Source organism: Piliocolobus tephrosceles, chromosome 3, assembly GCF_002776525.5.
Source record: "Piliocolobus tephrosceles isolate RC106 chromosome 3, ASM277652v3, whole genome shotgun sequence".
Classification (NCBI taxonomy): domain Eukaryota; kingdom Metazoa; phylum Chordata; class Mammalia; order Primates; family Cercopithecidae; genus Piliocolobus; species Piliocolobus tephrosceles.
In genome coordinates, this window is record NC_045436.1 from 58,614,351 (window position 1) to 58,686,439 (window position 72,089).

The following is a 72,089-nucleotide window of genomic DNA, read 5'->3' on the forward strand; positions in this document are numbered from 1 at the left end:
GCTTAGAAAATAGGGAATTTCAGAAATGTTGCCTTCAGATCTTCCGCTTAAAGGGTATTATCTTCTCTCTGTTGCATTTGGAATAGACATGAAAATCTGGACTTGCAATGACCTAAGAATGGTTCTTTGGATTTGAATAAATTTATATATTTGCCAGGGCACCGAGACAGGCCTCATCCCAAGCAAATGAATTACTAGTATTACGTAATGACTATCATTCTAATAAAAATAAATAAATAATTTAGGTAGCCAAAATAAAATATTTCAAAAAGTGAAAGAGAAAATGTGAGAATGAAAGTCATTTTGCTTTTTAGACAATCCACCTCCTTTTTTCTCAGGTATCCTTGTTCCCTCTACTTTTGCTGTTTATCTGTATCCCTCCTTGCCTTAAACTGACTCAGGGAACAGGAAAGTGATCATTCCCGTAAGTATAGAAAAACTACGAATATTAGAGATGCATGGAGAGACCCATTGAGAAGAGTTGCTAGTGGACGTATTTGAAGCCTTTCCATTAAAGAAAAGCTAAGAGAAGTTGCAGTGGTATACCTAAACAGCATGGGAGTTCCTCACTGATATCCACCCCCAGTATGTTTAGGTTTCCTCACAATTCACTGGCTCAGACGGGGGCACAAGTTGAAATCACATTCTAGTCTCAGCAACTAGAATTATGTCTTAGCTCTCTTGCCAGCTGTCGAAATCCGAAAACATGCATTCTAAGGAATAGGTACTAGCGTGGCCAGGACAAACTGTTACTCAAATATTATATTTATCTACTCAGTTTTGGGACAATCTAAAGAAAATAATAAAATAAAATAAAAAATAAAGACTTATTTTTGGCTGTTAAGTTACAATTTTACTCAAGAGAATAATTCCTACAGTATCCTACCTATAAAAGGAATACAGAAAGAAGAAAAACCATATGCCATTATTACAAGAAGCCAGGATGTTGGAAGACGGGTTGTAGAAAGAGACTATGGAAGATGCAATATTTTCAGGGATAAAATAATTAGAAATTCCTAGAACAAAACTTTTAGCTAGAAAATGGGTCATAATTGACAAATTGAGGGAATGTCACAGGTAGGAATTAGTGAGCCATATGTGTCAATTACTTTTCTTCAGGCTAATCTAGCATTGCTCTTTCAGATAAATACTGATGTTTTGTATTTTGCAATTTTCTCAGAACTTTCTTCCCTTTTGTTTGGTAATAGACCAACACAGATTGGTAGTATTTTGAGTCAGCCTTTGACTTTTTCCTTTTCCTCTGCAGTTCTCACACAGACAGAGCATCTGACTGAAGAACTGGGGTTCTTACATTCTCCTAATTCTTTCACAAATCAATTGAAAAACACCTGCTGTGAAATTTAAAGTCTGCCATATTCTCTACTCCAGTTGGAGTAGTTCTGCAGCTCCTTTGGAAACTGGCAGCTGATTTGATCACTACGCACTTGACTTCTGATAGAAAAGGGGTATTGAAGAAAGTAGCAGTCTGATACTCTTCTGAAAAAGTACCCCAACTGAAACACACTGGTGCATTGCTTTGATGTAGGGAGTATTCATACTGACTTAATTAGAGATATATAACAAACAAAAATGGTATACCAGAAAAATAATCTATGGCCATATGTAAAACAATATCTTTTGTTGAGAGCTTAAAGAGAATAAATTGGTTATAAAAACTTATGAAACCAAAGAATAATTTATAAAGAGAGCATCTACCTTATAATATCCCCATACTTCTAATAAAAAGACATATTTTATAAAAATAGTTGACCACCATATATATTTGTACATTAGTCATTAATCCCTATGGTTACTAACTCTGTAACTATTCTGACTTCTCACTTTGATATCTTTGTCTGCAAAATTTTCTTTGTAATTGATTTCTGTTCTGAAATGTTTTTCTTTCCTTGCTTTAGCAGAACAGTCTAAATTATTGTTTGTGTTTGCTTGTGAAGGAGTTTAGGAGCCCAATATTTATGGCAAAGAATTCCTCAAGAGTTTCAAGACTCTCCTACTATATTCTCTAGTCGTTTACCAGAGAGAGAGAGAGAGAGAGAGAGAAAGAGAGAGAGGAAGAGAGAGAGAAAGAGGGTTGTCCCACCAGAATGATCTATACAAATTCAAAATTTAGATGATCTATTGTCAGAAATGAGAGAGGAATGCAAAACTGATACATTGAGACTTTTGGCTTTGTTAGAATTCTTTACCTCACAGGAGCATAAAGCCATCCTAAACAAATTATAATACTGCCCAACCCATGTAAAATATTTCGGTCATCTGTTGTCAGCTGTATGCCACACAGTGTTATGACCTAGGAGTCAACTCATTTTGCAGAAAAATGGACTACTACTTAAAAAAAAAAAAAAACCCTAGACAATTATTGTGACTAGTGAAGAATTGTAGGCAGTAGATTTCACCTTTTGTAGCCTGGCCAAACCTCTAACAAAGCAATTGCAAGAGAGCCTGATCTTTCAGTTTTAGCTCTAGAGTCTGAAAAGGCTTTTGAATGACTAAAGTTAGTTATAACCTCTGTCCCAGCTTTTGAGATTCCAAATATAGAAAAACTCAGTCTGATTTATCTGCTATTCCTAAATATATTGCATATCTGGTAACGTTTACTGATGGGTCGGGTACTCAGGATAAAAGTGACCCATGTAAGTCTTCCTCCACTGTGCTGACTTATAAAACCTTGAAAGAACATGTTTTGTCTGGAATTAAGTCTACACAAAAAGATGAGTGAATAGCGGTAACTAGAGTTGTAATTCTTGGTTCTGGATTTTATACACACACACATACACACAGATAGTGTCTGTCACGCAACAGAACATTTTTAATATGACTTTTTTTACTTCAAGGATAACTAAGGTATTTCATGTAAAAGTGATAGCTGAATTATCGGCGGTTTTACAATCACCTTCTCAGATATCAGCAATGCATTGGAGAGTGCACAGAGGACAGAAGGATACAGTTTCTAAAGGTAATAAGTTTTTGGGATAGAGCTGCAAAAGCTGTTGTTAAAATATGGTAGAATTTAGAAGTTCCCTATTTAATCTAATAATATACTTCTGTGCATTAAAAAATGCTTCAAAAAATAAAATGAAAAAAATGATTATAAAAGGAGCTTCAATAATTTGACTAGAGGACTGGTCCAGTGGCTCACACCTGCAATTCCAGCACTTTGGGAGGCTGAGAGAGGAGGATAGGTTGAGCCCAGCACGTCAAGACTGCCTGGGCAACATGACGAGACCCTGCCTCTACTAAAAAATTGAAAAAAATTAGTCAGGTGTGATGGCATGAGCCTGTAGTTCCTGCTAATCAGGAGGCTATGGTAAAAATAAGCAAACAAACAAACAAACAACTGACCAGACCATGGGAATTGCCTAAAAATATTTCCCATACCTTCATCTCTCTTTACTTCACTAGTATTTTATCATCAACAAATCAACTGAATAAAAGAAAGATTTTAAGAGCAATAGACTCTTACCATACCTACGAAAAAATAATAAAAAGTATTCAAGATATATTAAAGAGACATGCTATTTGTCAACAGCATTTTTTTGCAGGCCATTCCCAGGATAAACACAGGAAATTCTCACTGACCAATGTTACCTGATGATACCTGTATGACAGATGGGTTTTATAGAGCTATAGATCCAATTGTGGAAAACACAGAGCTAAACTTGTTTTCATAGAGCCAAATTATCAAATTTTATTGTGTGTGATTTTTAGATGATATAAAGTCTTGCTCTCTTTAAAAGACAGTTTTTTTTTTTGTTTTTTTTTTAGACAGAGTCTTGTTTGGTCACCCAGGCTGGAGTGCAATGGCGCGATCTTGGTTCACTGCAACCTCTGCCTCCTGGGTTCAAGCAATTCTTCTGCTTCAGCCTCCTTAGTAGCTGGGACTACAGGTATGTGCCACCATGCCTGACTTTTTTTTTTTTTTTTTTTTTTTTTACTTTTTAGTAGAGACAGGGTTTCACCATGTTGGCCAGGCTGGTCTCAAACTCCTGACCTCAGGTGATCCGCCCACCTCAACCTCCCAAAGTGCTGGGATTATAGGCGTGAGTCACCATCCCCAGCCAAAAGACAGTTTTCAGAAGAAATAAACGTTCTCTTAATAAACATAATTAATACTTTTGAGATACCAGAACACACTGACTAGAGCAGAGGAAGACATTTTATTTCTACCGTTTTATAATAATTTTTCAAAAATTTGCAAATTGCTATAAATTTCAGCCTTCTGGACAATTAAAGTAGTGAATCAAACTCTTAAAAATTGAGTGTCTAGGAAAAAATAATGGTTTCAACAAACGATGCTAGACAACTGGACATCCATTTTAGGAAATGCATCTAGACAAAAGCCTTACACTTTTCACAAAAATTAACAAAGATTATAGACCTAAATGTAAGTGTAAAATTATAAAACTCCTAGAAGATAACATAGAAGTAAATCTGGAGGACCTTGTGTGTGAAATGACTCATTAAATATAAGACCAAAGCCATGATCAGTGAAATAAATAACTGAGAAACTGAATTTTATTAAAATTATTAATAATTATTATAATAAATTTTGATATACAAAAGGTACTGTCGAGAGTATGAGATGACAAGCTACAGACTGGGCAAAAATACTTTTCAAAGACATATCTCATGGAGGATGGCTATCCAAAATATACATAGAACTCTTAAAAGTCAAAGATAAAAAAATGAGCAACTCTATTAAAAAGTGAGCCAAAGACCTAAACAGACACCTCACCAAAAGAGATATACTAGTGGAAATAAGCATATGAAAAGATGTTGCACATCATATGTCTTTAGAGAACTGCAAATTAAGAGGACAACGAAACACCACTACATACCTTTTAGAATGGCCCAAATCCATAACATGAACAATACCAAATGCTAGCAAGGATGTGCAGCAACAGGTTCTCTCTTCTTTGCTAGTGGGAATGTAAATGGTACTGTTACTTTGGAAGATAGCTTGATAGTTTTAAAACATATTAACATACTCTTACCGTCTGATCCAGTGATCACACGCTCTTGGTATTACTCAGATAAGTCAAAAACATGTCCACACAAAAAAACATGTATATGAATGTTTATTGTAGCTTTATTCAGAATTGCCCAAACTTAGAAGCAACCAAGAAGTCCTTTAGTTGGTTTAAGAATAAACTGTGGTACATCCAGATTATCAAATATTATTCAGCACTAAAAATAAATGAGCTAACCAGATGTGAAGACATGGAAAAAATTTAAATGCATATTACTAAGTGAATGAAATTGATCAGTAAAAGCATTATACTGTGTGATTCCAACAATATGACATTCTGGAAAAGTCAAAACTATGAATCAAGAATATCAGTGTTTCACTGGGGTAAGCAGGAGGGATGAGTAAATACACGGAGCAAAAGGAATTTTTAGGGCAATAAAACTATTTTGTGTGATACTGCAATGAAGAATTTCTATTCATATGTTATCATACATTTGTCAAAATTCATAGAATGTACAACACCAAGAGCAAACTCTAATGTAAACTATAGAATTGAGGTGCTGATGATGTATCACTGTCGTTTACAGATTGTAACAAATGTGCCACACTGATGTGGGATGTTGACTGAGGAAAGAAGCTGTACATGAAAGGGGTGGATATATGAAAACTCTGTACTTTCCACTTAATTTTGCTGAACTTAAAAATGCTCTAATAAATAAAATCTACTAAAAATGTCACTGGCTAATATTATATAACACACCGTTATGATGGCCTGGAACTTCACCACTAACCTTGTTAAAAAATGGACTGATACTTGCAAACAAACAAAAATCTTTCCTTTTAAGTTTATTTGTGGACAGCCCATGGATTTGAGACTCAGACCATGTACTGTGCCTAGTTTAACTGAATCTATTAATAATCCTGTTAAACACTTAGAATGGCTTATTTTTCCCCATAGAAACCCTAAGGTAAGTCATAAGCACATGAGACGACAAGCTGTAAGAAGTCTGCCACATTGGTCACCCAGGAGATGTCATCTACATAAGTGTGTTCTGCATGAAAGATCAGTTGTCACTACACTAGAAGGCATTCTTCAATTTGTTGCTGATCACTCAAACTAAGAAAACAAAATAAGACAGTTAGATTTGGGCTTCCCATGGGAAGCAAGCTTCTCAGGAGTACTAGACTATAGTTCCCAGTTGCCCAAAAGTATTTAACATTTAAGTTCCCTATGGTAACTGGTACTGGTATCAAACTTAACTGAAAGGATGTATTCCAGCAACCCTATTACTATTCTCAAAGACTACTTTGCTGTCCTATTTACAGTAGAGTTATTTAAACTAGTTTAAGAATCATACTTTACTAGAAAATAAATGCGTCATTTGTTACATTACTCCTTTCTGTATCCCAGTAATAATCCAACAGTCTCATTTCTGGTCAGTTATAAATTGCACTCCCATTATAAACACTGTCTGGGCTTATTGTCCTAGACTTCTTTTTCTGTTACATTAACAATATACTCTAGATTGGGTAATTTATAAAAGAAAAGATATTTATTTCTCACAGTCCTGGAGTCTGGGAAGTCTAAGAGCGTAGCACTGGCATCTGATGAGGGCTTTTTTGCTGCATCAAAATGTGAAAGAATACATTACTGATTGAGAGGATCAAGAACATGAATGTCAGTTTAGGACTCTCCCTCTTTTTTTAAAAAGTCACTTGTGCCAACATGGAGATGCTACTGATGACCTTTTCTAATCTTCATTACCTCAAAAGGTCCCACCTCCTCACATTTTTATGGTGGTAGTTAAGTTTCTAACACATACACTTTGGAGAACATATTTAAATCAGAACATTTATAAATTCAACAATCTGACTTGATTAATTGATTAATGAAAGTGAGTCATCTTCATTAGCAATTTTTTGATAATAAAGTAAAAGTAATTAATATTCATCCAGGTACTTCAGCTCGAAATTTGACACAAAAATGTTTTATTTGAAGGAAGATGTAGGAAAAAAAAATATCTAATTGATAGACAAATTAAAATCTGATAGCTCAGAGTAGATACTGTAAAAGACAGATCTAATGTCACCTGATTAGCATTAAGATGCAAGTTCTCTCCAGTGCCATACAGAGAAATAACCAAAGATGAAATTCTATTATTCAGAGAGGTCAAGTTCACTGTTAAACTAGGGTAACCATTGTTTTAAATCCAATGCAAAACAAACAAGCAAAACAAAAAACAAACAAAAAAGTCTATAGAGTGAGTGATATGCTTTGGATCTGTGTCCCAAACTAAACCTCATGTCAAATTGTAATCCCCAATGTAGAAGGTGGGGTATTGTGGGAGATGATTGCATCATGGAGGAGGTTTCTCATGTAAAATGTAGTACCATCCCTCTTGGTGGTGGAGTCACAATAGTAAGTTCTTATGAGATCTGGTTGTTTAAAAGTGTGTAGGAGCTACCACTTCTCTCTCCTCCTTTTCTGATCATGTGAAGGGCTGGTTCTTCCATTGCCTTCCGTCATGATTGTACATTTCCTAAGGTGTCCCCAGAAACTGAGCAGATGCCAGCATCATGTTTTCTGTACAGCCTATGGAACTGTGAGCCAGCTAAACCTCTTTTGTTTATAAATTACCCAGTCTCAGGTATTTCTTCATAGCAATGCAAGAACAGACTAATGCATTGGCTTTGTCTTCAAGACTTAAAACAATAGGAGCCATTTACATTAAACATTGGAAGTTCAATCTGTACCTTGCAATGAGGTCTCATTATAAGGCTCTAATACTAAATGACTATGGATGTCTTTGATTTTCACATATGAGAACAATTATTTGGGAATATGGAACAATGGCTAAATTGACTAAATTGTCACGTAGTGTAATGGAATTTATGGGATTGACTGAAACTTAGGATGAATTTACTGGACCTTGCAAGAAAACAAAAGAACTTTTAAGTGAACATTTAAAAAGTAATATGGTTTGAATGTGTCACTCAAAATTTCATGTGCTGAAAACTTAATCTTTAGTGGAACAATGTACAGCCTAATAAAAGATTATTTATTTATTTATTTTTATTTTATTTTATTTTTTTGAGACAGAGTCTCATCTGTCACCCAGGCTGGAGTGCAGTGGCCGGATCTCAACTCACTGCAAGCCCCGCCGCCCGGGTTTACGCCATTCTCCTGTCTCAGCTTCCCCAGTAGCTGGGACTACAGGCGCCCACCACCACACCCAGCTAGTGTTTTGTATTTTTTTTAGTAGAGACGGTGTTTCACTGTGTTAGCCAGGATGGTCTCGATCTCCTGACCTCGTGATCCGCCCGTCTGGGCCTCCCAAAGTGCTGGGATTACAGGCTTGAGCCACTGCGCCTGGCCAAGATTATTGATTTATAAAGACAGCTCCCTCATTGATGAATTAATGTTGGTCCCTCAAACGTTCTTTTCACTCACAATTGGTTGTCTGTTCACTCTTTTGCAATGGAGCAACGTAGCATGATGGCCTTCAACCGATAATGACACCATGGTCAAACATTGCATTTTTCGAACTGTGAGCCAAATAAACTTCTGTTATTTATAAATTACCTAGTCTGTGGTATTCTGTTATAGCAACAGGAAACAGACTAAGACAGATAAGGCAAATAAATACTGTGAAATAGGACTCTCCTTCAATTATTCCCTTCAAAAACATCATATATATATATATATATATATATATATATATGTATGTATCTTTGTGATAAAGGTTAAAAGACAAGTCAACTTAAAAATTCTAAAATGGATACAATTTTTAAAGGGATATGCAATATCTAAAGTAAATAGTGACATCAATATTCAAAATGTTAGGGAGAGTGGACTAAAAGTGTATTTTCTTCAAAGATAAATTGTTATCAGAATAAAATAACCAAATATAACTATAAGATGGTTTTGTAAGCCTAGTTGTAATCACAAAGCAAAAATCTGTAGTAGATACACACAAAATATAAGACAAGTAATCAAAAACATACCATTCGAGAGAATCACTTAACTACAAAGACAGTAAGGGAGAAAGAATGGAATGAATCAACAAAACAATTAGAAAGCAACTAACAAAGTGGTGCTAGTAAGCCATTACCTATCAGTAATGATCTTAAGTATAAATGCATTAATTTTTTTAGTCAAAAAACATAGATTGGTTGAATGGATTAAAAAAATCAACTACATCCTGCCTACAAGAGACTCACTTGACCTGTAAGGACACGTATGAACTAAAAACAAATAGATGGAAAAAGATATCTCGTGCAAATGAAAACCCAAAGAGAGCAGGATTAGCTCTACTCATACTAAATAAATAGACTTTAAGACAAACACTGAAAAAAAGAGAGAAATAACATTATTATATAATGATAGAAGTGTCAACTCAGAAAGGGTATATAATAATTGTAAATATATACATACCCAACATTGGAAAACTTAAACATAAAGAGAAAATATTGATATATCTTAAGGGAAATATTGACTGCAATAAAATTGTAGCAGAGGACTCTGATACCTCACTTTCAGCAATGTACAGATTATGCAGCCAGAAAAATCAATAAGGAAACTACTAAACAACAATATAGACCAAGTGTAACTAACAGACATGCACAGATATTAGAATGTACATTATTCTCAACAATGCATAAAACTTTTCCCATAACACATCATATTATGGGTTGCAAAACAAGCCTTAACAAATTTTAAAAGATTCAAATTATATCAAGCCTGTTTTCTGACCAAAATAGTATAAAACTAGACATCAATAACGTGAAGAACTTTGAAAAATTCACAAATACATGAAAATTCAACATCAGGCTCCTGAACAACCAGTAAGTCAATGCTGAAATTTTAAAGACAATTAAAAAGTTTCTTCACATAAACAAAAATGGAAACACAACATAGAAAAACCTATCTGATACAGTAAAAAGGAATTTAAGAAGACAATTTATAGCATTAAACATGTGCATCCAAAAAAGGAGAAAGAGCTCAAATAAATTACCTGGTGTTACATCTTAAGGAACTATAAAAACAAGAGCAATTGAAGCCCCAAATTAGTAGAAGAAAGGACATAACAAATATAAGAGTAAAATACATGAAATAGAGAATAGAAAAACAAAAAAGGTTTTTATTTAAAAATATACACAATTGGCCAATTTTGAGCCAGGCTAATTATGAAAAAAGACAGAAGACTAACAAAATCAGAAATAAAAAGAAGATACAACAAACAATGCCACAGAAATACTAAGGATCCTAAGTGATATGGTTTGACTCTGTGTCCCAATCCACATCTCATGTTGAATTGTAATCCCCGCCATGGAAGACTGACCTGGTGGGAGGTGATTGAATCATGGGGACAGATTTCCCCCTTGTTGTTCTTGTGATACTGAATGAGTTCTGGTATCATTCCATTTTCCTGCTGCTGATAAAGACATACCTAAGACCTGACAATTTCCAAAAGAAAGAGGTTTAACATGGACTTTCAGTTCCACATAGCTAGAGAAGTCTCACAATCATGATGAAAGGCAAGGAGGAACAAGTCATATCTTACAAGGGTGGCAGCAGGCAAAGAAAAATGCATTCACAGGGAAACTCTCCCCTATAATACCATCAGATCTTGTGAGACCCACCTACCACCATGAGAACACCATGGGAAAGACCTGCCTCTATGATCCAATTACTGCCCACTGGGTCCTTCCCACAACACATTGGAATTCAAGATGAGATTTGGGTAGGGACACAGCCAAACTCTATCAGTTTGCTTGAGATCTTGTTGTTTAAAAATGTGTAGCCTTACCCCTTAGCTCTCTCTCTCTCCTGCTGCCACGTGAAGATGTGCTTGCTTCCTCTTTGCCCTTCCACCATGATTGTAAGTTTCTTAAGATCTCCCTTGCCATGCCTCCTGTACAGCCTGTGGAACTGTGGGTCAATTAAATTTGGTTTCTTTATAAGTTACCCAGTCTCAGGTAGTTCTTTATAGCAGTGTGAGAATGGAATAATACACTAGGAGACTATTATGAACAATTATATGCCAGAAATTTAACAACCTAGAAACAAATAGGTAAATTTCTTGGCACATACAACACATCAAAATTGAATGATGAAACAATAGAATATCTGAACTCACCAAAAATGAGTAAGGAAATTGAATCAGTAAAAAAGTCTCCCATCAAGAAAAAAAACAAAACAAAACAAAAAAAACTCAGATCTGATTGCTTCACTGCTGAATTATATCAAATACTTAAAGAAAAATACAACCTCAATTTTTTTTTTAGATGGAATCTTGCTCTGTTGTCCAGGCTGGGGTGCAATGGCATGTGATCTTGGCTCACTGCAACTTCCACCTCCCAGGTGCAAGTGATTCTCCTGCCTCTATCTCCCAAGTAGTTGGGATTACAGGTATGTAGTACCACACCTGGTTAATTTTTGTATTTTTAGTAGAGACAGCATTTCACTGTGTTGGCCACACTGGTCTTGAACTTCTGACCTCAAGTTATCCACTTTCCTCAGCCTATCAAAGTACTTGGATTATAGGTGTAAGCCACAATGCCAGATTAAAAAGTAACATCAATTTATCTCAATTTCTTCCAAAAAAATTAAAGAGAAAAAATACTTCCAAATTCATTTTATGAAGTCCATATTGACTTGATTATCAAAACCAGAAAAGGACACAACAAATAAAAAGAACCACAGGCCAATATTCCTCATGCATATAGTTGAAAAAATACTCAACAATATAATAGCAAACCTAATTCGACAGCATATTAACAGGATTATTTACCATGATCAAGTGTGATTAATCCTAGAGATGCAAGGATGATTTATCAAAAGCAAACCAATAAACTTGATAAGATATATCACATTGGTAGATGGAAAGATACAAACCATATGGTAATTTCAATACATTCAGAAAAAGCATTTGATACAATCAAACATCCTTTCATAGAAAAAAAAAAACACAACACATTTGGTATAGAAAAATTGATCATACCTCAAGACAGTAAAGGCTGTATATGAAAACCCACAGTTAACATCAGACCCAATGGGAAAAAAATTAAAAGCTTTTTCTCTAAGATCTAAAACAATACAAGGATGCCCATTACATGACTTATATTTAACAAAGTTCTGGAAGACCAAGGCAGAATAATTACAGAAGAGAAAGAAATATAAGACATCCAAGTTGAAAAAAGAAAAGTTATATTGTCTCTGTTTGCAGAGCAAAAAAAAACCTGATAAAAAAATAGACAAAAGGCCTGTTTAGATATTTCTGAAAAGACATACAAATGAACAATAGGTATATGAAAAATCCTCAACACTACTAATGATTAGAGTAATGCAAATCAAAACCACAATGAGATATCACTTCACTTCTGTTGGAATGGATATTATAAAAATATATGAAAAAGAAAAATGTTTATGAGTTTGCAGAGAAAAGGGAACCCTTGCACAGTGTTGGTGGAAACATAGACTAGTATAGCAATTATGGAGAACAGTGTAGAGGTTCCTCAAAAAACTGAAAATAGAACTACCATATAATCCAGCAATCCCATTACTAGGTACATATACAAAGTAATTGAAGACAGTATGTCAAAGAGATATCTACACTAACATGTTTATTGAATCACTATTCACAACAGTGAAGATTTGGAATCCATGTAATTTTTCATTAGCATACAACATTGATAAATAAAATATGTTATATATAAACGTTAGAATACTCTTCAGCCATTACAAAGAAAAAAAAATCCTGCAATTTGCAATTATATTTATGAACTGAAGGACTTTATGTTAAGTGAAATAAGCCAGACACAGAAAGACAAATATTACATGATGTCACATATGGAATCTTAAAATGTTGATCTCACTAAAACAGAGTGTAGAATGGTGGTTACTAGAGAATGGGCCAGTTGAGAAAGAAAGATGGTGAGATGTTGATCAAAGGATAAAGAATTATGTCATGTGCTGCATAACAATGTTTTAGTCAAAGAAGGAGTCACAAACACAATGGTGGTCCCATAAGATTATAATACTATATTTCTACTGTATCTTTTCTATGTTTAGGTACGTTTAAATATACAAATACTCAGCATTGTGTTACAATTGCCTATAGCATTCAGTAAAGTAACATCCTATACAGGTTTTAGCTTAGGTGCAATAGGTTGCACCATGTAGCCTAGGTTTGTAGTAGGCTTGCCATGTAGATTTGTGTAAATACACTCAATGTTATTTGCACAATCATAAAATCATCCAATGACACATTTCTTGGAATCTGTCCTCATCATTGTGTCACATGACTATAATTAGATACAAGGAATACATTTGAAAATGCAGAGCATGGAGACTACAGCTAATGACAACATACAGGTTGAGTATCCGTATCTGGAAGATGATCCAAACTCCACGACTTTTTGAACACCAACATGACTCTCAAGGAAAATGCTCTTTGGAGAATTTTGGATTTCGGATTTTTGGACTAGGAATGCAAAAGTGGTAAATATATAATACAAATATTCCAAAAATTATTCCAAAATTAAAATCCAAAATACTTCTGATCCCAAGCATTTTGGATAAGGGATACTCAACCTGTACTGTGCTCCAGAAATGCTAGAAAAGTGGGTGTTAAATGTTCTCACCAAAAAAATGAGAAATATTTGTAGTGATGCATATATGAATCAGCTACTTTTAAGCATTCCACAATGTATATGTGTTTCAAGGCAACATGTTGTATGCAATAAATACATATAATTTTGTCAACTTAAGAAAAATAAATTCAAAAAAAGAAAATTAAATAAACAATATAGAATTGTAAATAAACAAATTGTGAAGTATCATGTTTGATTTCTAACGAGAACTTGCTTTGATATGAGTTCCCAAAGACTGGGATTTTTTTCTTTTCAATCAGTAAAGCATGGCTTTCTTTTATTAGAACATTTATAACAAAAAAATAGATTTTACGGCTTCAGTCTAAATGACTCCTGAGGCTGGGATTGGGGAAGTCTTCATAAGCATCTACCAAATTATACTTAAACATTTAAAAATGAAAGCAATAAAGACATCATACAGATTCATAAAATTAATCTGTAACTTGGAGAAATCTTTGTGAATTACTAATGAAGAGTATTATGTAAGTTTTAACCTGTGGTATAATATATTCAAAGGCAATTTATTCAACTGAAATCATATATTTTATTTTTAAAAAATTTAGTGATTCTATTATTCTATCATGATAGTAATTATTGATTTGCTTTGTTTTTACTATTGGCTTGGATTTTAGACAGCTGCAGCTTCCCCCCAAAACCGTAGAAATAACAATAGAAATAATTAGAAACATTATAGTGTTACTATGTTATAATAACACAAAGAAGAGATTACAAGGGCAAATACAAACTAAAAATAAGAAACTAATTATCCCTGTTCATAGTAATGAAAAAGACTGTCCCTCCCTTTTCATAAAGCCATTACTTTAAAAATTTAAGTTCTTTCACTATATGAAATGTATGTAGGTCTTTGTAAAAGCTAAATAATCCTCTTCCAGCTTCACAACCCAAAGTTGCTTTTCTCAGGGACTTTGGAACCATCTCTTTAAGATGTAATAATCAAGGAAAATAGCACCACTATCTCCTACTTTCTGTGGAATCTTAGGGATCTCACTTAGAAGGACCTCATTTTCCAAGTTGCAAAAGTACGACTTGTCATAGAGATAGGAGAATATATTATTCCCTTGGATAACGTCAATTAGCTAACACAGATAATCAACTAATCACCAAGCGAAATTAGGATGAATTATGACTAATGGTGCTGTCAAGTCCTCTTACTTGAGAACTAATTATTATTATTTTTTTAATCTTGAGAACTTATATGTAATGGGTTGCATCTGCTTGACTGTATAAAGGATGAGATTTCTTATAGTCATTGCAACTTCTTAGATTACCCCTGATGCTTATCACAATCTGGTTTAATAATTATTCAATAATAATAATTTTTTTCTCTGTTATCTTTGTGAAGTGGTTTTGGGGACTGGTGGGAGATTTTGTTTTTAATTATATTTCCTTCAACGGTTGTCCAGTAAGCAGTTGCATATAGCATTTTGGAGTCAGGGCACGTTCCCTGACTACATATAGAAACAGTGTTTCCTAATATGCGTACATCTATGTATTCAGGCATTGTTGTTCTATGAATGGTATGTAAAGCCAGAAGCCTGGCTGAGATCACTAAAGGATGTAGTCTTGATGTATCAAATCCTAGTAGTGGGTCACTTCAATATTAAAAGGTTTTTAAAAAGAGAATCCAGCAATAAAGTCAGAGAAAAAAACAGCTAATAAAGTAGACGGTGAGAGAAGTAAAGAGTCCTGAAGCCAGTTGAAGAAAGTATTTAAAGGACTCTCATGGATTTAATTGTGTAAAATGCTGCTGTTAGATGGAACAAGAAGATGTTGACAATGAAATATTGGATTTAGCTACTTGAGATCATTAGTAATCTTAGTACAGCTGTTTTGGTAGTGAAGGCATGGGGGATTCAAAACCCCACCTGAGTAAATTTAAGAGAATAGTTTTAGCAAGGTGGTCAGTTGTTGGTTGGAATGTTTGAACTAGCTCTTACGAAAAAAGAAAATAAAACACAACACCTCAAAGAAGCCACAACTCTTTCAAACACCACATCGAGTAGCTTGAAATGAGCCCTGATATGTTAAAATTTACTCTGGTGGGAGTACATATTTATACTGTGAATCTCAGAAAACACTTAAAATTAGAGCTTTGTTCTGCAGAAAGCTGGTTGTTAAAATACTTACCAGAGTACCACAGAGTAAAAATCAGATGAGAGTGAGTTTAAGAGATTGAGAGAAAAAGCAGCAAGTAAAAATAATGTTCTCAAAAGGGTTTGCTCTAAAGAGGGGCAAAGAAACTGTGCAAAAGCTGAGAAAAAAAAAAAAGTGTTACAGAGGTGGTTGCTGCTGTTGTTCTTAGGTGTATTTGTTTTGTTTGTCATATAGAAGAAATAAAAGCCATAGACAAGCAGATTTAATGCTTCAATCAAAAGGATAATAACATGACACAGAAGAGAAAACGAATAATTAATTTCAAGAGTAACTCCTTGGGCCTGAAGGAAAGAATGGGACCTAATGGGTAGGAAGAAGGTAGGACTGGTATCAGACAGGAGCCTCTGAAGTTATCAGTCATAACGCCAAAGTGGACAGAACATCTTGGCATTCCTACAGACAGGTGAGTAGATAAAGCGAGGAGATAAAGGTGGTGGAGGATCTCTTCTGTTTACCTTCATAATTTCCTCAAGAGGCATTAAATTTTGATCATATAAGGCATGTGTCTATTTCATTCTTTCATGCAACACTACCAAAAAAAAAAAAAAAAATTAAGTTACCATTTAATTACCTGAACGCATGCATTAAAATATATCACATTCAAATTCTGACCCATTCAGTTAGGCTTATATACTTAAATAGGCACAAGTTGTGTCCTTTCTTCCAGCAGTCCATTAAATGATTTACCTGGAAGGTCCATATGATATAACTTTAGTACAGAGCTCAGAAGTTCTCTAACCTGTGTTAAGCTAATTTAACTCACGCCAAAAAGTAACAGCACCAGCAATGAATTTTCTGACTCAATCTATCAATGGTCATTTCAATGAAAACATGCTTCAGTCTGTTTGCTATTAGTGACTGCTTGGATCAAAGTTATATTTACTAACATACTCTCTGGACAGATGTCTAATATCAGTTTAAATGTCAACTGACAATAGAAGAAAATTATATTTTTTGGTTCTATTGTGTATGTTGTTTTGCCCAAGAATCTATGTATTTATACACACATTTATATATATACACACAAAATACATATATATCACACATATATATTCACATATATAAAAGGAATTACTCATTTTATTAAATTAACTGTACATAAATAATATGGCCAAATAATAAGCTATTTTCTCCCTCTTACATTATATAAGACTTATGCATATTGAATATTTTAAGGATGCATATTGAATATTTTAAGGAATTAATTGGATTATATATTGTGTAATGCTTTTTAAAACACATATTTGTATTAATAAAGATAACGCCTGTTGCTGAATATACTCAAACTGTTTTGTTGCTAGAAAAACAAATCTAAGCTCAAATTAAAATTTTTTTTTTACGTCTTTACGTCCATAAATTCAACAAGTCAAAAGGGGAAGGATAAACAGCTGTTTTAGTCATTACCTATACAACGCTTCAATAATATCCTATTTAACTGACAGAGTGACAAGCCCAGCATCTTTATTTTATCCTCATAATTTAATTTGCAAACAGCTAGCTTTACTCCCTTACCCTCCAGACCCAGTGTCAGCCTTATTGAATGAAAATTCAATTCTCACCAAAGGCCCTCAAGGGTAATTACTGGTCTGTGGTGAACAGTTTTGCTGAAAGACATTGTTTGGTGAAATCCAAACAATGTAGTGATGAAAATTCCATCTCCCTGGATTTACATTTCGCTACATTTCACTCCTCTAGCAAAGCAATTTAATGATTTGTTTATTTCCTTTACTTTTACATAGACACAAGCATCAGTATTCTTTTCAATTATTTTTAGTGCTTTCCTGTGGTCAGTTTATAAAGCACTGCAATTTTAGAATTTTCAATTTGTTTATAAATTTGTAAGTATAGAATTATATTAATATTTATTTGGATTTTTAGCATACAAAAGCAATTCCTGAAGTTATTAAATAGGGCTTAGTGAATTTGTTTGTGGAATTGTTTACACAAAAACCAACTGATTAATAACTGCAGGAGAAACTATTTTATTTACAACATGCTTTGAGAAAATGAGAAAGCCATAGATTGAGATTTTGAACAAAGGTAAAAGAGATACTTTTGTTCTTTTTGATCATGCAGATTATCTCTGAACCTGGAAGTTAATTTCAAGATTGTCACTTTCAAAAAGAAAAAGAAAAGAAAAAGAAAACAAACAGAAAATTAGCCTTGCTTGGTACTTATCTGAATCAAATAAAAATGATTCTGTCTAAGGCTTTTACGTGACAAACACTTTATTTTCCCAGTAAGGTATCCAGTCGCATGTTTACCTGAGGAACTGAACAGTCAAAGATAATCACAAAATCATTTTGAACTCATGAAAATAAATACATGGTAGTTTTTGTTGTTGTTTGCTTTTTTTTTTTTTTTTTTTTTTTGAGGCAAAGTCTCACTCTGTCGCCCAGGATGGAGTCTGTGGCTCAGGCTGGAGGAGTCCATCGCTCAGGCTGCAATGCAGTGGCTCCATCTTGGCTCACTTCTAGCTCCGCCTCCCAGGTTCACACCATTCTCCTGCCTCAACCTCCTGAATATCTGGGGTTACAGGCACCCATCACCACGCCCAGCTAATTTTTTTTTTTTTTTTTTTTTTGTAGTTTTAGTAGCGACCAGGTTTCACCATGTTAGCCAGGATGGTCTGGATCTCCGCCTCCCAAACTGTTGGGATTACAGGTGTGAGCCACCGCACCTGGCCAATATATGGTATATATATATTTTTAAGTACAATCTACTTGAACCGTTTCTTTCCTGTCATCCAAAATTGCATTTCCTCTGTACCCATCCCAAAATGATAAGAAATAGGGTGTCCTGGATCCAGACAGGACAGATAGAGGTAGGCATTATTGTTTTGTTTTGTCTTCCATGGAAAAACTCAGACACAGAAAAAAAATAGCATCAAAAAGTCCATACATCTGGTAAATAACAGACTGGGAGTTGAACTGAAATGATTTTCTAATCCATTAAGGGAGGTAGTCAATTGAGAAAAGAAGAAATAAAGGCATTTGAGTGTAACGAAAGTAATTTAACTCCTGAAAATGAGTCAAATAATTAATACTAATTAATTATATTTTTAAAAAAGAGGAGAATAATAAAAGTCAAGGGAGGAGACTAGTAGAAAACGTGCCTGTGGTCACTTACCTGTGACTGTTCTACAATCAAATCCAGAAGGTTTAATGTCCCCTCAAACATCAACTTCAGGGGAGTATTGGGGAATAATGGGGGAATCTCCTGGCAGAATTGCCTTGGTAATGAAAACAGTCATTATGAGGGAGACTGCCAAAACATTAAAAAAAAAAAAAAAAAAATCACACAAACAATAAGGACCTCAACAAAAGTAGAGCAATGGAACACAATGATAAAACCAAGGAAGTAAATGGTTTTACATCATGATGGTGTGGGGTAAAAAGTAAGAGATTGAGAGTCCGAGAGCTTATGTTTAGATCTGGACTCCCTCTTTCCAACTGGGCTATCAGGAGGATGTACTTAATCTCTTTACGATTCAGTTTTCACGTACGCAGAATGAGAATGATAATATCTAACTTTCATTGTTTTCATGTATATTAAAGGAAAGGATGGCTATAATCACCCGGTATAAGCTCCAGACCAAATAAAATGTCAATCTCTATCAGATATTCTTATCAGTAGTACTATAAGTAAGTTAATTGATAATTTATTCTTGAATACCTGACAATTGATGTGATAAATAGCAACGTTTCAAGCATTGGTGTAGAATGTTAGTATAGTTATTTGCTTACATTAATTAAAATTTAAAACACAATCATCATTTATTTGCCATGCTAACTTTAATATTGTACGTAATATTTTATATCCTATGGTATTGAGTTGAGTTGGGCATTTGTAAATAGGATGATTGTATTAAAACCTCAAGTTTGTGTTAGAAGTACTATTTCATTATGATGCTTAGGGTTTTGTTTTCGTTTTTGTTTTTATTTAGTTACTTTAAAAAATCCGATAGCATGATCAAATAGAGAGGACCTAGGTTTGTTTATCAGGCAAATCTGATGTACCAGCTGCCACCCTGGAACATTTTCTGCCCTTTTATAAGTATCTGGGGATAATGTAAATCAGCTCCTAGAATTGTTGCAATAGATAATGTACTAGGTAATCATACAATCCCAGGGAGTGGTGTAATGTTCTACTAACAATTGCAATTAAGACCAAACCCAAGAAAACTGATTTTCATATATTACAGGGAAAATCATCAACTTTTAGGTCAAACATCTTTCCTCAGGGCTTGTTGAAATGGTGATCGAAGTTGACACAGATGAGACAAGTATTTCAGACTGTAAGTAACATGGGATAATGCACTCTTCCTAAAAAGGGGTCATTTTCACATATAATTCACGCATGAAAGATGAAGAGCTTCTTCTCTCTGAGGTAGTGTCAGTGGCCTCAAGACAAATATTGAGAAAATGAGTATAAATATATTTTCTCATCAGCTCTTTTTAATGTAACCTAAAGGCAGGTTCAGTCACTCACCACTTGCAGAGTTCAATTGACAAGAGCAAGGTCTGGTATAAAGAAAATGACTTTTTATTCTAAAGCTGGCCTAGGGGAAGAAGTGCAGGCTTTCTGCGTTAAGGGTACCACTTTACTTTTGGAGTAGAAAGCAGGCACTTTTAAAAGTCAGGGGACAAAATGTGCAAGTGAAGTGTCCTCGTACGAGCTTGGGTGCCTTACCTACTTGACAGTTGGGTCAGTGTCTTCATGGGCAAAATCAGGTTTTAAAAGTGGGCAAAAACTGTAGCCGGGCATACTTTGGGTTGTAAATTCACCGTTACCTCTCAAGGCAACCTTCTGGTGGGTAAGAGTTTAGCTCTGGAGGTTCTAAGCACATAGATGAAATTGCCCTGTAGGGAGTGCCTGGTGAAGAGGAGGTAAAAGGCTATACATAATTGCCTTTCTAAAGAGCTAAGTAGGAAGTGGGGAGAAGGAGTAAAGAGAAAAGAAGAGAGAAAAAAATTAAAATATGTTCTTAAAAAATGGGGCATTCAGTTATACTAACAAGTCTTTGAGATAAAAATTGATAACTTGGTTTACAGTAAATTTGTATAAAATTCACACCTAGCAGCTGACAAAAATTTAAATCCAGTTTATCTTCACACAACTTTTTAAAATTTCAAGGCTGTACAATGTGCTACTGTGATTGAAAAAGATACAGATCTTAATAAATAATTTTTTTTTCATTTTTCTCTCTTTTCTGAAAATATGATTGGTCACATGCTATGTATATGTGTGTGCGTGTGTGTGTGTGTGTGTGTGTGAATAACAACAGTCAAAATTAGAGCCAGAAAATTATAAAACAATATGTATTCAAATCCCACAATTGTCTCAATCAATAAAGTAAAACATTAAGAATTTATACCTGAGTATGCCTTTACTGCATGATTTTGCACATTGGGTTGAATGCCTTTTATTTGCTTCTACAGATTCCTATCTACTGTGATTCATCCTGCTTGTATTAATCCATTCTCTCCATTCTCTCATTGCTATAAACAACTACCTGAGACTGGGTAATTTATGAAAAAATAAGCTTAATCTACTCACAGTTCTTCAAACTGTACAGGAAACATGGCTGAGGAAGCCTCAGGAAACTTACAATCATGGTAAAAGGTGAAAGCGAAGCAGGCAATGTCCTCACATGGCACAGCAGGAGAGAGAGAGTGAAGGGGGGGTTGCTACACACTTTTAAACAACCAGATCTGTGAGAACTCACTCAGTAGCATGAGAACAGCAAGAAGGAAATCCATCCATACCATCCAGTCACCTCCCCCCAGATCCCTTCTCCAATAGTTGGGATTATAGTTTGATATGAGATTGGGGGGGGGGGCACATATTTTTAAAGGATATCACTGTTCTATGCCATAGGTGACACATATGTACTATGTACTACAACAATGGCTCCTAAGCACTCCTGCTTTCTGATGAATTGTAGCAATAGGAACCAAGCAGATGTTCCGAATAAGGGAAGTGAGTAAGGTCAGAGTATTTGTTTCTTTGGCTCCTTTCATCTCTGGCTGGCTAGGTCCCTCCAAAAGGATCACTTATGATGCTTATTCCATATACCTATAAATTCCCCTTCCCCTGGTCTCTTAGGATACAGGGATGGTAATAACTTCACTGTATTGCTAACCTTAACTGTACTAAATCCTTAAAATATAGTAATTTGAGTGTACCATCTGTTTTCTAGTGGGGCCCTGATTGATAAATGTATTGAACGTATTGTTTAAAGATAATGTAAAAAATAATTGTGTGTTATGCGTTTAAGCATTTTTCTACCATAGAGCTTAAATTATGCATGTATTATATATTAAATATTTATTATATGTTAAATATATTTACATCATACATTGGTATGTTAAATTTGGAATGCAATTACCAGCACATATTCTTTTTATTTTATTCAATTTCAAACATGAAAAAGTGAATTCTAAATTTCTATTTTTGAATTCATTTCAATGGAGCACTGTTTTGTTCCTCAGAAGAGATGGTTGGAAAAGTTTATGTTCACAACTTAAAGTTTCCAGTTGTTTTTACATTTTTTCTTTGAAATTAAAATACATCTGAAGCTGCTTTGCTTTTGAAAATGGCAAAGCATTTATATAAATCATTAGCCTCTTTCCTTAATATACCTCTCTGTTTTTATTAATCACATATGTTATTAGACTTGTACCCTAGTACTTTCAGGTAATATGTAAAGAGCAACTTTAAAGCAATTCAAACACATCAACCAGCAGGAAGCTCAAATAGATATCCTGATAGGCTAGTCCCCTAAGGAAAAATATTGGGGCTGCTTTGTTTCTCCAAAATCCTCAAAAAATATAGAAAATAGAACTACTACATTTACTTTCGGAACAAGAAAAGGGCTTTCTATAATAAGAAAGTCAGTGTACTATTTGCTATTAAAATTCTCTTTTTCCATAAATTTACTGAAGCTGAAATTGATTTTAATCAACTTCCAAAAAACTTAGTACACATATCCTAATGGCCTATTGTATTTATTTATCCAAGCCTATGCTTTTGTTCTGTTCTGTCACATACAACCTCAAGGGCATTGACATTCTGATGACATTGTGATCACTAGACTTTAGATGACTCTCTATTTCCCGGCCACATTAGGATGAAGTGTATAATAGCCTAGGCTTCTTGTGGATTGTTCACTGAATATGTCAGGAAACAGCCTGTGTTACCTCCAGGAAAAGAAGCCCTTTCTTATCAATGCCATAATTGCCATCCCAGTCAATATTAGCTAATTGAAATCCCAGTGATTAATGATCTATCCTTTTAAAGGCTTTTTCTTATCTCAGTGAGCTTTTGAAACCATGCCTAGGAGGTCTATATCATTTTCTAGTAATCTCTTTTTTTTCTTTCTCTTCTAGTTTTAATTTTCCTGTCTTTCATCTTCATAGAAACTGTCCCTACTCAGGTGTCTAAGCTACATGTGTCATTTATTTCTTTTGTCACTGTCTCCTTCCTCATTCATATTGCCATATATCTTTCTGTCCTGTGGTGTCTATCCCTTTAATAGTATATATTTATCATGGTATTTTATTCCTTCCCTCTGACTAAATATAGTTTACAGAAGAGGCACAAAGAAAAAAGGAGTTTGATTAGCTAGCGACAGTTCTAATTGCTTAGATGTTAGATAAATAAGGTATCATGAAAGTTGGTTTTATCAAGTCATCAAAACCTAGCTTTTCTGAAAAACAGTTACAAAGTTCAAGGACTTTGAAACACAAAGCTGTAGGTTTATAAACAGAAGAGTCAACTACATTTAATATATTAATGTATGAAACATGGTTTTGTTGTTTTGACATTATTCTCATCAATAGTATACCAACATTAGTTTTATTTTGTGAATAGTTCAACAAAAAGGTAGGTATTCAACTGAATTGTAACTTCCTCTAGGTCAGAACCTAAAAGTAAACTATTATTTCATCACAATAACGCCTCAGAGAGCAAATAAGTTTTTAGTGATCAATGTATACTTACTGAAAGAGTTAATGGGAAGAGATATAGTTCCTTAAAATGTACCTAATATAAGTAAAAATTGTGAAGTTCTGTTTTGTTTTGTTTCTGTGTATGAGGATGTAAACTAGGGAGAGACTGGCAAAAAATGATACCTCCTGAATGCCTCTTTTTCCCACAGGCTTTATAGGCTAAGAGCCATATTCAAAGGGATATAAATAACACTTATTATTCTAATATTACTTTGGTGTCATTTTGACATACCCATAGAATTCTGGAGATAAATGACTGTTATAAATACATAGTGGGAGGGTTCAATACTGAGAATCAGTTTAAATGTCATTTGCCATTTATTTGCTGTAACAGACATTTAAAATCTAACATTTATGGTAATGTGCACCAAAAATGAGTTGTAATGCAGAACATATAGTAAGACTTGAAAAAAGACATAAATAAAACAGTATTAGGATTCTTAAAAACTTCACATGTCTTGAGAGATTAAGAGTCAGGTTTGAGATTAGAGAAATCTTTTATTCAGTGAATGATGCTAGCAGAAAGCTTTCTGACTGCAACACATCCCTTCACATATCCCAAAGAAAAAAAGTAAAATTGTTGTTTATTATTTCAAGTCAGAGAGATATTTTTTAAAATAGTGCTAATAATTTGATAGGCGTCCCATGAAATTTGGGGAAATCTAGGAGGTCAAACTCTGTGTCACGTCTGTGTTATCTGTAAAGAGAAGTTGGAAGAATCAGCATAGGAAGTTAGAATAGAAGGTTGATATTTAGAATGTAGCTACACTCCCAGATTCTTTTGGGGAAATGAATGTATACTTGTTTTTGGTGAATCTAATACTGGTCACCTGCATATGCTATGCTCAAAGACAGGTTTCTCAAGGCTGAGCAGAGGAGTAAGACACAATGTAATGATACTGTTTCATCACTACAAGGGTTCTGTTGATGAGAGTTCCCAGCTAGGGAGGGAGGAAGTGGAGGGAGATCCTGCAAACTCCATGAGTGATTTGTGAAAGAAGGAATAAGCTTAAACTCCTGTCAAGTCCCGCTAGTTAAATATCAGATGGGGGCATTACCAGGAAAAAAAAGAACTGTGTTAAACGTTATTCGTCTCTTCCCTTCTTGTTCCAACAGTGAAAAGGTAAGAACTAAAGTCTATGAGCTAGTGAAGTATGAAACACTAAGCAGAAAATGAAAGAAAAATCAGCTTATACCCATGCTTAGATAGGAGTGTAGTATCAATTCTAAACCAAGTTCCAAAGTTTGAATGTTGTATACGACTGGACTTTATAGTTACTGAAGTAATATTGTAGTGCCTGAGAGTGACCAGAAACGCAGTGGAAATATCCAATAGCCTGTTGCTAAGGCAAGCTAATTTATTGAGTGGCTTTAAAGGCAGAACAGCTTTCAAAGTATGCAGTTGTATTAAAATTATAGACCACAACTTGTTTATTGTTATGAATTCCAGTTACACAAGTTATGTGACCTTGGGCAGGTAACACAATTACCTCGATTCTATTTGATGTCAGCAAATGGTGACAGATATGATGACGAGTCCCAAGATCTGGTGACGAGCTGAAAAAAGCCTGACAATAGTCACAAACAGAGACAAGTTAAACACTTATAAAATATTTTTAAAATGTTATACTTCTATTTTATAACTGAGTATAATCTGAAAAGATTATAAAGATAAATTGCAAGCAAATAATTAAGATTTTATATATAATATATAGGATCAATAAGACAGTTCATAAAAACACTTTTATTAAATAGAACAAAATGTAACCTCAAGAATTGTATAAAACTGCTCAAACTCTAATCTTACAGAGAAAAAATACAGCCATTTAAAAATAATTTTTGAGATAAAATGTGAAAGTATGTTAACATTTTAGCACTGGGAGAAAAGTTCACTGAACGTTCTAGTAGAGTTGGTTAAGAAATATCTTACTCTCCAATGCCTAAATAATTTGAAAATATTACTACCTTTAAAAAGCAACTAGCATACCACAATATGTACTTCTACAAAATGTTATGTATTGAGGATCTGGAAAAAAAATGTTATTGTTACACATGCATTATATTCTAAAATGCTCAGATCTAAGGAAGTCTAACAGTAGCCTATTTGGTTTCCATATTCAGAAGTAAAGATAAAATTTCCACAGAAATGCTCAATTGTAGTTGGGCTGTCACCACCAGTAAGGGACATAATTGAAGCTATACAAAAGACTAGTTATGAAGGGAAACATGAATGTTTGATAGTGACAACTACAAGTGATTTTTTTTTCGTTCTTTTGTTAGTTTTAAAGGGACCTAGGTGTGTATAGAGAGAGGGTTCCCCTTTTTTCGGTGTTCTCGATTGGTGATAATTCATCAACAGTGCAAAGAGTTATCTTTTATTTTAACAGGACACAATCAACAGTCTGTTTATATTAAACAGGACAATTGTAAAACAGAATTCTATTAATAAATACAAAACTCTAGAATAATATCTAAGTTAATTTTTCTCTACTCACTAAAAATTATTGATGGGAAAGTGGTATTTGGTAGGTTGGTTGGGAGATACATCAAATGACAAAAATGTTTTGGAGAAATTACTAAGAATAAAATTGTAATAAAGTATACATGAGTAACAAGGCAACAAATATAATTGTAATCTGACAAATTCAAGGAAATTGTACTTGATGTTATGTAGGATAGGATCTACTAGATACTATGTACATCCAACATGTAATGCAAGTTTCTAGCAATGTAAAAATATTTTTGTTTATTGAAGTATAATAGCAATGTATATATTTGGAATGCAGTATGTAATCTCAACCAATTTTTCTTTTAAAAATATAAGAAAAGCTAAATTAGTTCTGCAGTTTTTTTTTTTTCTATGTAATTCAGGATTACTTTGATTATAATAGTGCTTTAGTCTGTTTTCCATTGCTATAAAGGATTACATGAGGCTGGATTATTTATTTTAAAAATAGGCTTATTAGGCTAATTGTTCTGTAGACGTTTCAAGAGAAGCATGGTACCAGCATTTGTGTCTGTTGAGGGCTCAGGAAACTTCCATTTCTGGTAGAAAGGGAAGGGATGCAGGCATCACATGGTGAGAGGAACAAAAGGAGAGGGAAAGTATCAGCCTCTTTTTCACAATCAGATCTCATGGGAATTGATACAGTGAGAATTCACTCATTATCCCTAGGATGGCACCAAGCTGTTCATGAGACACCTGCCCTTGTGTCCCAAACACCGCCCACTAGGCTCACCCCCAACATTGGAGATCAATTTCAACATAAGTTTTGGAAGGGACAAATATCCAAACTATATCAAATGGTCAGAAAACTAAATTCAAAATATTTGAAGGAAAATTATTAATACATCTTCTGCTGGGACAGTTTCATAGAAGGGTGAGGATGACATGTGTATCTTATTGCTTTTTAAATTTATTGGCACTGCATTAATTGACAAGAAATTACATTTGGATCAGGCTCCTCTTCTGGATCAGTAAGACTGCTATGGCTCATGAAAATTTCTCCGTGAAACCCAAGCTTCACTGTTTAGAGAAGAGGGGATCCACAACAGAAATTTGGGGAGCTTGTTGACCAGCCTTAGGGACATATAATCTAAGCTAGAGTTGGAACATAACCCGAAGCACATGACCTAAAAGTGAGGAAGACATGATTCTCTAGGAGAAAATAATGATGCAATCAACTTTGTCAATAAATAAAGGTGTCAAGAAAAAGCACACATACACACACACACACAAAGCAACAATTTACTGCTGCAACATTTTAGAAGTGACCATATAATTGGTATGCATCGTATATTAGTGTGTATCACTTCAAATGTTTCATGTTTATTCATCCACGCTTTTCTCATTGGATGCTGGAGAAAAATAAACGAAGTTGATGTCTGTCAATTGAAATCATTTAGAAAAGATGAGAAACTAATATGAAAATGGTTATGTGGCATTTAGTCAGGTAGCTAGTTAGTAGCAGGATTTTAGTCAAGTTCTGTCTGCACTCTAAAATACAAGAACTTTACATTATTCTGTACTGTCCCCAGTAGGCATTGAATCAATTTTGAATGAAACAATAAATAAATGAATAAGTAACTGCCTGAAATAAAAACTGTAGTTTCCCTGAAGCAGACAGGAACACCACTTCCATGACCTAATCTAAACCACTTGATTACTTGTGAACTATATAATCTTGAAAACAAACAAACGAACAAACAAACAAACAAACAAACAAAACGGAATGATCATAACCACAATCTCTTCCAGTGTAGTCACTCTTACCTTGGTAAGAATAACTAAAATTCAGCAAGATTGAATAAACCACAACAATTGACCAACACCAAAATAAAAAGATAGAATCAAAGTGTTCTTTATTAGAAAACCTTAGGGAAAGAAGTTTGCTGGACACAATGAGGATGTGATCATAGCATACATCCATTTTTGTCAGCAGCTTAAAGTCATTGATACACATTTATTCTGTGAATATTGATGGAAAAGAAGTAAGTAGAAAAGTACAGGTAAGTTTGATTTTTGTGTCATATTTTTTTAATCCAAGGATACAGTGGAATCAATGTTTCCCTACACCTTTTTCTCCATGTTTTCATACTCAAACACTATTTCTCTTCATTTTGCACCTCTAATTATCAATCCCCGGTAGGAAATTATTTATTCAGTAATTTCTCTAGAAAGTAGAAAGCAACCAAGTAAACCTTATGGGATGAGTCTTTGAGACTCAACAAAGAAACAGCTTATTTTATTTATTTTTAATTTTCCTTCCTTGCAGCTCCAGCTAAAGGGAGAAGCTGCTTATTTTAAAGAAGAGTTTTAGGGAGGATGGCTTGAGCTCAGGAGTTTGAGGCTGCAGTGAACGGTGATCATGCCACTGCACTCCAGCTGGATGAAAGGGTAAGGCTCTGTCTCTAGAAATAAAAAATAAAATAAATAAATAAAGAAGTGCTTTAGACTACTTTTATGAAATACAAATTCTACATAATTGCCATAGGGGACAAATTTTTAAATTAATTAACATGTATACTCTGAACATAAAGAAAGTACCATTTTGTCCACAGTTAATAACAACAAGAGTTAAAATCATCTAGCTAAAGATTTATTGCTTCTAGAATCTTGAAACTTTTGATAAAGTCTTTAGTGACATTCATAGCCATGGTCCACTTTGAATTTAAGTTATAAAATTTTATAATTCTAATAAATAATAATCTGAGCTGTGATGTCATAGGTAGGATTTTATCTATTCAAAGTAAATCATATGTGGAGTGCAGGATTTCACTCAGTTGCATTTCTACAACTTGACACTACGTGCTGCTCAGGGTTTTTGAGAAGTTCTCAGGTTCTCTGTCTTATTTAATGATAACCACCTACTATAAGATCTTATCACTCTGTAGCACATGTAACTTGTACATTAATTTTTGAGAGTTCTTTTACATGCCCCTTATGTGCTATCAACAAATTTTTTTTTTTAAGAATCAAAGAAAAACAAAGCACTCTTCTGATCATTTTGTTTGAATTGAAAGAACATACACCCTGAAGATGTTTGCAGTTTAATTGACATGTGAGAGATGCATAAAAGTCATCTGCCAATATGAGACTGTATTAGCTGTCAAGTAAACGCAGGCACAGGGTCAATTATAATCTTTCTAAAAGAGCACAATCACTTGAGAATAGACTCCAGGATAGCTATCTGGCAGTGTAGGTGATTCAACTTCATGGACAAGGGACCATAGATGTCAACTTTCTACGAATGAAATCCTGTCTTGGCTATGTATGATCTGGAGAAAATTATTTACATCTCTGTCCTTCAATTTCTCATATTAAAATGAATACTTATATTAAAAATAGCCTATATCATTGTTATACATATTAATTATATAATAAAAACCACTTAACATAGTTAATGATCCATAAATATGAGCAGCATTATTTGGAAGATGAGAAAGTTTCAGTAGCTTAAGAATGGGAGAATTTATCTTTGTCTCTTTAAAGCACTAAGCTTTAAACACTATAATGTGTTGAAGTAGACCTAAGCCAGTTGTAACCTTCTTTTATATTATGTATCTTCCTATGAATGTTTCTTCTAAGACAAAAACAAAAAAAAAATTTTATTGATCAATTAAAGTGCATCTTAAAATTTATAAAACCTTCCTAGATAGACTCATATTTTCTAGAGATTTATCATAGTTGGTAAAACGGTGGTTATTGAAATGGTGGCTAAGAGATATCCTTGCCTCTTTTGCATTCCTAGAACAATAGTGTAGTTATTTTTGTGGCATTGTGCTAATATGAATGAAACAATTGTACTGAAATTAAGCTTTTGTGTTAGCATGATATAATGTAGGCTAAAAAAAACTATTAGATGGAAAATTCACCATTACAATTTTATTAATTGTTTAAAAGCCTGAGAATTTTCTTTTTATTACTATAGGAACTCCATTTCACAAAGCTATTATATACTGCTTAATGAACAATTAAAGTGATTTAAAATAGAAAACAAATATGATCACAGTCTGTAAATTCAGAAAAGTATTTTATAAAATGCAATAGAAAATGGTGTCATAAAGTTTTGAGGGCTTTCACTAGTTTCATTATAAGGCTATGATCCACGGACTTGAACATATTGTATACAAGAGCTTGAGATATTACATTTGTCTTTCTGCTCCCTGAAATACAGATTTGGAGAAGTTGGTCTAGGACAGATCTGGCAAATTAAAAAAAAAGTGTGTATGTGTGAATGTACACTTACATACATATATTTGTGTGCATATTTATAAATACATACACATACACACTCATATCATTTGTAGCATATGTTGAAAGTATTTATCAACAAATTTATTTTATTACCATTACGCTATAAATTTCTTAGTCTTTTTTCAAAAACTATCCAAGCTGTAATAGAAAGACTGTAGCTTATTCAACTAAAATGAATTCCCCTGTGAGATCCATGAGATTCTAATTTATCAGTTTTTTCATTCAATACTGTATAGATGTGCATCAAAATTTTATAAAAATATTTTTATGTGAAAGATCAAAATTGTGGGGTTACCTGATATATATTTATCTCAGAACCTTTTAAAAACTTAAATAAGGCTGGGCATAGTGGCTCATGCCTGTAATCCCAGCACTTTGGGAGGCCGAGGCAGGCGGATCACCTGAGGTCGGGAATTCAAGACCAGCCTGACCAACATGGAGAAACCCCACCTCTATTAAAAATACAAAATTAGCCGGGCATAGTGGTGCATGCCTGTAATCCCAGCTACCCGAGAGGCTGAGGGAGGAGAATGGCTTGAATCCGGGAGGCAGAGGTTGCAGTGAGCAGAGATCACGCCATCACTCTGCAGTCTGGGCAACAAGAGCAAAACTCCATTTCCAAAAAAAAATAAAATAATTAAAAACAATAAATAAAAATATAAGATATGAAATTTTGTTTGTTCATATTTAGAGACATAATCTTCCTGTCACCCAGACTGGAGTACAGTGGCACATCATAGCTTGCTACAGTCTCAAACTCCTGGGCACAAGCAATTCTCCCACCTCAGCCTCCCAAGTGGCTGGAATTATAGGTAGGCGCAACAATACCCGGTTAATTTTTTAAAGTTTTTTTTTTTTATAGTGGCAGGATCTCACTGCATTGCCCAGACAGGGCTTGAATTCCTGTTCCCAAGCGATCCTCCTAGCTCAGCTTCCCAAAGTCCTAAGACTACAGGTGTCAGCCACCATGTCTGGCTTTATTGAAACATTTTGAATGTCTTATTTTCAAATAATTTTAAAATAATACAATTATTTTGGTGGATTATTTCATTAAAGAGTTCAAAAGAAATTTCTGTTGAGTTTTAATAATTTTTCTCCACTATGAGAAGAAAGGAAAAATATTTATTTATTCATGGGTAACATTGATATGGATAAGTATAATAACATTTTAGAAATTTAAAAATACAGTTATCTTTGTGAAGAATAAAGTTATACCTGTTAGCCACAAGCAAATCAGAGAAAAATTCACTACAAGACAGAAATCAAATTAAAAATCGATACACAAATCTTTCTCTCTCTCTCTGTCTCTCTTTCACACCACACTCTTTCTCTCTCTCTCTCACACACACAATAAGTTGTATAAATATAATACAGGATCTTTGCACTGGAAAGAGTATTACATGTGGCAAAATGCTGAAGAGCAAACTCAAATTGATTTTTCAGGATATGTATTTAAAATAGTAATAAACACTACTGAAAACTCAAAATAATATAAGTAAGTTTCCATTGGTTTTTGATAAGTCAATTTGAGTTAAGATTATAAATATGTGGACAAGTCCAGGCTTGAAAATTTGGCAAGCAAGGCATATCCAACTGTCAGTGTAGAATTGCAAAATAAGTAACAGAGAGATGTATAGAAAGTTGTCTCTACAGCTCATGATAGGAACAGAGTCATTGTTGTTCTTTAGCGCCAATAGTCCAGAAAAAGAATGAAACATCGATCGGAGATAACGAAAAGTAACCTGGGAGGGGACAATAAAGTTCTTTAACAACTTTGCATCTGTCATTCACTATACCTAAATGAGGTGTCCTTCAGAAAGTGATGGTTGTTGCTTCCCTTCTACCTTCCAAGTCTAATGGAAATTCCTCTTTTGATCATTTTTAACTGGAGACTATTTGGAAGGAAATTCTGGATGTCATACTCTCAATTTCATCAGATTTACCCACTACAGAATCACTACTGTCTATTACTTGTCCACTAGGCTAATCCACACCTTTTACAACCATACTTAATTTCCAAATAAAATAGCAAAATCACACTACCACCTTATATGGTACAACTATTATAAAGGCTTGGTTTTTACCCTAATTGTATAATAGAAACTTTAAATATAATATAATGGATTAGAATAGTAATAACCGAGCTGGTGAAACTGTTCTAATGGAGGTTGAGGCACAAGAATGTTTTGAACCCAGGAACTGGAGGTTGCAGTGAGTCAAGCTTGTGCCACTGCACTCCAGCCTGGGTGACAGAGTGAGGCTCTTTCTAAAATAAATAAATAAATAAAAATAAAAAATAAAAAATAAAAAAAGACAAGAATGACAGCAAAGTTTTAAACCTAAACAACAGAAAGGATGCAGTGTCCATTACTTGGAATGAAGAAAATTATGGAAAAATTATGTTGGGTTGGAAGAGAACAAAAATTCCATTGTGCATGTTCTAAAATTGAGATGAATATTCCATGTTGCTATGTGAAGTATGTGGCTGAATATCTGAATCTAGAGTTCAGTACAGAGTTCTGGGTGGAATCATAAGAAGAAAGATTTAGTGGGATCACCCGGAGAGTGACTATAGATAGAGACTAGGACCAAGTAGAGTACTTCAAATTTAAGAGACAAAATACATAAGGTGAATCAAACAAAAGTTATGATTAAAAATCTTGTAATGAGGTAAGAAGAAAGGCAGAAGAGTAAAATATCCTAAAAAATATTCACTATTAACTGTTTCGTTTTCCAAAAAATGAAGGAATGAACAATAGAAAATGCTGCTGACATGGCAATAAATGGACGGTCAGAGGCATGACCATTGGATTTACCTATGTGAAAATCTTTTGTGATTTGCAAAGATCACTTGTGGTGAGGCAATATGAGTGAAAGCTTGATTGGACTGAGATCAATAGAGAATGAAGGTGGAGGGGACTGAAGATAATAAATTACACTACTTTTTTTTTTTTTCAAAGGACATTTCTGTAAAGGAAAACTAAAAATATAAGGAGGGGAGTGTGTAACAGGAATGGGTAGTTTGATAAAAATATATTTTTAATGGAAGAAATAACATCATAGGAGACTTCTTTGAGGAGGAAAAAGTGATGCAAACTAGAGCACAAGTGGTAGAGTTGACCTTAGTGAGAAAAGAGCATGCAATATTCAACAATATAAATCCTCATTTGTGTAGGAGTTTCATTTTATTTTGTTTCTTCACTGAGCGTACCATCCTTGTCTAACATGGAGCCAGATGTTTAGCAGGTACACAATAAATATTTGCTAAGTAAAACAATAGTAATAAGGTGGATGATAAAATATTATTAACACAGACAATGAAAATATGTTGGTAGGTAACATTTTATGGAAAATCTCCTGTTGGCACTTCTATTTTATGAGGGAAACAGAAAACATGGTCAATACTTCAAAGAGAGAATTGGAGAGGATGTTTTAGAAGTTTCAGGATAGACAAGTTACAAAATATGAAATGTATATTTGTCCTGTATGAAATATTCAAGTTATATTGCTAAATGAAAAGGCAAGGAGGGGGGGACTAAAAACATTGCTAAAATGAACTCTGTTCATGAAAACTTGAAAGTCTACTTTATTTTATTCTTACTAAAATATATAATTATTTTTAGTATTTTTAGAGTGGGGCTGAATTTAGGGAACCTAATTAGGACTACTGGAGAAGATACTTTAAAAAATTAAATACAAACTGCTCTATATGGTTTGAGAATTTATCTTTTCTATATATATAAATTTTTTAATTGAAATTTGAAAAATGTTGACAAAAAAAAATTTAATGGAGCCTGTACTAAATTTTAAGTACAAAAGTAGCAAACATTTTTGACTATTTTGTAGATGTGATTGTCCTTTCACACTTTCTCCTCAAAAGTGTCTTCAATTTTGAAGATGAGCATCTGAGGCTCAAGGAAGCAAGATAATTTGTTTGCAGCATACCGTTAGTAAGTAGTGGTATTCAAATCACAGTTGTTAGTAGATAATAAAGCATTTTTGAATAAACACACTATTTGTTTTTGGAAATACTTATAACAGCATTTTAGATAACTGTAAATAAAGTAGGACATTTTAATATATGCTAAATTTGTAAGTTAACAAAATATAATTCAAAATATGAACATCATACAAGTTTCAATTAAGTGTATATACTATTATATTCTACTTACCAATACCAACACCCAGATAGGAAATGTAGCTGTGGAAAAGAATCATCTTTTTGTTTCCTTCTGGTGGTCCTGGGCTTTCAATTTTTGTTTTTGTTTTTGTTTTATCTAAAGATCAATAGTAAATTACAAAACCTTTCTAATGTCCATTTCTAATGCTTAGGATTCCTTTTTTGTATCGTTTTAAGACACTGTCTGTCACCCAGGCTGGAGTGCAGTGGTGCGATCACAGCTCACTGAACACTTGACCTCCCAGGATCAAGCAATTCTCCCACCTCAGCCTCTTGGAGTAGCTGGGATTACAGGTGTGTGCCACCTGTGCCTGGCTAATTTTTGTATGTTTTGTAAAGATGGGGTTTCCTCATGTTGCCCAGGCTTGTCTCGAACTCCTGGGCTCAAACAATCCCCTCCCAAAGTGCTGAGGTTAGGTATGAGTCACTGCACCAGTCCTGACTGGTGTTCAAAGTTTAAACTGATGAAAGTATTAGGTCAAGGCTAAGGAAAGAAAAAAACAAAAACAAAATATCACAGTAATATAGTCTTTAAATTAAAAAAAAAAAAACTAAAATACATGTTGCATGTAACACTCAGAAATACTGAATATTCAGAAAATATTCAGATTTTTTCCAACTCCACATATTGAAACATAACATTTCTTAACTAGTTCACTTAATTGTCCATCCTTTAAAATTAGAATTAGATTTATATATGCATTTTTATAAAGGCATGCTTACATTTTTAATCACGTTCAGGTCTGTATTACTCTGTTTTAATGCTGCTGATAAAGATATACCCAAGACTGGGTAATTTATAAAGAAAAATGGATTTAATAAACATCAGGTTGGCCTTATTTTCATGTCTTGTATTATTTATATGTTACGTTTTAGAAGATCAGAGGTCTCTGAAGCACTTAGAATTATTAAGTACCATCATAAGGTATGTGGATTTTCTGTACTCATGATCATTAGTAGTGGTTTAACTTAGGTTTGGTTACTGAAAGAGCATATGCAAGGCACTTACCTGGTAAGCAAAACTAAGACTTGACAGTGAATTTTTTGTGAGGCAATTATGGAATACAGTTTTAAGGTCATAAATCTTAGACTATCAAAATCAACAACTAATAATGTCATGAATCTGAAAAATCATTTCTTTACCTTTAACTTAATAATTATAATGCAGAGAATGACCTTGATTTACTGGATATTTGTAACTATTCTAATCACCTATCAGAGTAATCCTGTAAAATAAAACTGTAGGATATGAAATTTGTATCCTGTTTTTCATTAAATAATTTTTCCTTTTTGTTTAAATTATATAAATCTAGTATTTTAGAATAGCCAATCTTTGCATTCTTGCATTTTTAATCACTTTCAGGTCTGTATTAGTCTGTTTTAATGCTGCTGATAAAGACATACCCAAGACTGGGTAATTTACAAAGAAAAACAGATTTAATAAACACAGTTCCACATGGTTGGCGAGGCCTCACAGTCATGATGGAAGGTGAAAGGCACTTCTTACATAGCAGCAGGCAAGAGACAAATGAGAGCCTGAGAGTCAACAACAGGGGAAACCCTTTATAAAATCATCAGACCTCGTGAAATTTACTCAGTACCATGAGAATAGTATGAGGGAAACCATCACTATGATTCAATTATCTCCCACCAGGTCCCTCCCACAACACGTGGGAATTATGGGAGCTACAATTTAAGAGGAGATTTTGGTGGGAACACAGTGAAATCACATCAAGAATTTATGATGCCATAACTCTCTTTTCTTAAAAATAACTAAGGAGAAAATACTGTATATTAACCCTTCATAGCTTCTAAAGTACACAATACAGCTGTCAAAACGAGAAATGAACAACAGATAATTAGAAATAAAGTAAAACTCTATCTTCTCTTAATGTCCATAGGTACGCAGATACATGTAAAATGCAAAGTAAATCATAATAGTGTATCTTAATATTAGAATAAACATCCAAGTTTATTTTTTTTAAATTGTACACTCTGGTAATGAACTTGTAATACATTTTTTCTTCGGTAGGGAATACAAGTCTCAAGGAGTTAAGATATGTATGCAAAATTACAGAATCATTCAATAACACTGTGGACAGTATATTTTGTAATCTAGACATAATTTTTCAGAATATTTGTTCTTATATAAATAGAATAGTGTTTGTTGTAATTTACCACTCTGGCATTAGACAATAAAAGAAACTAAAATATCAACAGTCTCAATGTTTTTCATGTGAATTGTGATATGCAGAAGAAAGGCCCCCAAAAGATTTCTATGCCCTAATCCCTGAAACCTGTGAATTTTCACATTGAATGTGTATGTTACATGCAAAAGGAACATTGTAGATGATTGAGGTTAAGGGCCATGAGATGGAGAGAACAGCCAGAATTTTCTGGACATGCAATCTAATCACATGTATCCTTAAAAGCTAAGAATATTTCCTTCTTGTAATGAGAGAGGAAATGTGACCACAGAAGGGTGAGAGATGCAGTGTGTCTGGCTTTGAAGATAAAAGGGATGGTATCACAAGTCAAGGAATCTAAGTGACCTCTAGAAACTGGAAAGGGCAAGAAAATGTATTGTCTCCTACAGCTTCCATAAAAGATCATGTCCTGCTAATGAAACGGGAACGGTTCCCTTGTCCCTCCTCAGGGCGTGCAACAGGGGAAGTGGCTCGCTTCTTCAGTGCCCCACTGCTCAGACCTCTAGGGGGAGCATACAGACAGACAGGTTGTGGGGCTACGACCCCGCACCGGCATCTGGGAGTGGATGTTTACAGTTTCTGAAGCTCCAGGGGCTGTGTGCTACCGTGTGCTTTTTTAGTTTTGCCATCTATGGGCAGCTTGTGTTAACCAGCTCAATTAGACCCTCTACCTTGTCACAAGGACAGAGGGCTTTCTGTATCCCAGGTTCTTGCCTTGGTGTACCAGAAGAATAAGATCGCATGTGGGATTGGAGAAAGAGTGCAAGGCTTTATTGAGTGGAAGTAGCTCTCAGCAGATCGGGGAGCCAGAAGGAGATGGTTTTCCCCTGGAGTCAAGCTGCTCAGCCACCTGGGCTCTCCTCCTACCTCTCCGGCCAAACTCTGTGAGTCCACAGGTGGATGGCCTGCCACCGTGCTGGCATCTGTCCGGTGTACCCTTCTACCGGCATGTGCCCCTTAACATCCTCTCAACATCCAACTCCTTGTGTCTCTGCCAACTAGGGTCTCAGGGTTTTTAAAGGCACAGGATTGGGACATGGTGGGCCAGGGTGGTCTTGGAAAATGCAATATTTGGGCACGAAGGCAGAAGGGCCTATCCTCACCTAGGTCCATGGGCAAGGCCCGGGCATGGAGTCCTCACCAGGGACCTACCATTCTCTACCCAGCACTTCCCTGCCCCTCTTCCATATCACTGACACCTTGATTTTAGCCCAATGGAACCTATGTTGGATTTCCAACTTATAGAACTCTTAAGATAATAAATCTGTGTTGTTTAAGTTACCGCATTTGTGGTCATTTGTTGTAACAACAGAAATGGATTATGTCTAAGCAATTTAATACCACAGTATTCAAATCATATGTGCCAAATTTAAATATTACTGCCTATGTTGTACATAATTTTCCATAGTAATAGATACTATAGAGAATTTTCTCAAATTTGAGTATTCATATTGAAAACTGCCAAAATATATGTTGCCATATATAATGCTATAAATATGACAACAATTTATAGCATAGCAATACAAATTATTTAATAACTTACAAAGGCATGATTATTCTCTTTTGAAAAAGTCTGGTATCATGCATAGGAATTTGCAGCACTTTTACATAACAATTTTTAGGGATGTTTTTACATGAGAAAATATTTATCTAAAGACTGATGGCTGTATTAAAATAATTTATCATCACTTATTTAAGAACATTTTTTAAAGTAATTTGTGATGTGTTTAATGCATGCCATTATACATAATTTTACATAAATATATATGTACTTAATATATTTCACTAGATCTTTTTACCTTAAGAAAAAGTACTAGAAGTTAAATTTTTCCTCAGAAAGATATTGCTTTAATCCCAATATCGTTCTTTAAACTGGATATTAAGTACAGAGGCCCTTCTCTTTGTTACATATCCTCTGTTTGCACAAATTGAAACTAATTGGGAAAAAGTCAGTATATTCTAAAATAAAATTAACGATTCAAATTATTTGCAAGTATATGGAAAACCAATTGACATAATCAATCAATATCTTGAGGTATGATTGCACAGAAAATAATAGTTATTAAAAGTATTTCATTTTGTACTTGTACAGTGATTGTTTTCCCTGCCTCAGCTACAATGATTTTACTGTTAAACACTTTATTTCTTATCTTCTTTCAGTTAACCTTGCCTAGAAATTGAGAAAATAATAAAAATGCCATGTTTTTAATAATCAAAGTATAATATAGCAGGAAATTCAAATTATTAGAAAAATTTTAACATAAATGTATTAATATGTAAATGTTAATTTATTATACGTGAATTTTATTTATTTGTTTAAATAGTGAAAATTACCTAGACAACACGAGCAAACAAACAAAAAGCACTGGAAAAATTCTATATCCATAAATATACTATTACAAGAAGACCACATTTTCAAATTGCAGCATGGAGATAAAAATCTACCTTGGAGATCGGGCACAGTGGCTCATGGCTATAATTTCAGCACTTCGGGAGGCCGAGGTGGAAGAATCACTTGAACTCAGGAGTTCAGGACCAGCCTGGGCAACAGAGTGAGACCTCATCTCTACAAAAATTTAAAAAATTACTTGAGCATTGTGGCAGATGCATGTAGTCCTAGCTAATCTGAAGGCTAAGATGGGAGGATCGCTTGAACCCAGAAGGTCCAGGCTGCAGCGAGCCATGATCATACCACTGCACTCCAGAGTGAGTGACAGAGTGAGACCTTGTAAAGGAAAAATAAATACATTTGGTAGAGGAAGTCCATATCCATAATCAGCCTCTTCTTTCTAGCTTCTTCATGCTTTTATTAAGGCTAAAATTCTGTTATGTCTAATATAAATATCTGCAATTTTGGGGAAAGCAAACAATTTCCTCCCATAGCATCAATTCCACATATTTCTACTAATGAATAGAAGAAACCTCTTCTCCCTTTTTGTGCATTGAAAAGGCTCCTGTGACTTCTTGGTAATCATAATTAAAATAGAAAATGGTAACAAGAGCAACACTATAAGAACAACAACCACCAAAAAAAAAAAAAAAAACCCAAATCAGTTAAACCTTTACATACTCAACGTACAGACTGCAGTGTTTTTAACTCTACAATTATTTTTTTCTATAGGTTTATTAGATCTTTTCACTCTAATTAGAACTTTTTGTTTTATTTTATTCAAAACTTTAACAATTCAAGTACAGATTTATAGAAAATTATTTTACCCTAGCAAGTAGAATTTGTTGTTGTTGTTGTTGTTGTTGTTTTGAGATGGGGACTTGCTTATGTTACCCAGGCTGGAGTGCAGTGGCGCCATACTGGCTTACTTCAACCTCCATCTCCCACATCAGCCTCCTGAGTAGCAGAAGATGGTGCTACAGGCCCGCATTACTATGCCCAGAAAATTTTTTGTATTTATGTCGAGACAAGCTTTCCTCATGTTGCCCAGTCTGGTCTGGAACTCATGGGCTCAAGCAATTTGTCCTCCTTGGCCCTCAAAATGTAGGGACTAAATGCATGAGCCACCACACTCACCCTAGAAGTAGATTTTTAAATAAACTCTATAATGTGAACAATTGAGAGCATTGTGCATTTTTAGGTTTTAGTTTTTCAATTTGTACGCATTGTGTTTACAATTATCTATCCTACATTATTTGCACATTAATTAGGTTTTTCCTATATTTTAAAATGGGTGTATTTCTTTTTTCTCAATATCTAGAGATAATGTGAATATTGATTCCTTTACCATTGAGTTGAATATTTATAATTAGAATTATATATATATTTTACTTATAACAACATTTACCTCCTCCTTTGTGAATTAAGAATGCTAGCATGGACTTTGCATGCTGGAAATAATGTATAAGCACCCTCATAATTAATTATCAAGGCTATTTATTATTTAGAAGAAAAGTGCCGGCAATCAATGTCTTTAAACACAGTCTTTAAAAAAATATACTGAAACTGTATTATTTACTGTATCAATCTGTCTTCCTAGTAGAAACATAGTAAAATAAACTGTCAGAGAATTATTTTCTGCTCATGTAAAATAAAACATTACATGTCATTTTGGGATATGTAAATGACCTGAAGAACCTGTAAAATAAATATAATATGTACAAAGGCAATACCACAGTCAAAATAATGTTATTTAAAATAGTTTGTTTAATGTTAAGCAGTGAAAAGTATTTGGGCACTATGTCTGGAGGAAAAAGAGTGGGTGAAAAATTATAGTTTATCAAATACAAATTTCAAAAATAGACTTATCCATTCTCACTAACTCAAGACCTAGTGTTTTTCTATGCTATTTATTTTAAGCATTAAAAAAAAAAAACATTAAAAATATCTGCTAAACCTAGGAAGCACATATAATACAATTCAACAAATTTCATAAAAATTGATTTATCTATAAAATGTATTTGTTTTGAATTTTCAATATTGTATTAAATTTGCAAATTCGTTCATATTAAATCTCAGTATGTACTTTTTATTTGTATTCATGGAAGAGTTTTCAGTGTGAAATACCATGGTTTCAACAGCCAGCAAGTTTCAGATTCTCTTAAACTGAAGAATTGTCTATCATTTTCATTAAAGGTAAACCAGTATAGTTTCAGCTTTTGAGGGATAAACAAGCATTTTCCCATTATGATTTTTAGAAAAAGACAAAAAATGAAGAACAGTAAGAAGATAAAAGTAAAGATGTGAAACCAAAAATAAAGAGTAAATAATATATATGTCTTTAAAGAAAAATTTATCTTTAAATCAGTTATTGTGTTAAGAATTTTCATTAATTTTGTTTTAGAATTTTTGATCCACTTTCACTATTTTTAATTATTAAAGGGCGGTTAATAATTGCTTTAAGAAAGAGTAATTGAAATTATCAACTACAAAAACATATTTTTAATTTTACTGCTGAAAACATTTAAGTGAGTTCAAATTGCTTTAGAAGAATAGCTAAATTCTTTAACACGAAAAATGAAGTTTGCCTGACAGTTGCTTACTTATTCTCAGTTCTGAACAGCCCCTATATTAATCTCTGCATTCAAAATACAAACATCTAAAAATCTCCTAACTACAGAAATATTTCCCTGATGAAGCTAGTAAATCATAAACAGTATCACAACCTGAGACAAGGCAATTATTAACCTTATCAATTTAAAATATGCAGGAGTGGTAGTGTTTTCACATTCCTTTTTATTTCACAGGTCTGGTACCTAGAAAAAGGAGATATATGCTGATGAATTAAATTATTACATATAGGACATTTTCTCTCTTGCCATATACTATAGCCACTAGGTTTCTTAAGGTTCTGAAGAAATAACAGGTCACATTTGGGAATACTGCTCGAATATATTTATGTAGGGATATGAATTTTTCCAGTTTTGAAATGGTGTGCAAAAAATGAAAAGGCTCAACAGCAGGCACAGTCTGTAATAGAGTAGCTTTGCCATCTGGGCTATATGACATGGCAGACACTATGGCCCTAAAAACATCTGTGGTGAGAAAAGGTATGAAATTGAGTTAATGCAATCCTAATTAGGAGAAACACAACATAAACCCCATGAGTGATGAAGCAATACCAAGCTATCAGCAGGAGATTATTATACACCATTCAAATACACCTGACCATGGAACGCCAAGTGACTACACAGTCAGAACTGAGCATCACAAGTTGAGTTCTTTTAGATCACCAAGCCACAATGTTAGGTGAAGTCATCAACATTCCATATTAAGATGAAGATGTATACTTGAGATTCAGCATAAAGAGGCTTTGAGGGCACAAGTAAGTTGTACAAACAGATGGGCACTGTTTTTATTTTTCAATAGTGTGCACTTATGCTTGCCCACTAGGTCATCCCCATGACCATATGAGTGCATTCTTATGGCAAACTGATGGAGAAAAAGTTAGGTTCAGCTCGTGAGCAGATCGACTGAGAATGTCAGTGGAAACAAAACAGAAACTACTGCTGCATACAGCCCAATATGTGCCCTGAAAGAGGGTAGAATAGAGAAATTTTTGCAATAGGCAAAACTTTGACTAGGGTACCTAACCAGCCACTCTGTGCAGTAAAAGAAATAACTCATAATAAATACATACCGACTTCTTTTTAAAAATTTGTAAATTTACAGGGTAGAAATATAGCTTTTTAGCATGGATATGTTGCCTAGGGGTGAAGTCTGAGATTTTTTGTGTCACTCCTACATGTACCTATTAAGTAATTTCTCATCCCTTACCCCACTCTTACCCTCTCACTCTTCTGAGTCTTCAGTGTCTATTATTCAACACTTTATGCCCATATGTATGCATTCTTTACCTTCCACTTATAAGTGAGAAAATAGAGTATTTGACTTTCTGTTTCTGAGTTTTTTCATCTGAGATAATGGCCTCTGGTTTCATCCATGTTGGTGAAAAATATGTAATTTCATTCTTATTCATGGCTGAGTAGCTTTTCATAGCATATATGTACTATATATATCTATGATGTTTACTTTATCCAGTCATTCATTGATAAACATTTAGGTTGACCCCATCTCTTTGTTATTGTGAATGGTGCTGCAATGAACATATGCTTGCAAGTATCTTTTTATATAATGATTTACTTCCTTTTGGGTAGATACTCAGTAGTAGGAATTGCTGGATTGAATGGTAGTTCTATTTTTAGTTCTTTGGGAAATCTCCATACTGTTTTCCATAGAGGTTTTACTCATTTGCATTTCTACCAACAGGTATAAACTTTCCCTTTCCTGGCATGCTCACTAACATCTGTTATTTTTTGACTTTTTAATACTAGCCATCCTGATTTGTGTCAGATTGGTGTCAAATTAGTGTCAAACCTCATTGTGCTTTTAATTTGAATATTTCTGATAACTATTAATGTTGAGCATTTTTTCACATGCTTATTGGCCATGAATATGTCTTCATTGGAAAAAACAAGAAATGGGGAAAGGATTCCCTATTTAACAAATGGTGTTGATAAAACTGGCTAGCCATAAGTAGAAAGCTGAAACTGAATCCCTTCCTTACACCTTATACAAAAATTAATTCAAGATGGATTAGAGACTTAAATGTTAGACCTAAAACCATAAAAACCCTAGAAGAAAACCTAGGCAATACCATTCAGGACATACAGGACATAGGCATGGGCAAGGACTTCATGTCTAAAACACCAAAAGCAATGGCAACAAAAGCCAAAATTGACAAATGGGATCTAATTAAACTAAAGAGCTTCTGCACAGTAAAAGAAATTACCATCAGAGTAAACAGGCAACCTACGGATTGGAGAAAATTTTTGCAATTTGCTCATCTGACAAAGGGCTAATATCTAGAATCTACAAAGAACTCAAACAAATTTACAAGAAAATAACAAGCCCATCAAAAAATGGACAAAGGATATGAACAGGCACTTCTCAAAAGAAGACATTTATGCAGCCAACAGACACACAGAAAAATGCTCATCTTCACCAGCCATCAGAGAAATGCAAATCAAAACCACAATGAGATACCATCTCACACCCATTAGAATGGCGATCATTAAAAAGTCAGTAAAAAACAGGTGCTGGAGAGGATGTGGAGAAATAGGAACACTTTTACGCTGTTGGTGGGACTGTAAACTAGTTCAACCATTGTAGAAGATAGTGTGGCGATACCTCAAGGATCTAGAACTAGAAATACCATTTGACCCAGCCATCCCATCATGTGGTATATACCCAAAGGATTATAAATCATGTTGCTGGCCCGGCGCAGTGGCTCAAGCCTGTAATCCCAGCACTTTGGGAGGCCGAGACAGGTGGATCACCAGGTCAGGAGATCGAGACCACCTTGACTAATGCGGTGAAACCCCGTCTCTACTAAAAAATACAAAAAAAACTAGCTGGGCGAGGTGGTGGGTGCCTGTAGTCCCAGCTACTGCGGAGGCTGAGGCAAGAGAATGGCGTAAACCCGTTAGGCGGAGCTTGCAATGAGCTGAGATCCAGCCACTGCACTGCAGCCTGGGTGACAGAGCGAGACTCTGCTCAAAAGAAAAAAAAAAAAAATCATGCTGCTATAAAGACCTATGCACACGTATATTTATTGCGGCACTATTCACAATAGCAAAGACTTGGAACCAACCCAAATGTCCATCAATGACAGGTTGGATTAAGAAAATGTGGCACATATACACTGCAGAATACTATGCAATCATGAAAAGGGATGAGTTCCTGTCCTTTGTAGGGACATGGATGCAGCTGGAAACCATCAGTCTCAGCAAACTATTGCAAGAACAGAAAACCAAACATCTTACGTTCTCACTCATAGGTGGGAATTGAACAATGAAAAGACTTGGACACAGGAAGGGGAACATCACACACCCAGGGCCTGTTGTGGGGTGGAAGGAGGGGGAGGGATAGCATTAGGAGATATACCTAATGTAAATGACAAGTTAATGGGTGTAGCACACCAACATGGCACATGTATACACACGTAACAAACCTGCACGTTGTGCACATGTACTCTAGAACATAAAGTATAATTTAAAAAATAAGCATAATACATTTATGCTTTATTTCTTAAGAAATTTAGACTCCGCATGGATAGATACAGGTTCTTGTAGGGGAAGCTTTTCCAACATGGGGTAAACATCTCAACTTTAAGTTCTACCTGCCACCAAATTACTTTGAGTTCCTCATATCAAGAGAACACTAGGCATAAAAAAAAAAAAAAAAAAAAAAAGACTCACTATCCGGCAGAGCTAATTGGCACTTATCATCAAGAGGAGACAATGCGCCGGGCGCGGTGGCTCACGCCTGTAATCCCAGCACTTTGGGAGGCCGAGACGGGTGGATCACGAGATCAGAAGATCGAGACCATCTTGGCTAACACGGTGAAACTCCGTCTCTACTAAAAATACAAAAAAAATAGCCGGGTGCGGTGGCGGGCGCCTGTAGTCCCAGCTACACGGGAGGCTGAGGCAGGAGAATGGCGTGAACCTGGGAGGCGGAGCTTTCAGTGAGCCGAAATTGCGCCACTGCACTCCAGCCTGGGCAACAGAGCGAGACTGTGTCTCAAAAAAAAAAAAAAAAAAAAAAAAAAAAAAAAAAGAAGAAAGAAAGAAAAAGAGAGACAATGCTGGGTTTTTGCAAAAAATGCAGGAAATGAAATGTTTGGCTTCAGGTAGTCTACTTTGGGGTATCTTTTATTACTCCTTGCCTAATCTTTATAAAAAGTGGCCAGCATGTGCATTGTGTCCAGGATTGATGTTTTGGGGCACTAACCTTATACATGGAGTTTTTTTCCAAACCAGACTGCTAACTACAGTCTGACCAGTATGAACTGAATATTCTCTTCAGCTTGACTGAAATTTAGACAGGCTTCTTCTTGACTATAGGTCCCTGGCCGCCTTTTTTACAGTATTTACTTTAAAAAACTTAAAATTGCAAATTATTTCTCTGCCCCTGTGAGTGTAAATATTTTCTCAGCTTCTTGCCAGTTTTACCACCCAGGAGTTCTTTCTCAAAAATCTGGAATCCATCTCTTTGAAATGTAATCATCAAGAAAGATAAGACCTCTGTCTCTCAGTGTCTATGAGTAGGTAGGAGCCTAACTTTAATAAAAGACGATTAATATAGACAGATAGCCTAATCACATTGACTAGTCTTCCCCCTTAGATCCTCTAATACTTTTGCGCTAGCTCACATCAGCATTTGAAAATCTTCTTTTATTTTCTTTCATTTGAGTTGAATTTCTCTCCCCTGTGACAATAGCCTTGACTCCTCTTGCAGTCGTTTTGGGTAGCCTTCCTTGTCATTTTTAACAAGTGTTTGGTGCATTTTTTCTTTGACAAGTCCTGGAGAAGCATATTCTACATGGGTTGAACTTACACTAAAAAGCAAGTGAATATGAGTGGCACAAGTGGTTGACAGTAATGGATATTGCAGGGCAGCATGTATATCTGCCTTTTCAATAGACACTCGTTTTCCCAGCTTCCTGTTGTTCACTGCTGATTGCTCATAGAGGCACCTGTCTCTGAGACACACCTTCATACGAATGTAGCTGCCTCCTGTGTCTAATAACTGACCAATGAGAAGTTACATATCCCAGCTTCTTTGCTGTAATTTGGGACAAGTCTGAAGGGTCACTCTAACTCCAGAGATCCTTTATTGCAACTGTATTACAGTTTAAAAGTCTCTCTCTAGGTGTATACTTCCTTTTTTCCACTCTCTTACAGGTATTACTCCTAAGGGAACTTCCCAGCAAAACTCTAACATGAAATTTCTGTCTCAGAGTTTGTTAACAGAGATCACAATTTAAGAAATTCTTCATATGCAGGCATTCTTTAAACGACATCCATTTTTACTATTTTTACAATGTTAAACTTCACCCCAGCTGTGAACCTGGATTACATAACTTATTTTCTTTATGGAGAAAACAGTGTTTCATATTAAAAATGCTGATATAACTAGTCAAATAGGGTTATATTTATCTTCTTAATTTTACATTGACAACTGATTTAACCAATAGTTTTGTTAGTGATAGAATATTTTTATAAAAACACTGTTGCACTTAATATTTATTTAGGTCTTTCCCAGTTTTGTTACATGCCATGTACGTGTTTTTAACATTTTTGAAAACTATAAAATAGTAATAAGTTATACAGTCTTTATTAATATTCTAGGAAAGGTCATTTTCTACTGCATATTTTCAAACTGCTGATTTTACTAATTATCATGTTTTGTACATTTTTATTCAAATTGTTTTAATCTTTTTGTACACTCAGACATCTTATTTGTTATGTAACTGTTTGAGAGTGTTTATTTACTCCTGCTTGCTTAGCAGCAATGCCAATTTTCTTCTCACTGGGTTGATTTTGTATGAGGTGCTCTATTATAAAAGCTACTGACAAGCTGTCTTGGTGCTCTGAAATTGCCTAGTCTCATAGCTTGCCTTTTCTGTCTAACATCGGAGTATGCACAAAAGTTAGTAGTCTTTGTCTCTTCATTGTTTTTTTTCTTGGTGGTTACTTTTCTCAGAACAGGACGTTTGATGGAATCATTTAGAGTTTAGGAGTATCCTAAATATTTACCTATGTGTTTATTTTCACTTTTCCTATTATAATGTAACCAATGATCCAAAGGACCCTGTGTTTCAAAAATTTTCTATAATAAATCCATCAATGTGCAGGACGTTGTTCGTAGCAAGTACTCCAGATCTTTAACGAATGCATTCTTGGAGAGACATGAGCTCTAAAAATACTAAACTTTTCTATATTAAATCTATTATATTTTTTTAAAAATACTTGACATTCAATTTATTACTAAAAATTGTCCTCCAGGGTACAGCATTTATTTGTCCTCACCCTCTCCCCAGAATCCCTGGGAGTGTTTCTGTTATTGTGGAAGTAAAAGGGGATCTGGGGACAGGGTGGGATATACCATGGAGACTGGGTGGTCACAGAACACACAAACACACACACAAGCACACACCCTACAACTACAGCTACCAAAATAACCAGCATGGTGTTGGGACACTTCCCCAGTGGGGGCTAGAATTACCCATGGTAACCTGTGACCTGCTCCCTGAGACAGGGGTGACCAGGCAGGTCGTGTGGGGAGGCAGGAGGACATTTCTCCATATTTAATTTTCTGTAATAAATCTATCAACATGCAGGACACAGTACACAGTAAGTACTCCAGATCGTTAACAAATGCTTGCTTGGACAGAAATGAACTCTGTAAATATTGGCACATCATTATAATATATTTTAATCTCTTCATGCACACAATTATACTTAGAACTGTATTTTTGGTTTGGTAAAAACTTATCTGACAATTCTGGTGCTACTTAGAGTTCATCAAAGCTTAGAAACCAAAAGCTTGATTATTACATCGAAATACTTTCTAGAGTTCAAACATAAATGCTTAAGAAACAGCTCTGCAAAAACAATCTAATTTCGAATCTAGTTTCTGATAAGGCCCATTTTTGGAGAAGCTCTCCTGCTTTACTATAATATATGATCCTTGGCTTACACAAACCACCCAAAGAGAGAGAGAGAGAGATATCATGGGCACATTTTAGCCTCTGATTTTCTTTTTCCAGAATCTCACCTGAAGCTCAAACACATTATCAAATAGATTTGGCATCAATACTACTCAAGTGACTGATAACAAACTCTCTTAATGTCAAAAGTCATTGAATTGTTCTATAAGGAAGAATAAAGTCATACCTAAACATATTAAAATATTACTCACTTTGACAATAGAAGTAGTTCCAAGACATGAACTACTGCTGTATTAGAAAGGGGAAGCAATCAGTATTTTTCATCACCTAAGAATCTCTATACCACAAAATTATCCATCACTTCTAATGAAATTGGCAAGTACCTAGGAGGCAAATGTCTTTTTTTTAAATTTCTAGTCTGAAAGCTGGTTTAGAAAGAGCAGATGTAGTTAACTCACGTTCCCGTTAATGAGAAAAACTTACCTAATAGTGAGTATATTTATCAAGTCTTTTTTAAAAAAAACATTCAATCTTCATTAAGATTTCGGGGGCTATTATTGTTTTATTTTAACTAGATCTGTAGACTATTCTTAATATTAAAATTGGAGATAATAACACATTTATTTTTATTTAAATTATATAGATTATCCAGTAAAAATATTACTTAGCCTTATTTGTCTAAAAGATGGCTATATTTTTGAATTTATATATAGGTATTTTTTTAAAAAATTACAAAGATCGCCTTCCATTCCTGCTTACAAATGATTATCTAGTACAATTTATGTTTTACTTAGTGTGTAACTGGTTATCATTATCCATGGTAATAATTACAGATCATAGTTTTTAGTGAATTTAAGTATTCTTTTAACAAAAGCAAATGAAGCCACATTTGTATACTTTTTTTATTTTAAGATATTTACAGCAGGGCCCAGTGGCTCACACCTGTAATCCCGGCTCTTTGGGAGCTGAGGTGGGCGGATCGCCTGAGGTCAAGAGTTCAAGACCAGCCTAGCCAACATGGTGAAACCCCATCTCCACTAAGAATACAAAAATTAGCCTAGTGTGGTGGCAGGCGGCTGTAACCCCAGCTACTCAGGAAGCTGAGGCAGAAGAATCCCTTGAACCCGGTAGGTGGAGGTTTCAGGTAGCCAAGACTGTGCCACTGCACTCTAGCCTGGGCAATAGAGCAAGATTCTATCTCAAAAGAAAAAAAAAATAAAGATATTTACTAGAGATTATCTATAACTATCCCCCTCCATGGTAACTTGGGTACAATTGGAAACTACATTAACACTTTCTGGCTGATAATATCCTTAAGGAGTAATTTCCAAAATGAAAATTATCCCTAAGTATTGTTTTAAATAGTAAAGTTACTAAAGAGTAAAACTCCACATATCATTTAAAAAATGTATTTAAAATGAATAAAAATGTAACACGTTATAATTTTTCAGGAAAGTAAATTGGTTATACATTTTTACTTCATAAAGCTAGGCTTTCAGTAGCTGTAGCTTTTCTACCTAACACTTATTTCAATCTTAAATTATACATTTGTCTGTGTGATTATTTGATTAGTGGCAGCCGGTCTCATTAAGGAGAAAACTTCATGAGATATAAGAGCATATCCATATTGTTCTCTATTTGTCCCCCAAATTTCTCTTCCTGGCACATGGACTTAATTTAATATATTTACTAAATAAATTAAATAACAGAATCTGAAAAACTGACTCTTATGAAATTATTTTTATATGACCAGGAACTGGACCAATAGAAACAAATGTAAAATGTAACAAATTATCATATGAATTTAATGACAATATGATGCACAATTTTATGTGCAACCTTACGCTTTAGGATATTCTGACACTAGACAATTTCAAGTATGATGGATAGATAGATGGATATATAAATATTGATATGTTTACATTTCTGGATTTAACTTTTCTAATTTCAGAGGTAAATTTGAAATCAGAATTATTTGGCTTTCTAACCTTTCTGTAATAATAATTACTAGCGATTTATAACAAAATTTTGTATTGTCTCAATTAGATTTTGCTTTATAAGCATAATCATTTTTTATAAGATTTCAAAATGTATTTGTAATACATAGCCAAAAAATAGTGAGGCTGTGGCAAATCTTTTATTTCCCCCACACATTTGATAAGGCCTAATGCATTCAATTGGGGCAAAGTTTGAAGCTATTAAAACAAAAAAAAATAAAATTGTTATATAAACACAATTGTCCCTTTGAAATGTAACTGTTTTTCAGCCATTAAAAAGTTTTATTATGTTCCCATAAGAACCAACATTTTATATAATTATATAGTTTACAACAGATATTTCTGAAAACATATATAGATATAAGTTACATTACTACATGTCTTATGAATTCATTAAGCTAAACTGTAGAGATCACAATTTTCTACTTTTTCACACATTTTCTACTTTTTTTCCCCTGAACGTATAGTACTTTTTTCGTTAAATTTTACAATGTTTTCTAATACATTTATCTGAGATTATAGCATATCTGTATATTATAATCAAGTTGTACACCATGATGTTATGGATGTGTATCAAATCTTTTGATTATCATAAATTTTTTATAAATTAATTTTATTGTTGCATAAGTAGTATGAGCACTTAGAAGAGATTTCTTTTCCTAAGTATATGTATTAATCTTCTTGGGCCACCATAACTGAATATCATACACTGGGTGACGTAAACAGCAGAAACTCATTTGTTCGCATTTCTGAGTGTTAGAGGTCCAATATCAAGCAGCTGGAAAATGTGGCTTCTGGTGAAGCTTCTCTTTCTGACTTGTTGATGACCCCTTCTCGCTGTGTTCTCACGTTACCTTTCCTTTGGCACATGAGTGAAGGGAGAGGGAGAGCGGGAGGGAGAGAGAGAGAGAAACAGAGACAGAGAGAGAGCAAGCTCTGGTTCCTCTTCCTCATCTTATAAAGACTTTGGTATTATTGGATTAGGGCTTCAATCTCAGGACCTCATTTAACCTAATTACCACCTGAATGACTCAATCTCCGACTAGAGTCATGTTGGAGGTTAAGGCTTCAAGCTGTGAAATTGGAGGGAGAAACAATTCAGTCCCTAACAATATACATTCCCTTTTATCCCCCGTCAGTTGTTTGTAAAGATTTGAAATGTTTTTTTCTTTTCTTACTGCTTTTTATGTTATGTTTCTGTGGCTGTTTGAGTGTATAAGCTACAGCCACCTAGGTATAGCCATTGACCTATAAAAAGTATTATGTATAAAATGTTTTTCACAGTAGACAACAAGCTTACATAATTTTAATTGGTTTGTATATATTTTTTTCTAATTATAAAAATATAGTTTAAAGGGGTTTTTTGCTGATTTCATGACTAATAACTTTTCAATGTGAAAATATGAACAGAATTTAACTTTGCATTTAACTAAGCCATTGCTATGGTAATAATATCAGAAAATATAATCAACAGCACTTTTAAAGTCATTTCAGCATTTCTCATTAAATGGGATAGTACGATGTATTTCTAAGTCTATTCAGTTATTAATAGATCAACTGCAGTTTTTCCTCTGCTGTGAGACAAATGGCAAAGAGGAATCATAGAACTTTAACAGTATTTCTAGTATGACACAATATTAAAATATCAATATAACTTTTAACACTGTATTTTCACATTAAGTGAAATGTTAAAGTTTCCATTCTTGGATAATCTCCTGCCGGTAATTGTGCCAGATTGCATTCTGATAATTTTCTGCCATGACAAATAAATATTATCAGTTAAAGTTGTTTCAAATTTCAAACAGAGCTGTGTGAGTGTGGTTGTTTACCGGATGTCACAGGATGTCACAAAGTCTATCTCTTATAACTCTGTCTTATTGATATTATGATGCTTATAATTTAAGTCAATATATTATGGTTTCTGGCAGCTGGGCCTGGCTTGTGTATCTGTTTTTTGCTTTTTTTTTTTTTTTTTCTTTCTGACTAGGCTTTTCTGATGGCAATACAAAAGAAGCATTTGTAATTTTATCATATATTTTATTAATATACTAATCACATTCTATAAACTGTGTAGAATTATAAAAATAAAACTTAATTAGTTTTATACTATATTTTATACCACATGCAATCAATACTTTGATAATAACAGGATGAAAACACAATTAAGTCAAATACTATTCTAAAAGTCTTAAAGTTGGAATGGACTTTAGATGTCATTTATTGAAATATTTTATCCCATGCACAATAATGAACCCCCATAGTATGACATGATGGAATAAATAAAGAACTAAAAATCCAGTGACCTGAATTTTAAATTCTTCTCCATAACAGATTAAAAGTAAGAATTTGCGCAAAACTGTTAATCTCATTGAACCTCAGTAACCTCATTTATTATTAGCATTACCTAGTTTTCTGAATCTTATTCTGTGGGCATGATCTCTCTCCGTTCATCCAATCAGTGATGTACTGTTGAAACCGGGCACTGATGCAAGAGCAGTCTGTCTTTCCTTCACAGTTCCATTCCCTTTACTAAGGATCTCCTTTTTTCCTCCTCACCAAGGGCCTCTAGTTATCAACACACCTTGGGGTCTGCTTGGGAGGATCTTTTGAGGTCTAAGAGTTATTTGGTACTGAGTCATTTTTAATGTTATATTTTGTGAGAGTAGACTTTAGACTAACAATATAGAATGTGTATGCGTATGTGTGCATACCCAAGTTCATGTGATCTTAATATCCTCTCATCAATTGGTCATTAATGGGAAAGTGATGTAGATTGTTAACCACAAGGATTTTATATGTATCAGCTAAGACAATTTTTCAGAAATAAAAATAAATGACATTCTCAGTGTCTTAATTTTTGGAAACTCTGAGGCACAGGATATTTATAATAACAATTATTTGAACATAAATAATTTTATGCTCTAATTTGGTCAATGATCACACTGTTTACTAAAGACAGGACCCCAATCCCTTTTAGCCTGCAGGATTTCTGCTAAGAAATCTGCCATTAATCTGATGGATTTTTCTTCGTAGGTTACCTGACACTTTTGCCTCATAGCTCTTGTTTCCTTCATCTTGACTTTAGGGAACGTGATGACTATGTGCCTAGGCAATAATCTTTTTGTGATGAAATTCCCAGGTGTTCGTTGAGCTTTTTGTGTTTGGATGTCTAGATCTATAGCAAAGCCAGGGAAGTTTTCTGGATTATTCCCTCAAATATGCTTTCTACACTTTTAGATTTCTCTTTTTCCTTAGGAACAACAATTATTCTTAGGTTTGGTTGCTTAACGTAATCCCAAACTTCTTGGAGCTTTGTTTATTTTTTTTAGTTCTTTTTTCTTTGTCTTTGTTGCATTGGGTTTATTTGAAAGTCTTGTCTTCGAGCTCTGAGTTTCTTTCTTGTACTTGTTTGATTCTGTTGCTGAGACATTGCAGTGCATTTTGCAATTCTCTAAGTGTGTCTTTCATTTCCATAAGTTGTGATTGTTTTTTATTTATGCTATCCATTTCACTGAGGATTTTTTCATTCATATCATGTTTCTTCTTTTTAAAGTTGGACTTCATCTTTCTCTGGTGCCTCCTTGACTGCTTTCATAGTTGATCTTCTATGAATTGTTTTTCTGGCAATTCAGGGATTTTGTCTTAGTTTTAATCCACTGCTGGTGAGTTAGTGTGACCTTTTGGGGGTGATAAGGACCCTTGTTTTGTCATATTACCATAATTGTTTTTCTGGTTCCTTCTAATTTGGATAGACTGTGTTAGGGAAATCTGAGACTCAAGGGCTGCAGTTTAGATTGTTTTGTCCCACAGGGTGCTCCCTTGATGTAGTGCTCTTCCCTTTCCCCTAGCGATGGAGCTTCCTGAGAGGTGAACTACAGTGGCTGCTGTTTCTCTTCTGAATCTAGACACCCAGCAGAGCTACTGGACTCCTGGCTGATATTGGGGAGTGTCTTCTAAGAGTCCTGTGATGTGATTTGTCTTCAGGTCTCTTCTGAGCCATGGATATCAGCACCTGCTCTGGTGGAGGCAGCAGGGGAGTGAAGTGGACTCTGTGAAGGTCCTTGGATGTATTTTTGTTAAGTGTGCTGGTTTTGTGTTGGTTGACCTCCAGCCAGGAGGTGGCGATTTCAAGAGCACATCAGTTGCAGTAGTATAGGGAGGGTCAGGCAGTGGGCAGGGCCATAGAGCTCCCTAGAGATTATGTTGTTTAGCTTCAGCTACCAGGGCAGGTAGAGAAAACCATCAGGTAGGGGCGGGGTTAGGCTTATCTAAGCTCACACTCTCCTTGAGGAGGGCTTGTTGAGGCTGCTGTGGGAGAAAAGGGTATGGTTCCCACGCCAATGGAGCTATGTTCCCAGGGGAATTAGGGCTGCCTCTGCTGTGTCACACAGGCAACCAGGGAAAGGAGATAAAGCTGGCAGTCATAGGCCTTATCCAGCTCCCATTCAGCCCATAGTCCAAAAGGTCTGTCTCACGTCCACTGTGACCCCCCACAAAAGCACCAAGTTCATTTCCAGGCAGCCAGTGAGCAGCACTGAAAACTTGTTCCCAGCTACACGCCTCCCAGCTGAGAAAACAAACCGAATCAGAGTTCCTCAGTTGTCCCACGGAGCCTGCAGTGGCAATCCACCACCTTCAAAGAGTTTGTGTGTTCTTAGTTTTCCGGTATGTTCCTGCAGTTGTTGTTGGTGCAAAAGTTCACAATGTGGGTGTCTACACACTGCTCTGTTCGTCTGAGTCAGAGCTGAAAGTTAGTCCTGCCTCCTCTCTGCCATTTTCCTGCATTATCCCGTATTAACGTTTATGGAAGCAGTCTTCCTATAGTCCTTTTTAGCCAATTCAGGTAAAACACAGTTGTTATCTATCTGAAAGAAAATTGTTTTCTTATAATTGATTGTTATGTGTAACTAAGTTTATTTCTCTTAAATAAACTACATTGGAATTAAATTCATGATTCTATGATGAGATTAATGTAAGATTAAATGTATTTCTTAATTAATGAATTAAGAAAATTGTCTAGATTTTCTCTCTTTTTTTGGTGGTAAGAGCACCTGAAATCTATTATCTTAGCAAATTTTCAGTATACAGTACATATTAACTATACTTACTTATCATGCTGTACAATAGATACCTAGATTTAGTCGTACGACATAACTACAATTAACAGAAGTGATGATTATACAACCTATTTAGGGAAGAACATTTAGTCAATCTATTTAATGCTTATATATATATATATATACACACACACACACAGACACATATACATGGACTATATATATATTCACACACATACATATATGTGTTTTAGATTTATATATAAACTCATAAGTGTATGTGTGTATATATACATCTAAGACTAGATTTATGGGAATAGAGCATATTTAATGGAAATAATGCACAAATAATATGAGTTAACATATACTCCATACCCAGTTTCCCTTATGCTTAACAACTTACCAGAGTGTGATACATTTATCAGAACAAATCAGTCATTATTGATACACTGTTATCATTCACTTAAATCTACACTTTGAGATCGACTTAGTTTTTATGTAATTCATTTTACCTGTTCCTGGATCTCAACTAGGTTACTGTGTGACATTTCGTCATCATGTGTGGTTAAGCTGCCCTAGGCTGTGACAATTTCTCAGACATTCATTACTTTTGATGATCTTGACAATTTTGAGGAATACTGGTCAGGTACTTTGTCAAATTCCTCTCAGTTGAATTTTTTCTGATGTTTTTCTGATGATTAGAATGGAGTTGTGTATTTTGGGGAGGAACACCACAGAGATAAATTGCCATTCCTGCTTCTTCATTTCAAGGGTACATGCTATCAACTGTCAATGTTACCATCGTTGGTGTGAACCATGATCACCTACCTGGCTAAGGTAGCGCTTGTCAGGTTTAACACTCTAAGGCTGCTTTTTTTCCCCCTCCCTTCACACTGTACTCTGTTTAAGAAGTAACTATGTGAGGTATACATGTAAGGAATAAGGAGTTATGCTTCATCTTTCCTGATGGGGAGCATTTCTACAGGGTATCTGAAATTCTTCCACACAGGGATTGGCCTATTTGCCCCATTTATTTATTTATTCAACAATATATTTATATCAGTATGGATTTATGAGTATTTATTTTATAATTTGAGTTATTATTTAATACTGCTTTATTATTTTATGTCTCAAATTGTTCTAGTTTTGGCTTCTGGGGGCTCTTTCAGTTGTTTATATATCCCTTCGACTCTGCACATGTGTGTGTGAACATATTACTTTCTTACTTTCTGGAACTACAGAATGTCACAAACTCATATTGCAAATTCCTTTCCCTGAAATTAGCCCTTTCTTCAGAAAGACACAAGAGTCATATTCGAATTGGAATTAGAAACCAATATCTGGGCAATTTCAGTGCCCGGATACTGGTTTCTAATTCCAATTCGAATATGACTGGGATGTTTTTATTTCAGGTATCTCAGCTATCTGAGCAAGGAAATAGATGTGGTTATACACAGAGCTATACATATTTCTGTATGTATCTATCTGCAACTGCATTAAGCAATTCATTAGTTCATTCTGGTCTCCCCAGCTCTACTGCAGTATCATACTGATCATCCTAGCATTCCTCCCTTGTATATAACACCCCACTCCAACAGTGAGACACATACGTTTCTCTATCATTGACTTATTTGCTAAATTTTCCAAAATAAATCAACAAAATACATTTCTAGTAGCATCAGAATTCTTAAGCTGTCCTGTGTAGAGAACTACTTTAAAACTATAGAACAGTGCATATGTACAGTTTCTTTTTCCTTCAGTTTTACAGTCTCTCCTCATTTCCAGATTTACTCAGGATAGCAACTTTTCTGCTTAATTCCATCACTGAGTTATTTGTATGTGGTAATATAGTTAGATTGTTTTGTCAGAGTCTGCGTTCCTATCATTGAGCGTTCAGACTTCTTTGTACATTTAGGGTACAAGTTCTTTATCCAATATGTGGTTTGCAAATATTTTCTCTCAGTGAATTATCTGACTTTACTTTCTCTTAACAGTATCTTTAGCCGTGTTCCACAAATTTGGATATATTGCATTTTTATTTTCATTTAGTTCATATTAATTTTTTAATTTCACTTGAGACTTTTTCTTTGTTCTAGGTGTTATTTAGAAGCATAAAGTTTAATTTTCAAATATTTGAGAATATTTCTGATATTGTCATTATACATTATAAGGAAGCTTTATTATAAAACCATTGAACTAAAATCTGTGTTTACAGCTGAGGCCAAGGTGATTATTCCAAGATCCTTTCTACCACATGATTTTAGCCAAGGTATATACATTCTCTCATCATTCATTTCTATCTTTGAAATATAATTGAATGGTACAATCTTAAGACCTTTTCACAAATTATTAGCAAGTATATTTTTACACTTTTTTCTTAATAATTGGTTCCCACTCTGCCTCCAAATTTAATAATATTCATGGTATGCCAAATTACTGTGTCTGGCCTTTGCTTACTTTCTGTATCTCCCAATGAAGCTATATCGCTGAACAAATATAACACAAGCCTCTTTGGCAAAAATGTTGTCATTTTTATTTTCTATTGTTTATAAGAACATCTCAGAGGTTGCTTCAGGGAGAAAGGTAGATCTGTGAACTGTATTAGCTAACCATTCCTATTCAGCATAATAGACCATTTAATTGTACAGGATATACTACAGAAGATTTTATTTTTAAATGATTTTTACCACTAAATGTGAAATAGTAAAAGCAAAAGGAAAGTAAAAGAGGATTTAAAAAATGTAAATTAAAAAAAAATTAAAAGGAAAGAGAAGAGAAAAGAAAAGAAATAAAGGAAAAGTTTACATTACACTTTGCCTTCCTGCTTCAAAATTTTATGGTCCTATCATAATTTTTAAGTGCTATACTTAAATTTTAAGTTTTTAATTTTTTTAATTTTAAGTTTTAAGTTTTGAAATGCAACAAAAAAGAGCAAGATAGCTTAAAATTAAAATTGTTTTCATTAAATGTTGGCAAGATTTTTTCATATTTTAAAATTCCATTTTCTAATTTATTTTAAAAAGATAAATTTTTTAGAGGATTATGCTATGATAAAAAATACTGAACCAAACTGATGAACTAGCTAGACAATAAATATTTAATCTCTTTAATATAGTGTAAAGAATAGTGGACCTATATCAAAATGTCTGGCTTAGATTCATGGCATTCCCACTTAACTATAGTCTACTTTTGAATCACGCATTCAACTTTCTTAGCCCAGTTCATTATTTACCAAATTTGAATGACTGTACAAAATCTATGTCATTTTATTTTGAATCCTTACCAAATAACCCTTAAAATAATGTGTGTCAGCATACTTTATTCACTGTGATGTGCTATATAAATGCAACATATTATTAAAACAAAGCCATCATCTCAGCAATGTACATGAAATTATGCCCAATATTTTTTTATTCATAAGCCTACTTTACTTTAAACATAAATTATAGCTCACACATAATAGTTTAGATATGAATTTTGTGGTCATTCCAAATATTTATTTTACACAAATAAACTTTTTCATGATGACATTTCTTATCAAATATGCACATACTTAAATTAGTTTTATATTTTAATTTAGTAGCAATTGCCAAATCACTTGAAAGATTGGGAACTCTAGCCACTAACTCTGCACACAAATCTTTATTGTCCTTCAACGTTCTTGTCGCCTGTGCACCTAAGTGAATTATTTCATTAATTTATTTAACATGATTTCTGGCAAGTTAATTTTAGATCCTTAGTAATATAATTAATAAGTTGTTTGCTGACTACTTTAAATTATTTTAATCTTTGTTGATTTGAATTATAAATTTATCAGGTGAATTGTAAATTATGGTATAACTAAACTTTTGTTTTCTTTAGTAGGTCTGAACAGATAAAACAGAGCTAAACTTGATGCAACCATTCTGAGAGTGATAATTATTTTTTAAAATAGTAAAAGACAACATCCAATTCAATTACTTTTTACAATTTCATACTTTATCTTATCCAATTATGAAGCTTTCAGAGTCTTTATAAAGTTGGTATAATAATTTCTTATTGTGGTGACTCTTTAAAACAATGTCTATAGAGAATCTAATACAGTAACTACATAATATATTGTAAGAGAGAATGAATACCTCAGATATTTAGACAACTAAATTCATCAATCTAGATAAATGTATTTTTTAATAAAACTCTTCCGGAAGACATTGATTCTAATTTTCTAATTTTCAATATTTAATATAGAAATATGACTGCTATTCTTTGGTAAAATTATGGCAGCAAGATTTTTGAAATTGTTCAAAAGTTTGGCAAGAATGCAGGAATGTATGAATGCTTAAATGAATGCTTAAAAATAAGCTTAAAAAAAAGCTTAAAAATAATTAGCTTTTTCAATAGAAACTACAAAATATAGACTTATAAACATATATTCCATGAATTAATGTTACATTTATCATATAGGGATTTTGCACTTTCCACATTTTCAGTACATACTCAAAAGCATATGAAACACACATTTTTACATTACAATGTAAATGATAATATAAAGCATAAAAATAAAAACATATTTATATATTCAAGTATTTGAGAAAATATATTAAAATGTTCTCCTATTCAGAGGATATTAGATAGTACATTATCTTTAGTCAAACCTGTGTGAAATACAAGAGAGTTATCAGTAACCTTGATAGAGACGTAGAAAGCCACTTGCAAAGTAAAATGATTTCTGTATTTCTTTTTCTGGAAGCTGCAAGTACACCATGTTGTTAGTATATAAATGAGCAGTGTGGTCAATAGTACTGTTTATTCCATATGCATCCTCTACTCTTTGTCACAGCTGTATCTTCCCTGTGGATGGAGTATACTTCTCTGACTTATAAACATTGGGTTTGTACAGGGAGTTCTTTGTTTGTTAGAATGTAGGCATAAGTGACAGCACTGTTTCTGAGCACAAGTCTTAAGAGGCTTAGAGAGTCCCACAATCCTCTTTATCCCCTGCCATTTATTATGAAAAGACCATATCATAAGGATCCATTGACTGTTTAGTGTGGGTCAACAAATGAGACAGGTAAAGTCTTGAACACAAACTGTGGTCTGCAGTCTGAAGACAAAGTGAGTTGACCCCACAGGCACCTTAAATCCTCATATAACCCAGACTAGTAAGCAAGAAAGCAATAAGCTTGCTGAAATCCCCTGATTTGAGGGTTGCTAATGATGTAACATTATCACTGCAAAATCTCATATAAATATTATTTTGTAAGTTGAGAACATGACAAGAGAGATGACTCTTGGGGAATCTGGCTGTTTTAGTGAACTCATAGGTCAGCACTGTAATAGAAGAGAATCACCATTCATTATGGCAGTAGTTCTCAATGTGACTGCTTATTAAAATTAACCAATAAACTAGGGTGTTTTAAGTTGTGAGTTAAATGGTGTGAATGGGATTCAGGTATTGCTGTTGTTACTACTGGTGGTGGTAGTAACTCAGATGCCTTTACCAGTCATGCAGGACTGGGGATTCCTGGCCTATGATGTGTGCCCTCAGATCTATAGAACTATAAATTCATTTTTATGAATGGATGCTGAATTTATTGGTAATGATTTTTATTAGCCAAATTCATGAGAAATATATATAGACCAAAATTAATTTATTAATTTTCAATATAAAAATTATATACCAATTGGATTAGCTTTACTGCCTTTATGAGCTTTATGGCCAATCATTTGCATTCTTCTCTCACTGGCCCAGTTGTCACCTACCTGCTTGTCCCAACTCCAGGTAAGTGTAATTTTTGATTTATACATTTATGCAAGTTAAACAATAATCTTCTAATTTAATGTACTATTAACGCAAAATTATCTTGAATGGCTCTTTTTGGTTTCATTGTGAATATGTTAAAGGCCTAAGTGTAATTTATTTTAACTATTTTTCAACTTTTGATGAGAAGGAAAAATAGGACCTCAGGACTTTTTGATGCCAGGTGTCTGCTGAATCATTGAAAACTATTGTGGTAAGCATCTAGAGCCATAAAAATGTTTGGGCATCAGAATTCCAGAAAATAAATGTTCCAAAAATAATGAGAATCTTAGAATTTTCACTTGACTATTACATTCGTAATGAGGCTTACCCTACCCATTTTAGGTAAAATTGTAAAACTTTTCCTCCTTTTCTCCCTTTCCTTGCCCTATTTTTATAATTAACACATACTTTTCCTCTTCTAATAAACATAATCAAAAACATTAAATATACCTTCCCTTTTGGTTTTCTCATACACCTAAGAAATGTAACGGCTTTACACAGCAACAATCACTTCTTATTTCTTATGATACTAAGTATGGACAAGAAAGTCATTCTTCTCTATGTAGTCTTGGCTGGAGCTACAATCATGTAGAGGCTCAACTAGCTAAAACATTAAGGTAATTGCTTTGCAAAACTGGCAATTATTGACAGCCAGTTGGGAGCTCAGCTGAAGCTTTCCAGTGGAGTATCTCCATAGTCTTCTATCTTGACTTCTCCTTTTGGATGAGGTTTTGCCCCAGTTGCTGATATCTTATTGACCCAGTATCAGAAATTAGACAAAGTTATTTTCTCTGCATTATTTTGCTTTAAGCAAGCCACAGGGTGATACAGTTTGGCTGTGTCCCCACCTACATCTCATCTTGAATTGTAGCTCCCAGAATCCCCACGTGTCATGGAAGTGACCTTGTGGGAGATAAATGAATTATGGGGGCAGGCCTTTCCTGTGCGGTTCTCATGATAATGAGTCAATCTCATGAGATCTAATGGTTTTATAAAGGGCAGTTCCCCTGCACACACTCTTGCCTACCACCCTGTAAGAGATTCCTTTGCTCTTCCTTCGTCTTCCACCGCAATAGTGAAGTCTCCCCAGACATGTGGCAAATGTGAGTCCATTAAACCTCTTTCCTTTATAAATTACTCAGTCTAAGGTATGTCTTTATTAGCTGTGTAAGTACAAACTAATACACAGGGCCTACTCAGATTCAAAAGACAGAGAATAATATTCATCTCTTTATAAGAGTAGTGGCAGAGAATTTCCAGGAATATTTAATCCATTGCATTTACTGATTATATTTCAGTTTTACTAGAATGTAAACTTTAAGAAAAAATAATCTTGTCTGTTTCATTCACTGTTGCCTTGGAAGAAGGAGTAAGAGATGCTTAATGAACACTTTTTTGAATTGATTTTTAACATATACAACTAATCTGAGGATTAGTATTGAATTTACTGTCTAATTTTTGGAGTTATCATAATGATTCACTCTCACATTTAAGTCCCAAGTAAGGTTACAATTTATATAATATAATCTATGGATAAGAAAATCCATGTGTGGTAGGCAGACTTTGAGAAATTACAGACAGCCACAATCTAAACTGAAGTTTTGTCTTTGTATTATCAGTTAAAATAGTATGCAAAAACAAGTTAATTGGATAAACAAGACTGGAGGAACCCTGGTTAATTTGATCAAGAAACTAAACAGTTTACGAAACAATAAAAAGTTCTGGAGTCATTGAGAGCATTATTAATATGCAAATATGAAATAAAACTAATCGTAGATTTTCTTAAGCTAGTACATAAAATCTCAGAAAAGAGTTTTAAAACTTGCATTTTTGAAGATTTAAATAAACCAAAAATGATTACTATTTTTCATTTTTATAAATTGTTATATATTTCCCTGTGATATGTATATAAGCAATAAATATATGATTCTTTGGTTTATAGAGTTATGAAAGTCATCTTCTATAATTGTGAAATGCCTAACTTTTGAGATATGTGTTGGTAAATAGCCCAGAATTTAAATAAAGATTTAGTATTCATCATCTTAAGAAATAGGACCTTTGATTTATAAATATATTCATAAAGCAAAGCTGCAAAAGTCATGGTTGAGTAATTTAAAAAGGTGTTTGTTCTCTCTTTATTGAATACCATATGCCATATAGACAAAATTCCCATGATTGCATATTTCAATTTTCAGGAGAATATAAACAAAGAGAGATAATTACATGCAATTGATCATTATATGTAACGTTATTACCTCTTGCCACAAACAATACTGTGTAAAAAGAGGCAAACTTCTTCCAAAAAATGAGTAGATATATACAATTCGTATACGAAGGCAAAAATGGCATTTCCACATTTTTTTAATAAGATAACTGTACTACTACACTGTGAAGCAGTATGGTGTTATATTTTTTATTTAACTTTTAAGTTTGGGGGTACATGTGCAGGTTTGTTACATAGGTAAACATGTGTCATGGGGGATCTTGTACAGCTTAATTCCTTACCCAGGTATTAAGCTTGGTACTCATTAGCTATTTCTCCTATCTTTTCCCTCGTTCCACCCTCCACCCTTCAATAGGCCCCAGTGAGTGTGTTGTTCCCCTCTATGTGTCTGTGTGTTCTTATCATGTAGCTCCAACTTACAAGGAGGAACGTGTGGTATCTGGCTGTCTGTTACTGCATTAGTTTGCTGAGGATAATGGCCTACAACTCCATCCATGTCCCTTCAAAGAACATAATCTCATTTTTATTTTATGGCTGCAAAGGAAGGCTTATATACTGTTGGTGGAAGTGTAAATCAGTTCAACTATTGTGGAAAACAGTGTGGTGATTCCTCAAAGACCTCAAGACAGAAATACTATTTGACCTATCAATGTCATTACTGGGTATATACCAAAGGAATATAAATCATTCTATTGTAAAGACACATGCATGCTTATGTTCACTGCAGCACTATTCACAATAGCAAAGATATGGAATCAACCTAAATGTCCACTATAGTAAACTGTGTATTAGTTCCTTCTAATGCTGCTATGAATAAATACAACTGGAGACTTTATAAAGTAAGGAAGTTTAATTGATTCACTGTTTTACAGGACTGGGGAGGTCTCAGAAAACTTACAATCACGTCAGAAGGAGAAGCAAAAATGTCCGTCTTCACGTGGTGGCAGGAAGGAGCAGAATGAGAGCCGAGCAAAGGGGGAAGCCCCCTAAAAATACCATCTGATCTCATGACAACTTACTGACTATCTTGAGAATAGCATGGGAGAACCACACCCATGAGTCAGTTACCTCCCACCAGGTCCCTCCCACCACACATGGGAATTATGGGAACTACAATTCAATATGAGATTTGGGTGAGGCACAGCCAAATCCTATAATACTGTATAAAGAAAATGTGGTACATATACACCATGGAACACTCTGCAGCCATAAAAAGGGAAGTTTCCAATTTTTAATGCTTCATGCTTACATATATGCAAATATTACTCAACAAATGTCCAACATGTTGTGTCTAAGGAAACTTCAAAGAATAGCAATTGGTAATTGTACTAGTTTGTTTTCACAGTGCTATAAAGAACTACCTGAGACTGGTTAACTCATGAATATAAGAGGTTTAATTTATTCACAGTTCTGCAAGGATGGGGAGGCCTCAGGAAACTTACAATCATGGCAGAAAGTGAAGGAGAAGCAAGACATGCCTCACATGGTGACAGGAGAGAGAGATTGAGAAGGGTAGTGCCAAACATTTAAACCATCAGCTCTCGTGAGAACTCACTCACTAATAAGAGAACAGAATGAGGGAAATCAACCCCTGTGATCCAATCACCTCCCACCAAGTCCCTCCCCTGATATGTGCAGATTAAAACTCCACATGAAATTTTGTTGGGGACACAGAGCTAAACCATATCAGTAATTGTTTAGAAAAAATATTAACATTTGCTTTATTTTGCTTTTTGTCTTGGTGCATTGGAGTATGTGTATATATGTGTGTGTGCATATATATACATATGTATTTATGTGTATACTTATATTCAAATATATTTACATACAAACTAATCTAGTAAGAGATCTATCATATGGATGTACACCTACAAAATAATACTTAATGTAAATCATCTTGAAAATATAGTTATTCTCCTTTTTATCATAATAAATGTTTAGATCAGAAGTCATTTGATGAACATATTTTTAGAAATGTTATACCAAAATCACACTATTTTATTTCATTTGATGATATTTGTAAAGAGGATAATAGATTTCATTAGAAATCAGCTAATGGGCAAAGTATTCAATTGTTCTTGTAATTCATATCCTTTGTATCATCAATTACAGTGTTTGTTACACTAAAAATAAAACTTATCCTACCTATGAGTTCATATATTTTATAAACATGCTCTAATTTTTAATTTCTGAAGAATTTCCTGGAGTTAACCTTTTAAATTCTCAGTTATATTTATGAAAATCCTCTATATTTATTTATTTATCTTAATAAATAAATGTACAATTAGAGAATAACTAGTTCTAAAAATAGATTTATGTGAAAGAATTAATGAAAATTACGATACATGGAGAACCATTTTGTTCTCTGTACAATAATTTTTTAAACATAGAAAAATAATTCAAAGTACTTTGGGATATTTTAGAAAGTATACTGAGAAAGATGAAGATGTGAAGTCAACAGCGAAAACTATCTAAAACATAGTGAAATACGTACTTTCAGGATAAGGACAGACATGATTTACATATTTTTTAAAAATATATATGATTTAGTTAAGAGCTGAATACCTATTCTGTTCAGTATTGAAATGGGAATTATTTAGCGTACCAGAGATATTTTTAAAGTGTATTTTGTGTTCAATAAGGTTACGATCTAAATTTGTCAAAAAAATGTAATTTTCAGATGCAGATAACATATTACAAAATGTAACTTCATTAATTTTGAAAAAAGCAACGTTTGCATTTTTGTGCATGCAACTTTAGTATTTGTCTCTAGTACCATAAATATTCACTGAGCATCTACAGTATGAGGAGCAGTTTCATTCTCTTATGCCAGTCACCAGATATGCAAGTAGAGTACATGACAGACACAGTCCCAATCTCTTAGGACTTAGAGTTCAGTAAGAGCTGCACAAATATATAAGTAATTAGAGTGACATGGCAGCCCAGAGGATGGATACCCAAGTCAGAGTAGATGGAAGAGTTTGTGGTGACTTCCTAGAAGGATGCCTAAATTGAATATTCAAGAATGAGGAGAATTAGGTAGATAAAGCCTCCAAAGTGAAAGATACCATTATATGTCCATGGGGCTGGACTGTTGCGTGAGAAGAGTGGAGAAAAGAGAGAAGAATGTGAAGTTATTGAACCATGAAGGACTTTGCAATTTTTGCTAAAAGGAGTTTATATACTGATATGGTTTGACTCTGTGTCCCCACTCAAATCTCATATCGTAGCTCCCATAATTCCCACATGTTGTGAGAGGGACCCGGTGAGAGATAATTGAATCATGGGGGTAGGTCTTTCCCATATTGTTCTTGTGATAGTGAATAAGTCTCACAAGATCTGATGGTTTGATCAAGGGAAACCCATTTTGCTTGACTCTCATTCTCCTCTTTTCCTGCTGCCATCCATGTAAGACATGACTTGCTTTTCCTTGCCTTCAGCCATGATTGTGAGGCTTCACCAGCCATGTGAAACTGTAAGTCCATTAACCCTCTTTCTGTTGTAAATTGCTCAGTCTCAGGTATGTCTTTATCTGCAGCATGAAAATGGACTAATATACATACTTAATCCAGAAATCAATGGGAAGCCATTTGTATTTTTAAGCAAGAGATAGAGGTATTGAACCTCAATTTTAATTAAGTTACTCTGTGGTGTGGAAAATAGATCAAAAGAGTTCAATATTTGAAATTACTGTAATATTACAGGCCAGAGATAATAATGGCCTGAACTAGGCAAGTAACAACGGGGATGAAAAGATATAGATTTATTTAAGAACAGCTCAATACATGCAACTACTAGACTTATTAGCATACTCAAATATATCTTCTGTATATGCTATTTATAATTTTTTAAAATATTCATAGGAAATGAGACATGTGGCCATATAAAGCAAGTATGATTTGTTTCATATATAAGAATTAATCAAAATTATTTTTATATTTTTACCTGCTAGATGAGCCTTATTTGAGATTATAATTAGCCACTTCTTCACAGTTACTTAAAGATAAAAATCTGAAAAAATTTAAATGTTATAGCTAAGTACAAATATAATTATAGTAGAAGCTGTTATTTTCTGTTAATAAGCATGTATTTATTACCAGATGAGAAAGTCTCCTCAGCTTTACTTAGAGAAGTCAATGATCTCTCTGTAAGATAAAAATTAAAGCTTAAAAGTGTCACTGCTTATGTTATTCATCTAGTATTATAAGTAAAATGAATCAAAGTGGAAAATAAAAATATTTGAAAGCTTAATATATGAACTAATATGCTACTTCTCCTCCCCCCTGCATATGGTGATTTCTTCATAGATTTAGCTCTTTTAAGTACTTTTATTTTAACAACATTAAGAAGAATAGGAAAATGTCCTATTTTCCTTAAAAGATAGATAAGAAAGAGATGTCATTTTGCCTCTAAAATCTGTAAAAATTGTTTTATCATCACACCATACTAAACCCTGCAGTTTCTCAATCAGATTTCTCTAAAATATCTTATCTACATACCTAAAAGTATGCATTTTCTTTAATCTGTTTCATTCCTTTATGCATAAACTTACTTATCTAACCTTTCTACAGGTATAAGAGTGGGCAAAGAAGAAGCACATTTCTTCTCTTTTGTGCTTTCTTCTGTCAAGGAGAAAGTAGGTCCTGAGAATAGGGATTTTTAAGAAGTGAATTTTCTGTTCTTCCAACTCATTCACAGTTTATATGTATGGTTTTTCCTGGTGAAGTTTTAAAATAATGTACTTTTGCTGAGATCCTGGTGAATTTAATTTCTTTTACTATTTTTATATTTGTCAATTCTATTGTTACATTTTCCCTAGAATTATAAACAGATTTTTGTTTTCCGCTGAATCATAAATAAATTGTTTTCATGTATCTACACTTAGGCTCAGTTATATTGAGCCATAGTATAGCATCAGTGGGTTCCTAGTGATGAGACAGTGCATAAGGATGTGAAGCATTATGTCTGAATAGACTATTCTGCAATCACAGTAGAAAGTGTCTTCTGTAAAATGCAAAATATACCCTATCATACACCTGCATCAGCTTCATGAAGAAGGAAGTTAGATGATAGTCTACTTATTTGTATGAGTTTGTTATAATTTCTATTTTATGGTCAAGAAATAAAAGAACAGTTTTTAACAGCTTTCCTGGGCACTCATAGGCATTTGGCTTATTTACCATAAAGATAGACAAAATGTAGAAAAGTTGACTAATAATAAAAATTATAATGAGGAAACTATTTTAATAAGCTTAATTGGATGCTAACGTCTTAGTGGTATTTACTTTTTTATTTAAAATTTTTATTGTATTTATTTTCATTTCTGTATAAAATTTTACAGTTACGCAATGTATCTTGCTAAATATCTCAATATAGAAATGATTTCTTATTAAAACCCTTGGAGTCTCTGAATGCAATCTATATATGTACATGTTTTTAAATATCTCTATTGGAAGGTATTCTGTCTTATTGATACACAATCAATGGATAAAATGATCACTTGGGAAAACTAGATCATCTTGCGTTCATTCTGTATTTTAAAATACATTTTTTTCTGAATAATATAACTTCTTAAAATGAAAAAGGGTAAGATAATAACTTTTATTTTTTGAACCAGCACATATAACATGTAACTACATAACTTAGACCTACTTTTTGCTGAACACTCCAAAACGCATTAAGAAATAATGTGTGGCACTGAATTTCCCAATGAGATGTATCAGATAGACAAGTAAGGTAGGAAAAACTGAGGCTGTAGACTAGTGAGGCCTAAGTTCCAATTCTGAAACTCTCAGAATTCTGAATGATTCTGCTTTCACTCTAAGCGAGACTGTGTATAAGTCCTTTAAGATTCCTGTTTGTAAGTGTATTTCTCAGGTGTTAAAATTAGGGAATCATGTGTGGGATGGTTTTTTTGAATTAAATTAATACTTTTAAGTGATGAATCTGACTTGGCTTCTGGCACAAAAATATGTTAATTTGTCTTTCTTTTCTAGATTGGAAATCTAGAATAAAAACAACTTTTCTCAGTCATTAGATTTATCAGGAAATTAAATTATACACGAATAGTCAGTTATAATTGTATGTCTTTGAATTAAAAACTTATGATTTTTCTTTATAGATCTATTAGCTACAAAATATTTTCTTCAACAATTGTATTTTTAGCCATAAGATGCATTTAATTTTTAAAAGACTATTAAAAGTCCAGGCACGATAAAGCCCAGGAAAGACTGTAAAGATTATGTTAAATCCTAATATGTGATAAAAATAAATCAGTAAACAAATAAATTGTAAATTATACATAATCTCACAAAGTTTAAATTTTTTCAATAACAATTTTTTGATATATCACATTTTATTTCCTAAAAGATAAAAACCCATTACTTATCCTGAAATTCAGGAATATTCATCACTTGTTCAACCTACTTTTATTATTATTATTATTATTATTATTATTATTATTACTGAGATGGAGTCTCACTCTGTCACTCAGGCTGGGGTGCAGTGGCATGATCTAAGCCCACTGCCACTTCTGACTCCAGGGTTCAAGCGATTCTCTTGTCTTAGCCTCGTGAGTAGCTGGGATTGTAGGCGCCTGCCACCACGCCCAGCTAATTTTTGTATTTTTAGTAGAGACAGGTTTCACAATGTTGGCCAGGCTGGTCTTGGACTCCTGACCTCAGGTGATCCATCTGCCTCGGCCTCCCAAAGCGCTGGGATTATAGGTGTGAGCCACCGTGCTCAGCCCAACCTACTTTTGTTATTTTATCATTTAGTGTTTCAATCCTAATACGTGTTCTCTTGTTTCAGTATCACTATAACTAATGGACATTTCTGTGGCTTTTGCCCGTTTTGCCTATGTACCTTTGGAACCTTGTTCACATGCTCCCTGTGCGTGATGTTTCCAATGTCTTCCAAGACTGTGGTGATTTTAAAATATGGCCCCAGATACGTTGGTACTCTTCCCATTGACAAGTGAGATTTATGTCCCCTCCCATAGTATATAATCAGCCTTGTGACTGCTGTCAAATCAATTAAGTTCAGCAAATGTGATTCTGTGATTTCCAAAGTTTGTCATGAAAAGTCATGCCACTTTTAACTGATTCTCTTGAACCCTTTGCTGGTGGCAAGCTCTGTATTGAGATGCTCTGTTTTAGACCTACATACCTAGATGTGAGAAGTCCAATGCCTGTGGAGGAGCCCTGTGTCAGAGTTCAGGTCAACAATTCCAGCTGAATAAACCTTTCAAGCCATTCTGTTCCATGCACCAGACATGTGAGTGAAGAGATCTCCAGAGGACTGCAGCTCCAGGGCAAAGGACTCAGCCAAAGCCTTTGTCTTCCTAGTCAGTGCTTTAGACACTGGGGAGCGGATACAAGCTACATCTTCTGGACCACTTTCTCAAAATATGGGCGTCTACTCTTTTGGGGGATAGTTCTCTTTAAATATTTTCATGTTTCTGTGTGGTCCAGGTCTTATGAGCAAAGGTCACTGAAGCAATGTTTACATAATAAACAGCTTTGGAAGCTATAGAAAGTCTCAAAAACTAGAAACTCCCTGAGAGATATAAAGATGTAATTAATGCTTTTCTTTTTCCTCGCTGGAAAAATGTGTTTATGTTCCAGGCCCAGGGACTACATCTCAGCCCCATCTTATCTCAAGGTTATGTGCTTAGTGAATAATCTCTGTTTTTCAGAAGGGAAGATGGGCAGGTATATCAGCAGACCTTAAGTAAGTTCTGATTCTTATAATTTTGGGGTTTCTTCCTTGTGACACAGACCTACTTCATGTGGAGGTCACATCTGGCTCTCATTATATTGCTCAGTGGGGATTAGGGCTCTGGCTGCTGCATTTTGCAATGAATAAAGTATCTATTTCAGTGATCCAGAAAGCCTGTGTCTCTGTGTCTCCTGTCAACACACACAGACACACACACACACACACACACACACACGCAGGGGCAGGCTTGTTTGCAAATATGAGAAGTTTGGGGGCTGATGAAGAAAAAAAATTTATGACCATTAAGTGGCAATAGCACAATGAACTTTCTTTGGGTGGTACTTTGGCCAGTTTGTATGAGAAGTGGA